We start from the raw sequence: 71,068 nt of genomic DNA, 5'->3' as shown, positions 1-71,068 counted from the left end.
GTACGAAGAGGGCAGGATATTTTTTGGCCTCCCTTGCTTCCCTGTCTTCTCTCACCTTTACTGGATACTGACTGGCCCTCATTCAGTGCCTTGGAGGAGCCATAAATGGCAGAAAGTGGCCGTTGTCTGGCTATAAAAGGACGTTAGCTTCTCTGTGAGAAGACGACGGTGATGTACGACTAAAACGACTAACAGAGAACTGGGAAGGGATTTTGTGGCTTCTTTGGTTGAAGTGAAAAGCGAGAATGAAAGGGTGAGATGGCTAGGAGAGGTGAGCGCACGCATTTATCAAAGGACTGTTACAGAAAGGTGTAATCAAAGGCAAATGTACATCCCTACTGTTTATAGTACACTCTGTGCACCACCTCTCTGTCTTAGAGAAATTTCAATTAATTTGCAATAATTTCAACAACTATTTACTTTTATTTCAAAAATGCAAACAAGCAAAAGAACACGTTGTGCATCCAGCGATGCGTCTGGCATCATCTCTCCACTATGACACTCCTTAAAAGTGATGCAGTGTAATCTTAACAATGAAATACTGCCTTGTTTGAAAGTGTGTTCACAACTAGCCAATCACATTCAGCTCAGGATGTTTTTAGTACTTTCAGCACAACTCCTAATGATTCAAACTTTTCCAGCACCCCAGAATTATGTAGGCGTTGTTTTACTTTTGTTTGAGCGTAATCACCTGGCATTGAAAACCATCATTGGCTCTGTAGTAATACTCTGTAGCAATTCCAATCTTTTTTGTCTTTTACCAAGGACAGAAAGTCCACGCATGCAACACTGAGCATGGAGCCTTTCACTGTTTTTGAATATGAAGGGAAACTATATATTTGCTGAAAATTTACAGACAATTTCAGACACTTAAACTTAAATATTCCGTAAGTTTACATGCATTTCATATATAATTTTTGATTATTTGTTTATTATTACTTATCGGATATATGTTGGGCTGTGATGCAATTATTCTTGGATATAGTTGTCTGCACAGTTCAAAAAATTATATATAAAAAAAAAATCTAAAGCCAAGATGTCATCATATGATGACTATGTCTCTGCCACAGCTGGAAAAACATAAAAGGGCACACAAAATAGGCCTTTTTGCAGAACATGTGGTACATCAATACACATATGGCTAAATGAATTTGAAAAATAGTACCTTGGAGTGCTTTTGCAGCAATTCAGTTTCATTTGATGGGGAAAAATTATAAATGTCTGGACCTCATTGTTGCAGCCTCAGTGAAGTGTATTTTTGTGTCTTTGGAAATGTCTTCTTTTTGTTCACTTCTTGCAGGTAACCGTATAGTGTCTATGTTGTCTTATCTGCGCATTATAAGAGTCACTGTGTAGTTTTCTGCCCTTATGCGTAGAAATAAAGCTGTCTCTGTGATGTTGTAGAAATTATGTGACAGATACAGACCCCCCATTACAACTAGCAGCTTGATGTATTGTGTATGGCCTGGGCAGCGAGTCAAACCACCTACAGAGATGGTTTTTGACCGCATTATTGGCAGCACAGTACAAATATAACATTTCTCCAACACAATGCGACATCCGGGTTTTAAAAAAAGTTTTTTAAAAGTTAGGATGCTGATGTGCAATAATTTGCAAATCCTTTAAACCCCATATTTAACTGAAAATAGAATATAGGCAAGTCAGATTTTGAAGGTGAGATATTCTACTGTGTGTTTAAAATTATATTTGATAATAACTACCAGCAACACATTTGAACATAAAGATTCTACATAAATGGATATAAGCTTTTCTGATGCTGTGCTCACATATGATGCACAAGAAATAATTTGGTTTTATTTATATAAAGCCATTACACCACAACAATTATCTCAAGGCATCTTTATATAGTAAAGTAAAGACGCTACAAGGTAACGTTAAGGTCTCGCCTTCTTCCATCCTACTAAACGCCCCTCAGAACGAGACAGTCTTCCTTATTCATACTATATTCTCCGGTCTTTTCAGAAGCCTGGCAAAAAACACTAAGTTGTTTTCCTACTTGTCCTAAGGTCCACCATACGTTTGCAATTCTGTCAGTACTTTAATGGACCTAAACATTCAGCTTCAAACAGAACCACATCCAGTGTTGGCAATGGAAATTAGATCAATGGGTAAAATGCAGGCCAGACGGTGAGCAAAGCAAAGCAGAGGGCCAATGACACAAGCGCCATGACTTCACTGTGGAAGTATTCAACCCCCCTTAAAAAACCCCATCCCTCATCGCATCGCACGCTTTCTCAACACTGGTGAGTGGAAACTGTTTAAGGTTTAATGATTGCTGAAGAAAAAAGAAGGAAAAAGTGTCCTATAGCATGAGAAGACTTGCATGATCAAGCTCATTTGAGACACTGCGTGTTTCTTGAGAAGATCAGGCATTGGATTATCTCAGTGTCTCTGCACAGCACTTTGTGCCATGTAGCTTTTAACCTTTATCTACTGCTAGTCTAATAGTGAAGGTGGATCCATGTATCCTGATAATTTACACTTAGCATGACTTACATTTACACTTTACTTGATCGATGAAGAGGCTGTGAAACCAGGATGCTATCCTTGTGGCTTTAGCTAAGTCCTCAACTTGTGTCTGTTTTGTGTTCAGCACAGTTCCCAAATCATTCTTCTATATAGGAAAGAGAAGCAGGACAAAAGCTGAATAAGGTCAGACAAGAGTCGAGTAGGAGCTCTGGTTAATAGATTGAAAGAGATAGACAGGTCTTCTTCGGAAGCAACATAATTCAGCAATGCTATCAGTGTTTACCAAAGCACCTGTTTTCACATCTCGCCTCTCCATTTAACAACTGCAGCTGGGTCTTTGCATTTTATCACCGATAATGAATTAGGTGGGGAAGATGAATGGTGTTTTGCATGGCTGCATGATAAAGAGATCCCAGTGTGTGACACTCTAAGATAAGGTCCTGACGGATTGCAGCTCTCTTCTGGCAAAGTCAAGAAACAAGCTTGGATTTCTGAACTTGCGGCTCATCTCGGGGACTTAAAACAATCTCAGATAAATCTACTGGGATGTATTGTGTATCACAGGGACTGCTGTTTTTTGATACTAGTGCTAATCACTTTTAGGTGACTACACGCTTACATCTACTACTATCACTCCACCTCTCCCTGGTTTTTCTGCTATGTTTTTTTTTTTTTTTACTCCTACGGCTTTGCCTAGGTCACTACACAAATAAATGAATGCACTTGTGCGATTGTGGCCTTGTGAGTGGATGCAAGAGCTCAAAACATAAATGATCAGAACTAGTAAGGGACAAAAGACATATAGTCTGAAGCTTTGTTCGATGGCGGCAGAGAAAAGGGGAAATCGGTAGGTGTAGGAGCAACTGAGGGGCGTGGGGAGGTAAGGGTGGATGCATGTCAGTGTGATTTATGGACACCTTTTGAAGTGAGCTCATTGCAGCCACAGAGCCTACCTGCTGCATTTCAGAGCCGAGACATTCTCCTAGCAGTCAGGCGAGGGGGATGTCTGACCTCTAGGTCACTAACCTCCACTAGTGCACCGCTCACATATACACATCCTGGTTTTGTAGCCAATCATCATGTGTTTTGTTGGGGGGGGTTTTCCAGAAAGCATACATGCACTGCCAAGACATCAGGTAGTCACATGACTTGGCCCAGAGTAACCTATTTAAAGGTTAAAGCAAACAGGGAGACTGACAAAGAGGAAAAAGAGGCGGCTGATCTCCGGATCATAAAAAGTGGGTCACAGGAGATATGTTCCTACACAGTCCTTTCTTCTTTTTTTTTGCATCAGTATGCAGAAATATAAATGGAAATTTATACAATCTCAAGTTGAGTCTGAATGGAAACTGATTTTTATCGTCCCTTGCACTTTAAATCTCACTCTACGGTAGTCTCACCAACAATGACATCATTGTTTGACTAAGTAAGGCTTCCATCTTCCGAACTGCTGGTGAGGGTTCGAGTGTAAGGGGGCGCCTGATCGTCAGCCTGGTGTGAATTCATCAACTACTCATCATGTTTAGATTGTTGTTACCAAGATCTTCCCACTGTGTTTGAAACTCATTTCCTTAATGTATTAGACTGCTTGACCCTATCAGCTTCATTTATGTGAGCAGAAAAGCTGGGGATCATAAATATGAGAGATAATTACACCCAACAGGAAGTCCCCACAAAGAAAGTTAAACAAACGGTGTGTGGGTGTATGCAGCTGCTCATTGCACTCTTTGTGCCACTTATTGCCCCCTGTTTTGGTTGCAGTGTTTATTTTTTGTTTGATCTCTCTACACTCTACCCTCAGCTTTGTGTGCGCTTGCATTAGGTGTGTGTAAAAACGTCCACAATTTGCTGCAGGTGTATCTGTGACTTTGCCCTTCCGCGGGACTGTTTCACTGTGTTTAGACATAATACATCTGTTTTTCATTGTGACTGTGTGTTTGCAAAATGTATGTGAACATCTTTCTGAGAAGTCCCAGAGATGTCTGTGTTTGGGGTAACAGGAAGAAGCAGTGTGTGTGTGCATACTGTCTTGGACTTCTCATTGTTATCCACCGCATGCGGGTGAAAGCGGTCATCGGCCAGTAGGAAATGAACCTGGGTATGTTTCTCAGACTGATTAGCAGAGTAATGTCATGAACCGAAGTTCAGTACACAAGCTGGACCCAGAAGCAGAGACAACACGCACAGGAGTACGAAAAATAAACTTTATTTCAACTAAAGGTGTCCCGGAAGGGTCAAAGGAAAACACGCGAGAAACTAGAAAAACCAAGGGACCGGGGGATGAGTTACGCAGGAACGCAGTAATCGGGACTGTGGGAGGCTGCAACAGAAAGAGGAAGAGAGTTACTGGGGAGTGGGGAAATAGCAGCATATGTGGGGGAGAGTATGAGTCTTACAGTCAAAGCGGGGCTGTGGGAGCCGGAGGGAGGGGTGAGGGTCCGTGGGGGAGCTCCAGGAAAGTAGAGGCGATTGGTACCGGAGGCGATCCAAACTCCAGACGGGCAGGTGGACAGACAGGTGGCTCAAAAACACGCCGAGCTGTTACCTGAGCGCAAAGGAAAAGATTAGCGTTTGTTCAGGTAAATGAGGGTTTTCACAACCGCCTTCCCGTGGGTGTACGTTACCGCTGTGAGACGACTAACGGACTGGCGTGGAGCAGCTGGCTGGGCTGGATCAAATAGTCCACCTGATAATCGCCTGAGATGGGATGCAGGTGTGGAGGTAACAACCACACCCGTGGGCGTGGGCATCCCATCAGCTCCTCGGACACTGGGCCGCGGACCATGACAAGTAAAGGAAGTGGACATCATGTCTTTTTTTTTTTTTCTTTTTTTATGACCGGGGAACACGACGCTTGCGTTACAGGCTTCACTCTTGAAATAGTGAGGAAGTCCAGAATCGCCTTTTCAGGATGGCATAACACATCAGTTTTCAAATTGCACCAGCATTCCTAATAAAACGTTGGGTTGTGCCCTCAGGCAGAAGTGAGCAGGATGAAATGAGAGCTAAACGTCACTGCCAAGAGGTTTATGGTGCTAGGGAATGAGGGCACTGTTTACTTGTTGCCATGGAAATGTGTCTGAGAAGGGAAAGAATGGCAACATGTACTGGAAATGACTTCTAAGCTAATCATCCCAGCCAGTTCACAATTGGCATGTTACCCTTATTTTCTTATCCAGTGAATTGCTTTTTTGTTGTTGTTGTTGTTTAAATAAACCTGTCTTTTCAGGGTAACAGTGTCAAAGGGGGAGAGAGGTGAGTGTTCTGGTCTGCTGCGGTTATGAAGGACAATTTGTGCAGCTGTTGTCAGGAACGTAGATTTCTCTCACCTCTTATAATGCATAAAACCCATAAAATCCCTGGCGCTCAGTGAATGAAAACATCCACCTGCTTATTACAAAATGCTGAATATTCATGTCTGGGGATATTTGGATGAATGTCTAAACAGAGAAATAATAAAAAGCTCCCTTGCCTTGATATTAACCTCAGGGTCAGGTGCCATCACTGCAGCCACGAGCCGCAAGTCTAAATGAGTTAAAAATAATTGCTTGCACTTGTGAGTGTATACTCAACAGTTGTGTGTGGCATGCTCAGATTGCTGAGTGTGCGGGCTGTGAAACTCTAGCCTGGTTCCTTGATGTCCTGGCTAGTTATGCTGACTAAGCAACATTAGGAGACCACCTGGGAATGACCAAGAGTCTGAAGGAGCCATTTTGTGTCTTTTGGTTCACAGTTAGCCTCAGCCATGAAGTAAGTATAGTCCTAGACTACAAACTTTTATCGATGGAGATGTTCATGGATTTATTTGCTTTTTGCTCTGTTTTGCGTTGTTTTTTTAGTCTGGGACTAGGCTTAATCCTCGTCTGGGAAACTGCCTATAAATTTCAGTGCCCCGGTGTGACTAATAGCCACAAAATCAGTGTCTAAGGAGCAGAGGTCTGAATATGTTTAAGTTTCCCACCTCTGTGGCCATGCTTATCAAGTATACTTTAAGTTTAGACATAAAATACAAGTGCATAGTTAATTAATTGTGTTAGCAGGTATGTGAAACATTGCTGACTCACATTATAGGCAGGATTAAGTGGATTTGTGCATGTGTGTGAGTTACCCCCAAACATTACAGTTTTTCTCGACTGCTAAAACACTAAACCCTTTTGTCTGAACCAAAGTGTCAGTTGCCTGAACCCACTTCTTGAATCAATCACTCTTTTGGCAAAACCATAAGCATTTTTTACCACATCTTGTCAACACATTGTCATTGTGATGCACCTGTGTTGCATAATGGTGAGCACAGTTGGCAAAAGTCAAACACAAGTAAAGCTCAAGTGTCACTGGTTGAACACAACAACTCAAAATTTATCACACTTGTGGCTAATGATGTGAGGGTACATATAAGCCAGAGCACTGGTTTGTGAGGCACTACAATGGATAGACATCCAAAAAAAGGAGTTTGTGTGAGAGGAGGTCGAGGTGGTCAGCGAGGACAAAGAACAGTAATTTCAGATGAAATCAGAGCTACTGTGATTGATCATGTCCTTGTCCATGGTATGACAATGAAGGAGGTCGGACTAAGGGTACAACCAAAAATCAGTAGATTCCACCATACTCCCCTTTCCTGAACCCCATTGAAGAATTCTTCTCCTCATGGCGGTGGAAGGTATATGAACGCCAACCTTACACCAGGATAAATCTCCTGCAAGCCATTGAACTGTCCTGTGGTGACATGGGTGTGGAGGCATGTCAAGCCTGGATACGGTATGCCAGGGGTTTTCCCCCCCATTGCCTGGCCAGAGTAAATGTGGCCTGTGATGTAGATGAAGTCCTGTGGCCTGACCCAGTACGGAGAAATGATGCTGTGGCGGAGTAATGCACTTCTTTTCTTTGTACTTCATTTTTATATTTGTGTGCTTTATTTCTACGTACAAGTGCTACATGTAAATGCACAGGATTTCTAGAAATGTCCAGGTATTTTGGTTTGCAACATGCATTTAGCCTAAATAAACATTTATTTCTACCACTTCATGTCCTGAGCATTGTGTTTTCCTTTTTTCTATGTAGTGTTTAGTGACTACTCAGTAGAGTATTTAATTTAGATTGACTTAAGGCATGATTTGATGGCATAGTTCAGTTTTGAGCACAGATTGAACTGTTTTGGGGTGAAAGTTTGGTTTTGCAAGAAGAGTCAGAGGTTTTGTGAATGTAGCTTGAAAATTGGGTTTTGTGTTCACAGTTTGGGGAAAAGGAGAGTAGCTTCCCAGGAATGAGTCTTAGCAATCGAGAAAAACTGTAAGACTTGATTTTAGGATTGATGTTAGAATGACATAACAGTTTGACTGGGCAGTGTCCTCTCAGAGACACAAGTACAAATGCATGTGTGTTTGTGTGTAATGACAGATTCAGTCACTATGCTACATTACAATGCATCAATCTGTGGGCCTCTCAGACAGGTCTCTAAAGGAACTCTAAAAATGACTGCTCCTCTTGTTTTCACTCAGAGTGAAAACAGCCATTCCTAACAAGGTCAAAAGTTGTATAACACAGATTTAAGTACAACAATAAAGAGATAGCCATAGCAAATAGAAAAGAAAAGGAGAAATGTCCATGACTCCATCACAAGTTTTTTTTATTATATCACAAAGCATGGATAACAAAGTCAAAGCATTTCCAAACCATTGTGTAATTAGATTTAATGTCCCAAAATGCCATAAACAGGTCAAAAGTGCCTGCCTCAAATACAAAGTAGGACCTGTGTAAAACAAGGGGGAAAAAGGACTTTGTGCAATTTATTAAGGTTAAAACTCACAAAAACCCATGCATGGAGTATGATACTCTTAACTTTATTAAGGGATTAATGGGGAAAAGTTCAGAAATGTTGTGCAATTGGTTTAGTTAACAGGTCATTACTGAATCTGACTGTTCATGAAACAAAGGCACAAAGAGACAGGCAAAAGTATATATCGTTTGTTTTGCCATTGAAGATATTGTATCAAAAGGGCTCCCCCCCCCCCTCTGGATCTTGGTCTTGTGAAAACATCCTCTCTTGGGGCTTGCAAACCAGTAAATGAATCACCCAGCTTGCAAGTGGAAGTACCCTGACCTCACTAAGCATACTTCTGTCCTTAGATCTGGATGTAGACTAGGGTGGCCACACTGAATACATGAGTAAAGAAGGGCTGTTAATAATGGGAATACATTTATTCAAATGTTATGCACAGCATTACAAAGCAGGTGACTGAAAAGGTTCTCCACTAAACTGTGAAGGATTCAGATTTCAAAGGGATTCCCTATCCTGTGGATCATAGGGTTGGGGATGACGGGGAGGATGTGAAGATAGCAGGACAGTGACTTTCCATGCTTGTGCACAAATCTGCCATGGGAAACTTTGGAGAAACAGGTTCTTGGTATTAAACTCTGTGTTTCTTTAAAGAGAAACACGGTCATGGTAAATCCTCTCTGAAAGCTATATAGAAGGCTTAGAACAACTCTGTTCATTTTAATTATTCAAAGCAGGAGTAAGACTTTGAGAAAACTGAACTTTTATCTTGAGATCTTTCAGCACCTTTATTGGCTTCCCTTTGTTGTTTGCCTTTGTTTGCTGCGGGAATCAACTTTTTGAATCGTTTGTTGTGAATTGGCTGTTTATCACACATTCTTTTCAGCGCCATTGTTTCTGAATTCCTTACTTTCCTCTCCTCACTCCACACTGTTTTCCACCTTTAAATATATTCAAAGATTAACTACAGAGCAGACTGTCAAGTTTTAGTTTTTTTTTTAACCTTTCTTGCCAGCTTTTACATTTTTTTGTCTTTGTCCTCACTCCCATTCTAGTTTTCCCCATGCCATCTAAATACCAGCACAGAGAAATAAAAAAAAAAGTAAAAACGCCACTTTTCCTGCATTCTCAAGGCATTGATTCTCCAAAACCTCCACTGGCACACAGGAGTTAACTGCATAGTTCCTCCAATGCAAACCAGATGTGAGGCACTAATGTATGGCAGCATTTTTTTTTCTTCAAAGGAAGACAAATGTAGGCCAAAAATGTAGCCTTTTGACCATCTGCACACAGTGGTACAAAAATACATTCAGATTCAGTTCACTTCCAAGCTTTCCCTCATGGTGGTTGGGACAGCACTGTATGATTTAAAGTAATTGTAATGTTATTGTTTGGTGTTGGTGGAGTATTGTGGAACACTCGGATTGAGATTGGCTTCTGGAAACGGAGCGGTGACGTGTGACAATTGCATTTTCAGCTGGGTTCTTCTTCACAGAGTTTTGTGATCCATGCACACATGGAGGCCCTCTAGCTAACACGTCCTCAACTCTCAGTTGGGCCAAGTGACTGTCAGACTGTGAAAAATTTATGTTTTAAGTATAGCTAAATTAAGTGCAGTATGTGCTGGGCTTTTGTTTATCTAATGTACACACATAAATCATTGTGTCAGATCCTTTTAATGAAGGACTCCAGAAGGTTTGAGATACAGTTCTTTCAAGCCAGCTGATATTCACTTGTAGCTTTTCCCTAATACCGCTGTGTGCACAACACAACAGACTGAAGGCTAATATTAAAAGACATTAAGTCATATCCCCACACTGGTCATTAAAAGCTGCCAAGAATGGACAAATTACAAAGGCCATGGTGACATTTGCTGTTGCAGGTACTCATTTTCTTCCTTTATGTTTATGATGTTGGCTTTAACTTGAGCCTTCTGTCGCCTCCCACTCCACACCAGGCGGTGTTTAAATGCTCAGAGGCAATAACAGGTTAGCCTTCCAGTGTCTGGTCCTGCAGCCTGTGCTCTGTTGTCAAGTCTGACCCATGCTTCCACAGAAGAGCAGTCTCAGGTGACCTCACACCAGACCTTGTCTACGTCTCTCTGCCCTGCCACATCTTTCTCAACCATGTTGTTGAAAGAAACTCAGCAGAAGAACGTGTCTCTGTGTACCTTTATATTCAGATGCTCATCTAATGTACTGAGAATGTGGGTGGCCCAAGATTTCCTCTAATGAAAGACGGAGAGTGCAAAAATGACAACAGATCTAGTGGAGCCACTGGTTATCTACCAATAGCATCTTAACAGTGGCTGGGTGCCGACCCCATCAAATAAACTCTGATGACTGCAGAGTTTATTGCAGAGATTGCAGTTTGGATTTCTTGCTAAGAGTCTGTATAACAGCTACACTAAACAGCGGCATATTTGACTAAACTGTCAGTTCATTGTGGTGGATTTTTTTTGCTACTTTTAAGTAAGCAAAGTTGTTGCTTAACACTAGAATTAAAGTGGTTTTTTTGTATTTCCAAAACCAGCACTTATATGCTTGTTTAAATAAGCACATCTGTCTTTGAATAGAGCTGCAGCATTATCTGTCATTCATGAGCAATTTCCTTCTCTTCCTGTGATAAGACTCAGTGTGTCCTTTTGATTGCTGGACTTTATTTATCTGATCTAGTGAAAGCCAACAGGAACAGCACACCAAACAACTGACTAATTTAGCAAATACATAGCAACGTCCAACCCTGTTTTTGTTTTATTACGACCTAAATATTTCTGACCACTTTCAATGATCCTCACAAAAACAGCCATACTGATGGGATTTAGTTTGTTGAGTGACTTGTGGATTTGGAACATTTTCCCAGAAGGTCTAGTTGCGAGTCACTTGAAAAGAAAACATGAACGCAGTTCTTGTGACATTGTGTCATAAACCTAAGCTCTGAACCATTAAAAGAAATCTTCATTGTGCAATTCATGCTTTGACTGCATTAGTCACCATAATGAAATTCTTCCTTGGTTATGAGGAACTGGAATGAATGAACTCATCTCCATCAGGCTCTTTTCATATAGCCACTGGATGGAGACACAATTGTTTTCACAAGTGTTTTTCTTTCTAATGTGCTTTATTTTTCATATGCTCAAGTAGGCTCTAAAACGATATACTGAAATTTCTCCTATCTCAAAGCCAGAAAAGGCTCACTGTGTTTGGAAGATGTCCAGGCAGCAGACAGGACACAATGTGATCATATGTGTTTATCCAAATGCAGCTGTTTCACTTTTTCTCTAATTTATTGTAAGACTTTTGTAAGACAACATGCATTTTGCTTTTTATCTCACATTCTTTGCTCATTATCTGTTTTTGGGCTTCATTTCATTTCTACTTCATCACTGTCTCTAGAACCTTTATAGACGGAACCTGTGGTGTACTACTTGAAGGTGACCTGCACAAAACACACTCCATCTAGTTTGTGAGTCTTTTTATAGCCAAAAGATTCAGTCAGTTAAAGTGATTGAGTGGCTTTTGTTGCTACTACTTTTTCAAAGTAAATCAGGCTTTACTCTCCACAGTAAAATCCACACGTTTCAAGTATCCAGTTGGATTTAAAAGCACACATGTCACAAAGGACGTATAAACACAGACCTACAATAACAAACAGCAGTTGCTCTTATGCTTAAATGGCTTCTTCTTAACTACTTTATTGCATGCATGCCTCATATTACAATGCAACCACAACTTTTGTGTAATTTCCACCTTAAAATTAAACAGAACAATTTTAAAATTTGCTCCTAAAGTGTCACTGCTGTGCCACGGCCGTGATGCTATTTCCTCCAGTTGTCATGCTGGCTTATCTTGGTCCAACCAGTCGCACTGCTTCCGCACTGGCACTATTATTAATCTTTGATATGTAACATTTCCCCATTAACTGTTTAATAAAATAGTCATAAAATGTGTTTTTCTCATTCTTGTTGCTGAAAATTGATTCAGTAGTTTCTCTGTTAATGTGGAGTATATGTATATATCTTTACATATATAAATAAGTGTTTATTACAGCTCATACACAGCCATCTGCTTTCTGTGGTCAAGATGATCTCTTTCCCCAGTTGGTGTAGCATGATGTCAGGAGATATTTTACAAACATGTTCTCCAGATAAGCTGCAGAGGACAAGGGACAGATTTTGCACATTTGTTCCCAGCAGGCTGTGTGACTGTTCATTTGGAATTAACCAGAGCGTATGCAAAGTTTGGGCTGGGGATTAACAGGCCTGCCTGTGGGACTGGACAGGGTGTTTGCTAGCTCTTCAGTGACCAACCATGACTATGTTGCTCAGCAACAGGATACAGTCTGCATGCTCTGGTTGGTCTGTTGCTTTGTGGTGTCTCACAACTGACCCTGAACTTGACCTCCTGATGCCAATCATGGATGGCTGTAATGACTATTAGAATGTGGCCTTGGCATTCTTCTGCTATCTTATAGCCTGACATACGAAAACAAGTCTGAAGGTCTGTTTGTAGCAAGTTTGAACACAACTATAATTCTATAGTTGCGTTTTGACATGTGGTTGGAGCACAAGCAATTATTGCAAATTCATCCTTGGCATAGTATGAATTTGCAATTCATTTTACAGAAATTTATTAGATTTTATTTTTTGGGGTGAAACTGAGAGTTTGGTTGATAATGGTACTAGAAACTAAGGGTAAAACATTAGAGACCCCTTTGTCTCAAATGTTTTTGAGACAGTTTTAAGATGACAGTTGACTGTCAGCTCTCAAACAATACCATTTTTAAACTTAACTCCTACAAGTTTATTCTAAATATGACTGTGACATTCCTGCAGAATCAACTTCACCGACCCCGCTGCTGAAACGAATGTTGCTTTGAAAATCTAGAGAATGGAATGCATCATTGTCTGCATAAAGTCTCTTTCTGAAGAAGCACTATATTTGAACTTTCGGCAATATTTTTGGGCCTATGTCGATTCAGTGATGATTTTCCTGAAAAGCCCACACTTTTCCCAGGGGAATGAATTCAGTCACACTTCTGGTATTTTTGAACATTATTAACCCAGAGTGGGGCTTTTAGTCACTTGGTACTGTACACAAAGGCAATGGAACTCTGCCAGAAAGCTAGTATATACAGTAGTAGATACACAGCCCTCTCCCTGTGAGAACTGACTTTCAGAGTAGAGTTCACTGCAGCTGTCTCACCATCTTCTCTTCTCTTCTCTTCTCTTCTCTTCTCTTCTCTTCTCTTCTCTTCTCTTCTCTTCTCTTCTCTTCTCTTCTCTTCTCTTCTCTTCTCTTCTCTTCTCTTCTCTTCTCTTCTCTTCTCTTCTCTTCTCTTCTCTTCTCTTTTGATTAGTGGCCAACAATTTCTGCATGCAGTCACGTCTTAAGCCATCACTGCAGGGTCAGTGCACTGACGTCATGCCCCTCTCTGTGAGAGTCTGTGCTGTTAGAACTTCATTTTAGGCTTTGGATTGGTATTTGAAGTAAATCACTTCACTGTAACACTACAAGTCCTGGGAGTAAAAAAACAGCCTTTGTTCTGATTCTTGAAGTATTACGTGCAATATATTTGTACTTGGTTCTGGGAAATTTTGCAATTACTTCTAATGTTCATCTGTGCTCCACTGAGTTCTTTGGATACTTAACCCTAACCTAGTTTTTAGACAGGGAAACTAGACAAACCTAAAAAAAACAGACTGTTTAGTACTCTTTAAGGAATCAAAGTGTAAACATCTCACTTCTCTACTTTAACAACTTCTATATACTTTATTATTATAATGGACAGATTATGTATGAATATGAAACAGGCAATAAATATGTGTGTGATTTGCTGTGGAAATTTAATCTGATATCAGACGTCATAGCACTGACTCTCCGGCTTTGTGAGTCATGCCTCATCCCGTACCTTTGCCTGGAAAGCAGTGCCAGGTATGTTAACGTGACGTGCAGATAATATTAAGGTCGCAGTGCTGCTTTTGAGCTTTATACTTTGCTGATCTAATCCTGACGTTGTAGTTATGTGGGCCAATGGCAGCAGTTTCTTAGATGGATGGTGTATCAAATGTACATAAATGTAGTGTTAAAACACAACAGAACCACAGCTGCTTATTCTGATCTTTTCGCATAAGCCCCAGAATTTAAGACATTCAGTCATTAAATTAGTGACATGGCAGTGTAGTGATGCGCGCCCGTTCATACACATGGCCAAAGCGGCAGAGACGGTTGAAACTTGAGAGGCTGAGACTATTTTTTTCTTTGATGGTGGATCCTGTGTGACTTGGCTTTGTTCTTTTTTCCCCCCTTTGGTACAAAAAATGTCAGTATGTGTATTTCCACGCCTCCTTTGGGATTTGTGTGTAATATGCTTGTGTGCATGCAGCCGTGGGTGTTTTTCTAAGGGTGTGGGTGTAAGACAGGCAGCAATGGACCAGTTTAAAGTTTGATTGATTGTCTTATCAACGATGATTGTTGTTACTGGGTGGTGGGAATGAATAGCCAGCACTAGAGCCTGCCAGAGGGCGGTACAACTTATCACTGGGCTTTTCTCCAGCCATGTTGTAATGTTTTGGCAACCTGATGCTGTTACCATAATGCTCACACAATGTTGTTCTGTCACTTTGTTGTTCACACAGTCATGATCAAGGGTGCTTTCGTACAACGGAAACCATGTTCATAGACAGTTTACCGCCTATTATCTATAAGGCACACACTGTAGCTGCATCTTGTCCTGCAAGGAAGCCACTTGCTGAGCAGTCGTGTTCAGACATACACACACACAAGCACACTTTCAAACGCTTCACCAGATTTCTGTATCGGTTGGTGGTCCATGCTATGTACAAAAATAAATCCTTGCATCATAAATATTTACACGCACGTGGATTTCATGTGATGTGCGCAGATATACTACGTCTTTCTGTCATAATCGCAGCTGAGGTTGTTCAGTTTGGCATTTTACTCGTTAGCTTGCGCTTCATAGAAACAGGAAGGTGTTTTACTCAAAGACAGCAAGTGATGGCTGCCTCTTTTGCCCCCTTCCCTTTGCACCTACCACACTTTCATCACACAGTAATAAAACGTTAATAGGCATTTTGAACTGCTCTAACTCCCTCCCTCACTCCTTTCCCTGCATCTCTTTCCACTTGCTCCCACTTGCGCTGTGTGTTTTGTTTGAGCTCAGCTCCATTGCTGGTACAAGCTGAAGTATTTACAGCATAAATATTGGCAGTGAAAGTCTACACTGATGTTCGGCTGCTGTGATGGAAAAGGTGATTGAATCATTCTTGAGCACGCTCCCTCCTTTTCGTCCACTGTTCATTGTTCTATTCTCTTGTGCTTTTATTGTTTGTTCGCACTTTTGCTTTTTAGCATTTTATTTTAGAATCATTGATGACCTGAATGCATCTTTTCTCTATTTTAGGAAATTACGATGACTGACCGATTTGACTGTGACAATTGCAAAGAATCGCTGTATGGCCGCAAGTACATCCAGTCTGATGACAGCCCCTACTGCATTCCCTGCTATGACACCTTGTTCTCGAACACATGTGACGAGTGCAAAGAACTGATTGGCCATGACGCAAGGGTAAGGCATCCATTTTAACGTGACCCAACATGTAATCAGCTATGTGCTCGACAACAAGAGTAACAAGTGGAATATTTTTTTAGATTTGCAGTTGAAAAGCATTCGATAGTTGTTATAAAAAGATAAAAACATCATTGTATATATAGGATTTCCTTATGTAATAAACTACTAATGACGATCTACCTCTTTCCACAGTGTGGACTTTGTATTAACTATTTAAACAAAGATAAATCACACAAAAGAACTACTCCAATGAGCTTTATGCCATTTTTACAGTGTTTGGACATGGCTTTGAATGGCTAAAAGAGAAGTTATGTCATGTTAATGATGCATAATTCATAGTAAATGAGGCGTGATCTATATATTTTGCGTAGCAAGACATTGTAGAGGCTAATTTAACAAGCAATTATGCATGTAATTTCCACAGAAGTCCATAAATGCCAACTAACTAATTTTGAGATAGTAAAAATGCAGCATTAGGCAATGTCTATTTCTTCCCCACAATCAAGGTAAAATGTAATCCTCCCTCAGTGGAAAACACTAATATGAAGTGGATCAGCTAAAGCCAATATGGTCCATAATGGAGTCAAATAAATATGACACCGTGCTTGATAGTTTACTTAGCTAAAATATTCCATTCAGTTATCAACATCCTTAAGAGGGGTAAATGAAAAATAAAGCCAGCATTTTCCTGGCTTAAAGCCCTGTATACAATGAATTCACTCCACATGCCTGACCAATAAAATCACAGTCATGCACATGTGCAACCTACTTGTCACTGCATATACAGACATTTGACCTAGCCCAGGACTAAACTCCTCAATGCTCATGCTATAAACACAAATTATTTTTTAGTATTTTTGTTATCCCCTTAGTTTATATGCCTGGAAATGTCACTTCATTTCTTGGACACATTTGTAAGTGTATGAAATGACTTTCAGTGTCCTTGCCTTTTCTTTGCTCTGCTGCCAGGAACTCTTTTATGAAGACCGGCATTACCATGAGCACTGCTTCCGTTGCTTCCGCTGCGATCGCTCTCTGGCAGATGAACCCTTCACTAGCCAGGATGATGCACTGCTCTGCAATGACTGCTACTGTAATGAATTCTCCTCCAAGTGTGTAGCCTGTGACAAGATTGTCATGCCAGGTATGTGTGGATGCTGCAATGTTTCTGTGCAGAGGGACTTTGAAGATGAAATGTGCATGATAGTCTTTTTTCTGGTCTAAATTTTGTTTGTAACAGTTTACAGTTTTTCTTTTTGTGTCTGTATGAAGTATGCTTCCAGTGGCATTTAGAAAAGTAAAGTTGTGGGGCATTTTGAAACATGAGCCGAGCCATAAGATGAAATTCAATAAAATAGAAAAACATTGTCATAAAATATGATACCTTACTAACCCCCTCCTCCTTGTCCCTCCTTTTATTTTTATGTATTTCCCTTGTTTCAAATTGAAAAGTTAAAATATAGGCACATCATTTTAAAAGAACTGTAAGATGGTAAACTCCAGAAAGCAGGGTCAAATGAAAAGTGTAAAGTCAAAATTATAGAAAAAGGCGAAACAGGATGGATTTAGAAAAAAGGATGAGCAATGAGAAAGAGGCAAAGACAAGGCTTGAATAGTCTGCTTGAATTGACATGTTTAAACTAGATCCCAATGGCTGACAGACTGGAAGTAAACTGATCATATCAGTAGAGAAATCTGCAAATTCCAGTGCCCGGTACTATCTTTATCAGCCCTCATAATCTACAAATAATTCAAGGAAGACTTTGGCTTCCCCCAATTACTCCTCTTTTTTATTCAGTATTATGTAAGACAAATTTACAGGGACACTTACTTCATCCTGTTTCATTTTTGTGCGTCCAGTTGCCATCATTTGTCATCAAATAACATAAACACCTGTAAAAAACAGAAGCATACTTATCATTGTGTAATAGCTGAATGATAGCCTTAGTGCTAGCGACTTGAGTAGAAAAGCACAGTTTACACTGAATCTGTATAAAGATTCCACAGAAACTGTTTTGGTTATCAAGATTGTTCTGATAAAAGTACTGAAATTATTCCATTGCCAAAGATCATCAACCAGATGTTGTTGTGCAGTCGCAGACAATGGTCCTCTTCTTCACTTCTGAAAATCATTTAGCGTTTCTGTTGTTGTGGCGCCTGAAGTCTTGCATAAGTTCTTTTCTATTTTTCAAACAGACAAAACATACAAGATATGTTCTGCTTCACCTAAAAAAAACACCAAAAAGTTTAAGTGATTTAACTCTTACCTAAGCTAACTGATATCATTTTGAGTTTTTTGGTCTCTGGCTATAAACTCAGACACCAAATAGTATTTCCAGTAGACAAGCTTGGAGTTTTCAAGCCTGAAGAGCAGTGCATCAGGTCAGGCACACTGGGAAATTTTCCCATAGGATCAGACTGTGAGTGCCCAGTTCTACTGTCTTAAAATGGGATTCATGGTACTGTATTTGTGCTCATTTGCGTGAGTATTCGGTTATCTCTACAGAGATGCGCTGATGTGCAGTCCTCAAAACGACAACAGTGCATGGCTCAGCAAAGATGATGCTGTGTGTAGATCGAATGCTGATTGGTTGAAAAGTGGAGCTGGGCAGGAAAGGGAGCATTCACTGCAAAGGGGAGACAGAAGCATGAAAAAAGAACAAAATAATACCAAAGATCAAAACAGTAGCGTGAAAAAGCCCAGACACTGGCTGCAGTTGTTTTGTTTTAAATGCTTGGTTTCACTTTAACTCTTTGCATGTTATAACATCAATCTTCTCCATGGCTGGCTGAAGGATCAACAGCATCACAAGAACAGCCCACAGACTGGTTCTTCCACACATTTTTGACTCTGCCACCTGGTGACAGTAATCAGTTACAGCATATAGGTGACAGTCTGCAAAATCGTGCAAAGGCTCTGCACAGCCATGCCAGTCCTTTAAGGCGTCTGAGCAAGGACGTTATGTGCAAATGAACTACAGCACACACAATCGTCCTACAAGGGCACAATCTTCACTCACCTCTCACCCTACTCATCACTTTTAGTTACTTGCAACTTGAAGGGTCGCTGTTTTGACAGGCTGGAGGAAATCCAGTGTGTATCACAAATCTACGCCTGCGACTAGTCAAAACAGAACTTCAAGCGAGTGATCAAAACGTAGCAGTGTATGGCTCAAGGACACGACCTTGAATGAAATGTTAACCAAATTGAAATCCTTTTATCCCTGTGCTGTAAGTGAAAGTTTTTGATTGCATCTCACATATATGGGAAATCCATTTATGGAAGTGTACTGTAAACGTGTACTGTAATAAGCAGAGTACACAGTAGTTTTGTGGTGTAAGATCAAGAGGGCCTGTAGAGTCAAGAGACCATTTAAAGAATAGTGACTTTAGACTACATGCAGAAAGCATTCTTTAGAAATTCGTCTTTCTGTGCAGAGATTTCGTGCTTTGTTATAAACTTACGGCCTGTTTATAACGTTTTTAAAGCTTATTGCTATTCTTTTGAAATGCTTTCTCTTCTAAAAAAAAAAAAATGAAAAACAGAATTCTATTTTAGCATGTTCATTTTTATTGTATTTGTCAAATAGGCATGTCTAACAGTTAATATTATCCTTCTTGAGCCACAGTTATTAATGTCAGTTTCTAATCTGGAAAGATTTTGCTGGGGATTTCAGTGTTTTTGATTAGAGATCACAACAGCACATATACCCTAAGGCGGGGAAACGTTAGCAGTAATGCAAGATGTCAGCCCAACACAAACCACTGCGTCACTGTAGAATAAACCAACCAGTATAATAAAAAACTCAACAGCTGTGGAATACAAGATGGATTGGTTGAGGACACAGAGGGGGAAATGGCATTATCCCTTTTCTTTTAAGGCCTGCCACCAGTTTCCAGTTGTAGGAGAGAAGTATGGGGGCTGTGGTATTATGATGAAAAATAAATCTTAGTGAAATAAAATGGATTTATATGTCTTCATGCAATTCAACTGTTTTATTTCCTATTTTAATAAAACCACAAAATATACCAAAATGATCGTAACTATCCTATAAAGACGTGTAAATGATGCAAACTTAGCACTTTTATATTCATTCGTTCCATCATTAATTTTCTGTCTCTTGTTTCCATTCTTCTGTTACTGTAGGCACAAGAAAACTCGAGTATGCAGGTTCGACTTGGCATGAGGGCTGTTTCATCTGTCACAGCTGTTCACAGCCGATTGGCTCAAAGTCCTTCATTCCTGACAAGGATGAGCACTACTGTGTGCCCTGCTACGAGGACAAGTTTGCTCCACGTTGCACACGCTGTAAAAAGGTCAGCAAAGCTGCCACATTGTTATAAAGACTTATTACAGTTTGAGAAACTGGTAAACTGCCACACTTCAAAAAAATGAGTTAAAAATTAGTTGTATTAAATCTCTGCAGTAGTGTGACAGATTTCCACATGACCCTTGATCTTTTTTTAAGACTCTGACCAAAGGTGGAGTGACCTATCGTGATGAGCCGTGGCATAAGGAGTGTTTTGTGTGCACCAGCTGTAAGACCCAGCTGGCAGGTCAGCACTTCACCTCCCGGGATGACAGCCCTTACTGCCTCAAGTGCTTTGGAAACCTGTACGCCAAGAAGTGTGAGGCCTGCAGCAAACCCATCACAGGCAAGAATGCATCACGGTGTATACATCACTATCTTGATTTGTGAATATACTTGTAGTGCTACCTTTATACACTACATACATTGAATTTCAGTATGGTATGGAAGACTGCTTGGACCACAGAGGGTAGATACAGAGAATTTATGGCAAAAAAAAGTGTTGAATGCATTGAAGACCTGAAACTAATCACTAGGCTCAAATATCACAACTTATGAAGACGTTTAACATTTATTCCCTCAGATATACAAAAAAATAAAATTTCAAATATTAAAATATATATATTTATATAAATTTATATAGTAAATAATAGCGAAAAACATGAACTTTTCTGTCATGTAAATTTTTTTTTATCTATTACCTAACTACCCTCCTGTAGTATAAATGACCATTGGTCTAGTGATGAAACTTTTGAAAACAGTAAAAAATTCAAAATGTATCCACTCGTTGTTAACATTTCTGAAAGCCTTCCTAACCCTGGGCCAGATTGGAGTCTTTGCCTGGCCGATGCTGTCCACCAGGCCTTATGTTTGACACCCCTGTTATAGACAAAAAAAATGTCAGGATAATTTAGTGTCAAAAAACTGATATTTTATTTTCAAGTATCAACTTTCAGCAGTCAATTTGTTTTTCCTTGCTCTTCAGGCTTTGGAGGAGGAAAGTACATCTCATTTGAAGATCGTCAGTGGCATCAGCCGTGTTTCACCTGCTCGCAGTGCTCTGTTTCGCTTGTTGGTGCTGGGTTTTTCCCTGATGGCGACAGAATCTTATGCCGTGACTGCCACACCAGCCTATAGAGCATTCATTTCCTAAAATCCCACCTTTCCCTCAACTTACTCTTTATTATGGCAAGAACCCTGAGTAATTACCAAGACAGGAAACACAGGCTAACAGATACTGCCTCAGGTCAATTTCTTTATATAAAACATCAGTTACTCAATGTCCCGTCTATGTCAGATTTTAATCTAAAAGCTGGTGTCCAAAATCCTGTTTTGATGCTGCATTGTTTGCATGAACCCTCACAAAGATTTCCAAAAAAAAGTTTAAAAAATTTTTTAAAATAGATTTTGTTCATGGAGTGCCTTATTATTATAAATGCGAATTGCTTGTAACTGTGTAAAACATTTTTTTCCATCAATAATGTAACTTCAGGTAGAAATCATACTCTGAAGAAAAGACACCAAACACTGATACAGTATAGTAGATGAAACTTGCAGTCTATATTTTAAAAGTGTAATGGAGTTACTGTTTTAATGCTCTTATAACTGCAGTTTTATGCATTTTGAATGTTTCCTTTCCTCACGTGTCAGTTGCCTTTCTCTATTGTATGTCTTTCTTTGTTCAACTTAACAATTTACTGTATATAATGATCCAGAAAGAGGTGGGACATTTTAAAGAATTAGACATTTTTTTTGTAAATGGAAAAATACGAATGAGAAGAACATGAAAAGCTGAACATATGTTTATTATTGTAGTCAGTTCTTATTATTCACTCCAAATTATTTGCACTTTGGGTAAGATATGTACGTGCACATAAAAACATTCACTTTGCCTCCCTGTAGCTGTTACTTGCTGTTATGAGGACAAGGCACAAGAAATACAGAGCATTTTTTGTCATGTATCTGCTTATATTGAGCTTTGCAATGACACTTTTTACATAACATTTTATCTTATTTCCTTTTTTAGTTGTTTTAATAATTCTTTATACATATACATATCTATATCTATATCTATATAGATATAGATATAGATATAGATATCTATATATAGATATATAATCATTCTACAAAGAGCCAGCATTAATAACCTAAAAGAAGCTGAAACATCAACATTACTGTTGTGTGTGGCAGGAATACGCACCGCCTGCCGTGATTGGCCACACTAATTATTTTGTTTCTGTTGAAGCTGTTATTGTTTGTTTTTTTCATTGTAAGTTTGTATGATACACTTGTGAAAATTCTATTAAAAAATACCTTAATAATTTCATTATTTCAGCTTTGATGCTGGTGAGTCAGAGTTGGCAAATATACATTTTAAGATGGAGAATAGGCCATCAGGATTAAAACTATGAACATACCTGTAACTCAGATGAAAATTGATATGGCTGAATGCTTAGTTTTATTTTGAAGACTTGTTAAATAAATTCACACTGACTTTGATGTTTCTTAGCAGTTTTTATATTTTCTATGTTTATATTCTGTGCATCATTGTGGTCATTATGTATGAAGATTTCTGTGAACTTGTGTTTCCTCTGTAAACCAGAAACCTCCCCACTTTGGCAAATGTCTTTCTAGGAAAAAAATATCTCTGTGTATGTGTGTGTGTAAAGTCAGAGGAATGAGTAGCCGAGCATGAAAGTGTGAGTGCGAGAAAATGGTAGAGACAAACCAGGCGTAGGTAATAAAAGAGTGAAAAGTGTATGCCTTTAATTTTCTGATATTTTTAAGATATTTGTGTGTATGTGTGTGTGTGTAGGTGTGTGAATGTGTGTGTGCTCGCATGTGCGTGTGAAAAATGGAGCACGGGCGCAAATTTGTGTGTATGTCCCTGAATGGATATACATGCACCAGTGTTTATGCTGAGTCGACTGTTTCATTGCCTTGATGAAGCACAAATACACAGACCTCCAGATACACTCTCCTGTCGGCGTTGGCGAAATGTCCTCCTCCCTGCCTCTGTTCCAGATTTTTTCACCAAAAAAGGAAATGGAAAACTCGTAGCTGCATGGGGGAGGGCGGGTGCACTGGTGGTGGAAGTGGGAGAGTGTGGGAGACAGAGAGGAGGAGAGAAAGAGAGGGAAGATGTTCACATCTGGAGTTGCTCTATGGCACTTTCACTAGGGGGGTCAGCTCCACTCACAGCCCCCTTTGAATTTATTAGAAGGAGGAGGTGATGGCTAACAGGAAGGGTCAGAGGCAGACAGTTAACTGTATCATATGGCACACAATCCCAACAAGCAGTTTAATCATTCACAGTTATTGCTTGCAACAGAAGAAAAATGTGCTTATTCATATGAAAACCTGACTATAACTGCCCTTTACTGGGGGTCATTCTCTTTCTGGTTTTCAGCAACAGAATGTTTTTTCCTTTCCTTTGACTCTGCCAGACGTGTTTGTGGCCACTGTCATTCAAAATGAAGTTTACCGCACAAACAAGTTCCTGAAAATCAGTACAGCTCAAAGAAGGCATGTCTTTGTTTGCCTAGAAGTCTGTAGACAGCAGCATTATTTGGGTTCCTACGTGATCAGTCACATAAAAATGATTATAATCACCATTTTGCTGTTAAACGTGTTTCAGTAAAACATCAACCCTTAAATAAACAGTTTGACTTGTAGGACCAGAATGCAGAAACTATACAAACAGGCAACAGTGATTACAGAGAGATGCCATGTTACAGGATTTGTGGATTTAAGGTCATATGTAATATAAACAGTTATCTATTTTAGCGCTTCATGCTTAAAGACGAAAATAACATTCAAGTTCCCAGTGCAGAAACTTAATTTTTTACAGTAGGAATTAGAAAACATGACTATAAATGTTTAATGCTATGCAAACACTTTATCCATTATCAAGACATTCAAACAGACAGTGTTTAAAAAGTCCAGCATAGCATTCACAAGTTCTGCTGAAGGTTGCATGTAAAGGCTTCTTGTATGACCTATAAAACACCAGTAAAAGGAGTGAGACTGGTAGAATCATATGGGCGAAGAACCCAAAAGTTTACAGAAAGTGAATGAAAAAGTCAAATAGGACTATCAAAATGTTTAAATTGCTGTTTTTAACCTCTTTTAAGGCCAAGGCACTTGTTTAAGATGCATTTTCTTAAATTCTCCTAGCTCTTTGGTGTTGGCTGAGCCTGATACAAAACAAAAAACAGAAAAAACTGAACATAATCTCTGAACAGAAAGCATGTCTTCATGGGAACAGTGAGTTTATTTTACAGCACAATAAAGTCCCTTTAATTTAACCAAAGTTTAAAAAACTTTAATGAGCAGAACAAAGAAGAAAAGCCCAAATGTAATGTCCCCATATGAGGACTCATGGTCTCCTGAGGATACACGGACATCCTGCCTTAAAAACCAAATACGATTTGTGCAACTCTCAAAGGCTTTAATGTTTAAATGTTTGGATTAAATTAAACTGAGTTTAGAGTATTACATTATGATCAGTTTATAATGACACAAAGTTTTCTGTGAAACCTAAACTAATCTGATTTCTTTGATCATCAAACTCCAGTGGGTGGACGAAGTGTAATTAGACTGGTGCCTTATGTGATAGTAAAAAAATAGTTTAATAAATTCATGTCACATTTTCCTGATTACATGATTTAATTCATTTGACTGAGTCAGTGTGTATGTGGTCAATTCCTACAGAGCAGACTGGGTTAGCCACTTTCAAAGCTGTGGTTACCATGAACAGCCTTTCTTAGTCTGGTAAATGTGTATAGGTATAATAGAAAATGACACTTTAAACAGCAAAGAATTTGATAGGGTTAACTGAGTAACAGTAAAAAATATTAAGATGTTATGGTTTGCTTTCCTGTCTTTGAAAGTTGTTTTCTTTTTTTTCTTCAGTTGCCTGAAAGTTTTATTTCTTCTGATTAGAATTGGCAGCTTCCTGTACACCATCTATACAGCTTTACAACCATATTAAATCTGAGCAGTTCTAAACCTGTGGACCTTGGTCCCTCACCCAAGACCAGTTTGCCTTGGATGACCCTACGAGAAGCAAATGCCCCCAACAACATAGCTCCTGGGATCACTGGGCCACACAAACTTTTACATCATGATAAGATAGCAATTCAAAGAGGGGACCAGACAAAGAGTAATTCATACCCCAAGACCAACAGCTGTAGGTCTTGGACACATGAATATAAAAAGGGGCGATGGTGGTGAGTTGGATCAGGTGATGAGGATGGATGTTAGACAGGGCTGGGGTACCCAAATGTATAGGGAGGGTTCACTTTGAATATCTAGCAGAGGCCCTGTTCTGCAGGATCTTAAATTCCCACCTTTGGAGGAACTTCAATACATATCCTGAGGGATGCTGGGGACACTGAGTCTGAATGGCCCATGTCCCATACCTCCATTGCCAGAGTAGCTGTACAGATCTTTCATTGCAAGGTAATTGGTACTTGTCATGGCAGTAATTCTCAAATAAAATGGTGGACACTGGAGGTGAGGAGAGTCACCAAGTTGGAAGAGTACTACCAGGTTTGGTTAGCTTTTGGGACTCCTAAGGTCTGTGCCAGCGTACTGGAGAAGAGAGTCCACCTGCTGGTCGAATCTCCACTTCATGAGGAGAAACTGTTTTTGTCTTCATCGTGGAACACTAAACCAGCTTTTTTACCTCTCAAGGATATTTGAGATTTCATGGGAGTTTGCCCAACCACTCAACACATGTTTGGTGAAATTGGAGAAGGCAATCAACCACATCCCATGGGGAAATCTGTGTATACGTGCTACTGGTGTATGGGGTACTTGACCAGTTGCTATGGGCCAGTCAGTCCCTGTTCAGCCACAGTGAGAGCTTGGTCCATATTGCTGGCAGTCAGAGCCAGGTCAGGTCCATTCCAGGACTACACCAAGCCTGCCTTTGTCACTGATTCTGTTCATAACTTTTATCATGAGAACTTTGGTGGCTGCAGGATCTCTTCTCTGCTTTTTGCAGATGATGTGGTTTTGTTTGCTTTATCAGTTGGAGACCTCCAGCTCACTCTGGGGATGTTTGCAGCCACATGTGAAGCAATGGAAATGAGATTAGCTGTAAAAGGGTGTAGTGCCTACTCAGTTTCAGGGATGGGTTGTTGCCCCAAGTGGGGGAGTTCAGATATCTCTATGTATTGTTCACAAGTGAGAGGAAAGGGGAGCGGGAGATTGACAGACATATTGGTGCTACTTCTGCAGTAATGTACCAGTCCATTGTGGTAAAGCGAGCTAAGCGTGAAAGCGAAGCTGTCCATTTACTGGTCAATTTATGTCCTCACTCTCAACTTCGGTCTTCAGCTCTAGGCAGTGACCAAAAGAATCCCACTGCAGATGCAAGCAGCAGAAATTTCTTCCAAAGGGTGGCTGGGATCTCACTTACAGATAGGGTGAGAAGTTCAGTCATTCACCAGCATCTCAGAGTAGAGCCACTACTATTCCACATTGAAAGGGGCCAGTTGAGGTGGTTTGGACTGGATAACTACGGGTTGTTTCTGACTTAAATGCCTCCTGGTTGCATCCATCCATCCATCCATGGGACAAACCGCAAGTGAGAGATATAATCTCTCTCCTGGGTTTGCCTATGGGCCTCTTCCCAGTGGGACACACAACGGGTAAAATAAGTATTGAACACGTCACCAGTTTTTCTAAGTAAATATATTTCTAAAGGTGCTATTGACATGGAATTTTCACCAGATGTTGATGACAACCCATCCAATTCATACTTTACAAGAAATCAAACCATAGATGTCCATAAATTAAGTTATGTGTAATAATGAGAAATAACACAGGGAAAAGTACTGAAAAAGCTTACTGAAATGTATTTAATACATCTTACAAAATGCCTTTGTTGGTGATGACAGCTTCAAGATTTTCCTCTATGAAGAAACTAGTCACAAGGGTTACTCAGTTGTGATTTTGGCCCATTCTTCCACACAAACAGTCTTCAAAACCCGAAGTTTCTGTGGGACCCTTCAATGAACTTCGAGCTTCAGTTCTTTCCACTGATTTTCAGTTGGATTTGGGTCGGGCGACTGGCTGGGCCATTCTAGCAGCTTTATTTTCTCTCTCTAAACTGGACTTTCGTTGGATGTGTGTTTGGGATTATTGTCTTGCTGACACGTCCACTCTCATTTCATCTTCATCATCCTGGTAGATGGCAGCAGATTTTTATCAAGAATGTCTCAGTACATTTTTCCATTCATTCTTCCTTCAGTTATGTGAAGTGTGCCAGTCACGTATGCTGAAAAACAGCCTCACACCATGATGTTCCCATCTACAAACCTCACTGTTGATATGGTGTTTTGGGGTGATATGCAGTTGTAAATGAACACAGCAGACCCGGTGACATTAACATGCTTTGCAGCATTCTTTATTATCACATACACAGTTGCTATTCACAATACACACAGAGCTGCAGCTTTTTCCGGTGCCAGCTCACCATTACCACAACAACAACCCCAACCACAGGACCCAGTACAATATTTAAGTCGGCGGGCGTGATTGTGGATGCCGTGCAGGTACGTCCGCCTTCCCTGCATGGCATCGCAGGCCATGCCCCACCACAGCAGTGCTTTTTGATGTCCAAACATGATGTATGGCATCCAAAGTGCTGACCAACCTACGCTCTCCCAGTATTTCACAGGCTTGTCTAAATATTGTTCAGCAAAATTTTAACACGCTTCAACATGCTTTCATGGCGTGCAGGCCATGGCAGCTGAGTGCATTACTCATTATTTTCTTTAGAATAATTGTACCAGCTGATTCCAGATCTTTCTACAGCCCTCAAGAAGTTGGTCCTTGGCTCTTGGACAAACTCTTCTTCTAATTCTTTTCACTTTCTGCCTGAAATCTTGTGGGGAGCACCTGGTTGTGGCTGATTTATGGTGAAATTATGTTCTTTCCACTTCCAGATTATGGCACCAACAGTGCAAATTGGAACCTTCAGTGGATTAGAAATTCTTCTGTAACCAATGCCACCGGTATGCTTTGCAGCAATAAGGTTGCAAAAGTCTGGAGAGAGCTTGTTAGTTTTACTCATCATGAGATGTTTCTTGCATGACATCGCTCATGACCTTTCATGGCTTTTTCCACTTCCCTTTCTATGTGTGTTCAATGGCTTTTCCCTTTGTCATGTCTCATTATCACACATAATTTAATTTATAAACACCTATGTCTTGATTTCTTTGGATTATTACCATGACTGGATGACATCTGGTGCGAATTTCATGACAATAGCAATTGGAAATATATTTACTTTGGTGATGTGCTCTTTACTTATTTTACCTGCTGTATGTCCCACTTGGAAGAGGCCCATAGGCAGACCCAGGATACACTAGAGAGATTAAATCTCTCTCTTGTGGTTTGTCCTCTCCAGATGGATGGATGGATTATAAATTAATCTCCATTAATTGGTACCTTTGGTTGTACCTTTGCTGATGTTAATTGCCACAAAAAAGCCAATAGTTAGCTACAATAATTAAAATTGATTGTCCTACAAAATAAACTTCTTTTTGGAAGAATTTGTCAGACCAGTAGGACTCTCAGAAAGTCATAAAGTATCATGCTTAGCTTTAATTATAAATACACTTTTCCAGTCTTGCATGGGAGACAAAGTGAAATGGAATAAAAAGTGAAACAAAATTATTCATTTGTCAGATAGTATTACAGAGTTAAAATGCAATTGTTCATACATGTCATGATCCAGAAGAAAGAAAAAAACAATAAAATTCATGATTTAATGCATGACATACTCAAAATGACCATCTTCCTGCTTTTCATTTGCCAAAAGATCAAGACAGACACAATGACAAAAAAAGAAAAGAAAAAAAACCTTGAGCAAACTTTAACAAGCCGGATGTTGCAGCAACTTCAGGTCATGTTTTTTTTTTAGTGTCTAGACATCCACACCATGAGTCAGTTGTACAGTACTATTTTTCCCACCGCAGAAGTATGCCAAAAAGAAAACACAGAGCTGTTCTATTTTTTAGAAATGGGCATAGACAAAAAAAATCGATAAGCTTTGCAGTTCTTACACAATGAAACTTTAAATCTTTGTTAATTTTCAAGTAATTCATTCACAGTATCGATTTTAGGTGTAGCCACAACTGACACACTTATGAGAAACAATTACTATATGAAGGTTGTCTCGCCTGTTAATGACATATTGGGAGGCCCACCTGTGGTGAGTAATAAAGGTCTTTCGTTTGCTAAAATGTGTGATTTGGTTTCGCTTGTAGAGGTTTGGTGGCATTGAAACAGACTGACTGTGAAGTTTGAGCAGTTTTCGAAATTTCCTTCATTGGACTCATTGAACTCCTTCAAAACCTGCTGTGATAATGTTGAACGTAAAAAATGTTACCAATACATACTTTATACGGATTAAATTTAAAAAGGCTCAAATAACATGGCTACTAATATCAGGTGGTTACACCACAGTGGGTCCTATTAGAATTCAAACCTTAAGTAAAGCTAATATTGAGTAAAATATTCCTGCAAAAACATGTGTAAGGGCAAGTCTGCAACTAAAGATGACTCCAGGAAGAAACTTGCATGACCTTTTAACTGCCTTAAATTAGGTTATTCTGTAAACCCATCTCCCAGAGTTTCATGTAACCCTTTTATCATGCTCCCACACAGTGTAAGAGGAAGTGTGTGAGTCTAAAGCCCACTTATCAGCTGTGACACAACAAAAGCTGAAAAAGAGCCTTTGGGGGAGGAAAGGTCTCTTCTTTCACACCACAGTCAACAGTGGGCTTCTGATGTTTGTGTATGTGAGTGAGGATCACTACGTGCACCACATATGTAATGCACACTCACTCACACTTTATTATGTACACGTGTTCAACTGCTCGTTAACGCAAATATCTAATTAGCCGATCGCATGCTCACGTCAGCAAAAACAGCAAACTGAGACTACAGTTCACATGGAAAAACATTACCTGGTCTCGATTTCTGCAACATTCAGACAATAGAGCCAGACTGTAGCATAAACAGCATGAAAGCATGGATCCATCCTTCCTTGTATCAATGGTTCAGGGTGCTGGTGGTATAATGGTTTCTTGGCACACTTTGAGCCCCTTTGGTACAAAGTGAGCATTGTTTAAACACCACAGTCTGCCCAAGTATTGTTGCTGAGCATGTCCATTGTTGTATGACCACAGTGTACCCATCTTTTGATGGCTGTATACGGTGCCGTGCCCAAAAGCTCAAATCATCTCAAATTGGTTTCTTGAACATGACAATGACTTCACTGTATTCAAATGGCCTCCACATTTACCAAATCTAAATCCATCAGAGCACCTTCAGAATTATGATGAAATGGAAAATTAACATCATGGATGTGCAGCCAGAAAATCTGCAGCAACTGTGTGATGCTATCATGTCAATATGGACCAAAATCTCTGAGGAATCTTTCTATTACCTTGTTGAATCTCTAGGAATTGCAGACTAAAGACATCAGTGTACGTTAAACAAATCAATAACATGCAATATGTCTTTTGATTACTGCATATAATCCGAAAGAGCAATGAGTTTTGACAGAAAACAGACTTTATGAATATTTTCCACAGTAGATCACAGAAGCAGCCACAGCTGTCAAAAACAGAACTTAAAACGTGAGCCATACATCTCTATGGTTTCATCCTGGCCTCCAATGGCCTGAGGATTTTTCAGTTCAGTGTTTGGTGTCCACTTGACGAAGTGCACTGGTCCACCGCAGCCACGTCTTCAGTATGTAACCTCAGCAGACGTGGGTTAACCCCAAATGTCTGAGAAATTATTCTGTCATTGGTAATAAAGGATACCTCAGTGACTACTTAACTGCATGTTTGCTGTTTTGATGATGCACTGTCAGGATGAAATGGAGTTACAAATCATGACAGTTTACAGTTTAACTTGTATACTGAAATATTCCCAATCCAGTAGCTAAAATGGTAAATGGACTGTCTCTTACAGAGCTCCTTTCTGCTTTGCTTTAAAACTCAAAGCACTTTATACTACAAGCTTCATTCACACAAACACTTGCTTCACTTGTATATAAGTACTTTCTTAACATTCGCACTCTTATGAACTATTCAGGGTTCAGTATCTTGCCCAAGGATACTTTGGCTTGCAAATTTGAGGAGTCGAGTCTGATTGGGACTGAATCATTAAGCTTGTGATTAGTAAATGACCTGCTCTACCTCCCAAGCCACAGCCACTTCAAAAACACTCATAAGGAACAGAGGAGAACTTCTCCCTCGATAGTGAGCTGTCTGGGAATTGATCCCAGGTCATGATATTGGGAATCACGCATGAGACAACTACTCTAGCAGCGCAGCATTCAAAGTAAGGCTGATTTCAAATAATTTTGTGAGCGCAGGTGTAGGTACCAGGAGACACCACCATACCAAGTTTGGCCGCTATCAGACCAACTTCAATTTTGACTCAGAAATTTCCATTACAGGCTAATATTTGTTGTGTTTTTATATTACCGTCAATTTATAGAAGTAAATGGTTATCTGTACAAATTAGGTTAACTCTTTTTGATCATGTGCTTTAGACTATGTTGAACACCAATGATCTTATAAAGAGATAAAATATAAATAACGAACAGATGGGAGTTCGGCTCATTGGTGCAGCCTTCCACAACAATCTTAGTTTCCCATGTGACTCCTTGGGAAACTTAACTGCCTACCTCTGGGAGGGTAATTAAGCTGATACCATATGTGATAGCAGAAAAAGGTTTTATGAACCCATCTAATTTTCTTAATTGTGTGATTGGATTAATTTAACTGAATTACTGCGTACATGCCCCGTCCCTGCGCTGCAGATAAGGGTAGCCACTTTCAAACTGAAAATTTCTGGCAGCAACTGGGATCACAATAACTTTTATTTATTTATTTATTTTCATTCCGTCGCTGAAACGTGGACTTTTTCCTTCTCAGCTGACTAATCGTTAATGAGTTCTAATTGTGTGTATGTGCATGTCTGTGTCTTAGACATCTTAGCAAACAACAGTGCCTAACGAGCTAATAGCATTAAAGCATTGACATAATTGAGAGGTTAACTGAGTCGCAGAGTGAGTAAATGTGGTCTCTTTTATAAAGACCACAAGGTTAAATGTAGGTCTTATGATCTTAACAGGCAACATTTTGAACAAAAAGAGAATTCTAGATAATTGATTTTACAAATAGAGTGTGGGACACTCACTATGTGTCTTGGTTTTTGTAATTTATTCATTTGTTTTGTACTCTTTCACTGTCTTCTCTGTTCCCCCGTCTTTCCTGTTTGTCAGTTATTCATTTGTAGGTAATTAATTTCTTTTGTGACACCCAGAGGTGGGTAGTAACGAGTTACACTTACTCCGTTACATTTACTTGAGTAAGTTTTTTGAAAAAAATGTACTTTTAAAGTACCTTTTTTGCACGATACTTTTTACTTTTACTTGAGTACATTTACGAAGAAGAAACTGACACCCCTCTCAGGAGTTGTAACACCTGTCTACCAGGAAGTCCTGGCTTAGTCTTGGTGATAATGCAGCTCACCTGGGGCGGTTTCAGCAGGGGCGGATCTACTGTGGTGGCATGGGGAGGCATGCGCCACCCTTAATGCATATGATAGTTGTTTTTTTTTTTAAATTAAAATAAGCTAGTATTAACCCTTTGATCCCACCTACAGTTAACATTGAATATAAATGTTAAAACTGAATGTATTGCATAATGCACCTGGCGCTTGTCCCTGCTTGCCACATATCTTGATCCAGTTTGTAATGCTGTTTTTTGTTGTTGTTTTTTATCCACAGCAACAACAGCTACCTGACTTTATTTCTTTGTCATTAGTTACTTTTGGTTTGTAGTTCGTGCTAGTTTAACCTGTTGTTGATCCAGCAACACCCCCCCCCCCCCCCCCCCCCCCCCCAGTTTCTGATAGCTGATGATCGGTAATATTGCTTCTGTATGTACCACAGTATTTGGTTCATGTTTAAAGCTAGGATTTGACCAAATGGGAAATTCCACATCATGTTTCCGGGACTTCTGTTTTGTCTCATCTATTTTACTTTTCCCAGTAAAACGCAAACTGAGTTAGATATTGTATTTTTGTAATGAGATCAGACAAACAGCACATTCTCTAATTAGAATGATAATCCTTGCTGTTTTCTCTGTATAAGCAAGGCCTTTTTAGTAGTGGTTTATGCTTAGCTGACCTAAATGTTTAATGCAAGTTAAAACAATAGGTGTGACTGTGAGCACCTGTGGCTACAGACCCATAAAAGAATGAAGGCTTCCAATACATACCCATTAAATCCAATGCCTGCAGGTTTGCATTTAATCCATTTGAGAAAGTCAGGTCCAGAAATTTAAAGTTATAGCAGCAAAAATGTAAATTTCTGAGATGTGTAATGAAATGCTTCTGGGGATCTGGGGACAAAAGCACATTCTGCTGTCTTATCTGTGAGTTAGCTATTAAATGATGACCTTGGTAACCCTTCCGGCCAGGATTGTTCAAATACAAAGGTTAAAATTTAATAAAAAGAGAGACTTAAGACTTATTCTTTGGAAGTTAACACAGTTATACATTGCTTGTATCAGTATTTTGCATCTGTATTTTTGTATCTGTGTACAAGGTTTTGTAGTAATGGAATGAGTGTGGAATTTTTAGTTTTAATTGAATTTTTTTTCTTAATGCTGACCTCATATTTTCAGTATTTTCATGGTTGTCATAAATCTTTTCAGCAAATCTTTTCTTTCTTTTCTTTTCTTGTCGATGGTGAACTGATCAAATATACTGCTTATATAAAGTGATGTGATGATGAGTGATGTGACGAAGATATAATAACTAGAAAAATACATTCCTACTATGCAAGAGTCCATTAGAGTCATTAGAGCCGTGTTTATTCTGTGGACTCTGTGAATAGCTCCCTGTCCTTTTACTGACAATAAGAATGTTTCCACTATGAGGACTTCTTGCAAATATTATACAGATTGTCTAACGAATAACCAAATTCTAACACGTTCATATGTTAAATGATAAACAAAGAAATGTATGAGCGAAATGTATTGATATTTTAATAGTGAGTGTGTTCTTGTGACAAAGAACAAGTAACCATGACATTTCCCATCGGAGATCTCCCACAACTGATATGAATAAAAGAGATGCTTTCTCATCCTCAAACATCTTCTGAAACCTACTCTCTTTAGCCAAAGTATCACAGGAGATTGTGAGGCTCCACACAGCTGTAGTTACTCAAAGTGTTGTGAAGGTCTGTTTGCTGTGCATGGAGGGAAAAAAAACCTGATATACATCTGTGTCCCAAACTGACACTCCTGGGCTGGTGCTTGTTGGTGAGGTTTGGAGTCTGCCTCTGCGGTTTGGCTCGACTTTCGTCCTCTCCATTCACTCCCATCTGAGGTCAAGGAGTTGTGCTTGTTTGTGGGAAGCTCCTTATACTGTCTCGTAATGAATGCTCTAAGCAAAAAAAGTTTTTCCAGACTTCAGAGTTGGATGTGTCCACCTCTCTGATTTGTCCTCCGTTGACAACCTTAATGTCCTGAGAATGACTAAACACAGCTCCAGTAATGGATGCATTACAGAAATGTTGTGCAGTCACTGTTGCATTTCACACCCACACTGTATTTCACACATTTGCCTCAAAATGTGTTAGTGCGAGTTGTTTGTTCTGCTGCCATTTACTCCCCCCTCATACATTTTACACTTTTAAGGGTTTAATGTGGTTTCAGACCTAAAACAGTGTATTAATGTGGGAAAGCAGGAATGTGATGAATTCCTACAAAGCCGTTCAGACTAGAACATCCCTGGGACAGAAGGACATTAAGGACACTAAGATCTATTGTCTGAATGTGGTTTTGAACTTTGTCCTCTTTTGTATTTGGTCTGGTGAAACCACAAACAATACAATGCATAAAATGTTCTGTATGTAGTAAAAGTATCTTCTTTTTTCCTGCAGAGACGAAAGATTTGTGTCAGCAGATTATTAGCTTTGCATACATCTCTTTCTTTGTTCTTGACTTAGACTGAGAGAAAAAGTATATCTTTTCACTTATAATGCTCACAAATTCTGAGGTATAACCAGTGGTACCGATGAAAGCTTGGAATCTCAAAGCTCGACCTTTTAAAGCAGCTAAAGTGGAAATTAAGAAAACAAAGAAATGGGCCATTAATAAATACAGTTTTAATACCTTTTTGGGCTTTATTTTTACTCTTCACTTGACTTTCAGTGTGAACGATTGGAGGACAAAACAAAACTCAAGAGGTAGCAGGAATCAAGACAGCAATGGAGAGAAGGTCACGGTTCAGTGATTCTCCAGCAATTGTTTGGAAATACAACAGCAGTTGAAAGCAGGTCAGATCACTGGGGAAAACAATGAAAGAAGGCTCAAATCACCCAAATGTGCTGAGAGCAAAAGAGGAACCTCTTGATTACTTTTCTGCTTCAGTGGGATTGAACAGTGTCTACAAAAACATTTCTACAGGAGGATGTGTTTGAACTTCATGGCTTATTGAGACATGAGAAAAGTAAGTGTAAAGGGTAAGGTGGAAAGTTGCTGATCACGCATGCTTTTCTTTACCCAGCGTCAGATCAGTGGTCACACAGTTGCGCTGCTTTCCATTTTGGAGCAGTGCAGCATAACTCCAGTCATTTAGTGCTGCCAGCTGGGCAGCTCAGATGGAACAGTTGTTTGGGATTAGATTTTTGGAATGCAAAAGGTTTGAGGAGTGGATTGACCGTGATTGACTGTAATTTAAAATGTCAGAAAGATTTAGCAATGGACAAAACCAGGAAACCTCTCCAATTCTTTTTTTTTTTTAATCAGTCCTCTAATTCATGTCTTTTGTTCAGGTTAAAATAGTTAATAATAAAGTAAATTGACGGAATAAAAGAGACCAACAAAGCCATGGACGAGGGTAATCTTGTAAAGTTCATGTGATTTAAGAGGATTTATTCAAACCTACTTTAAGTGTTGAGTAATATTTCAAGAGGCCAGTTTTCTTTTAGTATTGTAATGTGGGAAAAATAGTGCTAACTGAATAGGTTTTAAACACATTCTGAATTCATCTTTATAACCTGTAAATGCTTGGCAATGCCCCCACAAAATGTAAATAAAATTAAATGAAAAAAAAAAGTTCTACAGGAAAGTGCTATGAAAATTTGAGGACATGAAATTAAAGTCACATAACTGTGATAAAAGCAAGGTCACCAGAAAAGCGCATTTTTCTGGAGCTACTTGAAAATTGAATTAGAAATTAGATTTCCATCAAAATAAAATAAAGCAGAACATAATGTAGGGGTCGCATGATTTAAGTTATTCTTCTTAGATATGGTACATCTTTCCATTTGACCTGTAACAGCAAAGACTTGCATGTTCCTAATGATCTTTTCTTTTTACTCTTTTTTTCCATTTTTCTGATTCACTAACTTTCTGAAATCTAACAAAATGTATTTCAGAACGGACATTTTTCTTGCTTATTTGGAATGTCACAGTGATATTCCAAATACTTTGTTTATGATGAAAACCATTGTAAAAATCTCTTTCTGTTCGTTTTGTTTGTTGTTGCCTATTTTGTATGTGTTCATACCTCCCTCTTGTGTCCAATTCAGTTATTGCAATCTTGAACCAAAAGGTCTTAAATTGCAATATGATATAGAATAGGGCAGCAGGTTGGCGTGGTAGTTAGCCGAAGAAACATCTTGAATTTGGCATCGACCATCTGGCCGGTATCTTTATATGTGGAGTTTGCTGTTCTCTGGGTACTCCACCTTCCTCCCACAGCCCAAAAACATGCAGTTAGAGGAGTTAGGTTAACTTGTGAATCTAAATTACTCATAGGTGTGTGCAAAGTGTTGACTGTCTCTCTGTGTTAGCCCTGCATCACATTGGTGACCTACCAGGGCTGCAGGGATAGACTCTTTCAACTAGATAACTTGGAGAATGGATGAATGGATGCAGGACCGTGTAGAAGTCTTGACCTATCTCATATCTTGATAGGAACATTGAAAGTGGGTGCACTGTTTTACAAAAATATGTGCCTGGAAATTTAAACGTATGGGGTAGTGTATAAAGTGTATGGTGTATAGTGTATAGTGAGTTTGTAAGATTCTAATATGCCTGAAAGTGGTTTGGTATGACCACCTTTATTCTCCAACACAGCCTAAACTCTCTTAGGCAACTTTCAGTTATTATTCATCTATGTTAGATAGCTGTTAGGCCTGTCAGCAACTTCTTGTTGTGTCGTCCACCTGTCCAACTAACTGTTTGAAGTTAGGTGTAAAAAGGTGTCCACTTTAAAAGCTGTGAAATGTTCAGATATATGGACTCAAAATGAACAACAAAGGAGCCAGTGTCTAAAGGAAAACTTTAGAAATGACCAAAAAGAGAAAGCCTAGCTCTTTGGAAGGATAATAAAAACAAGGTAAAAGACTTTTACAGCATTACAGTCTTCAGCAAGGCATTTTCAAAGATCTTATAAGCTCATGAAATTTTTTGTAGTGATACAAAACATTTTTTAAAATAAAAATCATTTTTACAAATGATTGCTTGACACATTTGGCACCACTGTATATAAAATATAATAGAGTATTATAAATAATAATTAATGATTACTAATAAAAAAGGTATGTGATCACTGTAAGCCTATTTATTTTAAACGACACACCTTACAGACCTTTACCATTTAAACATATAAACAGAGACGCAAACGTCATATCAAAATTAAAAATTGTCCCTTCTTTTAACATGTAGTACCATTTTATAACCAAAAGAGGGCAGTGCACTTCAAGTATCATACCTTCCATCCTAAAAGCATCTCCGAACCTTTCCTCTTAAGTAGGAATTACTGACGACCTTTTTCAGCCAGTCCCTTCCAGTTAAATCAAGCTATATTTTAAACTTTCTTAAAAATAACTTGACAGCTGACACAAGTTAAATCATTTTCCCAGCCTCTTTCTTTAGTAAGTGTTGAGTGAAGACTACCAGAGTTGAGAAATCCACCGACACCCTAAAATACCCCTATGTTTGGGTCTGGCACTAAACATTGAACCTAAGTTTCCATATTAAAGAAAAGGTCCTTCCTCACTAAGTCTTTTAGTTCTGATTTCCATTACATGTGTGTGTCTGTGAAGGTTCTCAGTCATCCAGGTCATCGTAGTCAAAGGAGCTTGCAAAGAAAAGCGTCTGGACTTCTTTAAGTTACTTGAAGACGTTTCACCTCTCATCTGAGAAGCTTCTTCAGTTACATGTGTGTGTTTAACTGTTGTCAGATGCACATTTGTGATTTGTCTTTTCTCACAAAGCATCCTGGCTTGCCCTAAAACACAAAATACTTCTGTTATTTTGATTTAGAAGCCCTGCTTTTATTGATATCTGCTGCTGGTCAAACATGCCAAACTGTCAGTACTGATGTACAATTCTCTGGAATATTTTTGAATCAAATAGGACATTTTCTTTTTGTAGATTTCCAGAAACGGCCTCTCAGATCTTGAGCCACAGAGAGGGTATGTTCGGCTTTAGAAATGATCAAATCGGATTGCTGATGGGACATCTGCAGAGGCTGATCTCTGAGATGCCTTTAAAATGTTATCATTTTTAAGTTAAATTATAAGCATTTAATTATATATTTACAACACCATTCAAATCAGTACATGTTACACTGTAACCTTACAGTATTTTAGAGCAAAAACTCAATTCCCTTGAAAGTTTGTTTTTTTTTCAAAGTCACCAAGAAATAAACCCAAACAATATGCGATCACGTCATCATGATGATGGCCAGTGTTGTAGACAAAGATATAACATCTGAAACGAATGATACTGTAGGTTAGATTTAAAGCAGTTGGTCATATTATTCTGCCAGCTGGTGTTTAGATAGATAGATAGATAGATAGATAGATAGATAGATAGATAGATAGATAGATAGATAGATAGATAGATAGATAGATAGATAGATAGATAGATAGATAGATAGATGGTGTGTTTTGAAATGACAGTATAAACTTTAACTTGTATAGACAACTTAGAAATACCACAAACAAGGAAGTTCATGCCTGGAAACAGTTTGACAAAATCATCAAACAGATGAGTCAGTTTATAAAAACAATTTATGATGATCACAAGAAAAAAAAGTAATGAGAAATTTCAAAATCCTGTAACTGAATCTTCTGATCTGAGATTATTTTAACTACAAATGCCATCAGAAAACAATAACAGATTTGATTTAGTTGCTCTCTAACAGTAATCTTTGTCATTGTTAGATTTTTTTTTAAGGGTTGTTATAGTGATAGTACTATTTTGTTTACATTTGGTCAAAGCATTGTGCATTCAAGTCCAGCAGACATAGAGAGGGTGTTCCCTGTTGATGTGATGCACTTTCTGGGGTCTGGGTTAAAAGCCAAGCTAAAGTAATGAAATCATTTAGTGTTAAGAATCTTGGCAAATCAAGGGCACCCATATACTCCAAAGATTTACCATTCATTTCTCTTGGAAAACATGGGAGCGGGGAACAAGAGAACGAAAAAAGAGAGTGGGAGCTGAGGGAGAGCTCCGTCCAGTGGAGCCAGGGTAAGAATTTATGGTCAGGAAGAGCGATGAATGTGTAATTTACGGTGCATACTCTACCATTCCCCCTGCCCTCCCCTTTGGTAATGAGAAACGGCTGTTTTGTTGTGGGGCCAGTGCATGGTATACCCCCTCCCTTCTGGCTATGACACACCATTAGTTTTTATTTCTGTCTCTGCTTTTACGACCCCTGCCCAGGCGCCAGCATTTGGCCAGTGATCGGGACCATCACACCATCTAAGCCCTTCCACCTCTCGAAATGGCTTCCTGTAGCCTGAGAAAAAACACGCCGTAGCTACAGAAATCTTTCAAATTGAAGATAGATAGCAACATACTAACAGCTCCAATCTACCAGGTTTATATTCAGCACAGCGAGGAGGAAATGGCTACTTAAGGTACAAAACTGTCCAAAATAGATCACATTGAAGAGGACTGACCTTCCTTGTCACATATTTTGTTTCTCTCTGAAATGAATAAATAATTACTATTTTCATTTTTGTTATGATAATAATAACAGTCCAAATTTTGGTTTGGCTATCATATCGATTGCTTATGTAAATGTATTCACCAAAAGGAGTCCCTGAGATCTCAAATCAAGGCAACACAGCTGCATTGAAAGGCTAGAAAAAGAGCCGCAAGAGCAGCCATCAAAAAGAACAGGATCTTAACATTGAAGTGAAGCAAATTATAGCAAATATGCGCAGCTGACTCTTGGGTTTTTGTTGATACTGATTTTAATTTATTCTGTATCTTAACTTGTTTTCATGGAATTCAAGTTTCTTAATTATTTTACTCTAATTTGTGTGCAGTGCTTTGTGACAACTTGCTTGTAAAACACACTTTATATATAAATGTTACCAACTTAACTGAATTATCTGCTGCTGGAATAAAAAAAAAAAGCCCACCCATGATGCAGATTACAAGTAGGAACATTTGTTTATGTGGCCATAATTACATTAAAAAGATCAAAGTTAAACCACAAAATCAGTAACGTGGTGAGGCAAGTTGATATTTTGTTTATCCTGTTCCTTCTGAATAAGCTTGACTAAGCTTGAGATTTGTACAAAAGTAGTACTTTAACTAAGTTAAGCTGACTGTGTTTCTTTCTGGAAGTGAAAAAAAGACTAAAAGTAAGGAAATAAGACCACCTTGTAAAAAGGAATGAATTCATTCAAGGATACGCATAGTACTTGTTTTTACTGTAAACCCCACAGCAGCAATTATTTCTCATTTATTGACAAAATAATAAAACAGCCAATCTAAAATCAAACAGACCAGGTGCAACATGAGCGTAGGAGTGATGCTCGTTAGCTTCATCTGAACTTTATTTAGGCTTTCACAGAATAAGCTATACATGATAGTACTAATACTTTTAAATTTGTTGATAAACACAGCTTGACATATTCAGTATCACAACTCATAGTATGAATGAATAATAGAGCGTGTAACTTTCCCCAAAACGAATACCTTGTTTAACAAACAGACCCATGGAAAACACTCTATCCGCAATGTCATAAAGCCAGTTTTTACAGTATACGTTTATAAAATGCTATTATCGTTCTGAAATATGAGCAGTAGGGAACATTATATTTGTGCAAAATCTTCAGACCCTGTTGCAAACATACTGATTAGTGATGATTTGATGGCTTATATAGTAATAATTGGCTTGGATTTACTGCGTATTCAATATATCACTGTGCATTTACATTTTTTTCCTGTTTTCCACATCCTTTTCCTTCAATCTGTTAGATCAGTATTACCATATACTATATGTGCAAACATCAACAAACCTACAAACAACTAAGTTCTGTCATCGAACCACTTGAATTCGTGCAGGAATGCATATAAACAAACACCCAGACTTCAGTTACAAACAAACAGATGCACACACATACACACACTTGCACACACATGTAATCGTTTGCCATGCAAATACTCATTTCTGTGCAGAGATATTTTCAGATACAAACTTTTTTTTTTCAAAACAAACATTAAGCTATCAAATGACAAAAGTTTGTGACTAAAGACCAGAGGATATAAGATGTGCGCCCACTCTGCATTTTCTTCAGCTTGTTTTGGAACAACGACTCAATTTTTGTACACAACACAGTGGGTTTTAAATCAAACAATAAAGATGTGACTGGGGTACAGACTTTCAATGTTAATTCAAGACATTTGACAAAAAAAAATGTATTAACTGTTTAGGAGTTTAAGATGTTTTATACACAGTCCCCAATTTTCAGAGTATTGATTGACAAGCAGTTTTATGGCCAGGTGAGGCCTGTTCTCTCAATATTACACAGCAAATTAAACAGATGAATGATCTGAATTTGAATCTAAGGGTTGTGTGTTTATCTTCAAAACTTTTAATATGAAGTCCAAATGAAAGTAAAGGAGGCCATCATCAGGCTGAAAACCCCAAAAAACCTACTAGAGAGATAGACTTAAAAAAGAATGAATGGACCAGCCAGCAAGTAGTTTTATCATTGTCAAGGTCTACAATCAAGAGATGCCTCAAGACTAAATACACTCAAGAGTAAATACAGAGGGTTTACAACAAGGTGCAAATCACTGGTTACGCCCAAGAACCAGAAGGTCAGATTAGATCGGCCTTTGCTAGAAAACATCGAAAAGAGCCTGCCTCCTTAGCTAATTCTAAAGAGTACAGGGCTATAGTCTGCGCTCAGATCCAGCCGAAAGCTGCAAAACCGATCTGGTGCTTCACAGTCCAGATGGATTAGGATCCACAGCACTACTACAGAAGAAACCCAGTAGTTTTTCAAGGTAAAGAAATGGGATATTCTTCAGTAGCCAGGTTAATCATGTGACCTTGAAGTCAATAAAGAATGAATTTCAGTTAATGGAGACAAAACTGAAGGCAGAGAGACTCACAAGCAAGGACATATTGAAAGTGACTACAATCACTAAAGGACTAATGGAGAATCTAAAGGAAGCACAACATTTGGTAATTCATTGGCTGCAAAGGTTAAAAAAAAGCATGAAAAAGAATCTTTCATCTAAATTATGGCTGAATTTGAGCCTCTTAAAATGGGGGGACTATGTATAAAAAATGGCCGTAATTCCAAAAAGTAAATGCAATACTTTTATGAAACCTCCTGAATCAGAGCTCAAAGATCATGTATTTTTTACTTGATTTAAAATCTGCTGTTGTGGTCTACAGATGACGTGCTACAAAAAATGTGTTTGTCCAACAAATTATGAGCCTAACTCTATAGAAGACTTCTGTCCTCAGCAACCACAAGTGATTTCCAGTGCCTTTCTTTCTGTTTCCTTTCACAATAGGAAATAAAGGTACCAATACGTAATACTTTCTTTGTCTTTACATCACAGTGACAGTTGAGAAAATCCATCTGCCACCTCTTACAAACATGAAAACAAATGGAGAACAGACGGTAATTAAGACTGGAACAAAATACATAATGGACCAGAGGAGATTCAGGCATCCCTTCATTCATAATCAGGCTTGAATGCTGCATTTAAAACACATGGTCTGGTCTTAGTTTAAGAGTGGTCAGTTCATCACACAAATCAAGTCCAACCATAGTCTTCATTTTGGCTTTGCTGTCCAACATTAAGACAGCATGTCTCTTCCAGATATGGTGAGCTATTCAAAAAGCTTCAGGGAATCTTTTGTGTTTCAGCAAACCTCCAGTTCTCTCTGCATCTTCTACAATGCAGCATAGCAGCATTAATCCCTTCCTTCAACATCAATCTGTGTCTGTGGCTGACACTGCTGGGCGAGGCATTGTCTCTGGTTTTCTCTCAGCCTCATCCAGCAGGCGTCAGCACTTAGGTGACAGAGCTGGTTGTGATGCTGGGAGCAGTGGTCGTCCTGCTCTGGCCTTTTCTCCGCTTTCCTCCTCCTCCTCCTCCTCGACTATCTTGTCCTCGCCCACGTGCGTTCTCCCTTTCTCTCCTGTTTGTATCGTCTTGTCGGTCTCCTTTACTCTTCCTCTCTGAAAAAAAAAAGAATGTATAAGGAAAAAAATTGGGGTTATACTACATATTACTGTATTTCTTATATAAAAGGCATCTGCCCCAACAAAATGTTGCACATAGAAATACTCCTGCTTGGCTAAAAACCTCCTGTTGGGTTTTGCATAACACAACCCTCCTGGGTTGTGTTATGCATCAGAACTTTTAATACAGGCTACCAGACATAAACCATAGTCAAGAAATCCCAAACAACAAAAGCTAAAATAATGTTGTGTTTAGCCATGGTGACAGTATATGTATAGCAGCAATTACCGCACAACATGCAGCCAGCAAAAAATAACACATCTAAACATTTGGAGCCAGTTTGTCCACGACTGGACTGAAATAACCCAACAGCTGTTGAATCAGTCTCATGTCTTCAGTGCAGACGTTCACGGCCAGAGGAGGTAGAATGCAAATCCCTTTAGAGTCTCCCTGACTTCTGTGGCATCACCTTTCACCTTTGTTGTTTTCAGTAAAATATCTTCATAACTATCGCACCTGTTGCCTGGGAACTTGATACAGACACCTGTATTCCCATGCGGACGGGTTGTAATCGCAGTGATACTCCCTTTACTTTTTTATCTCCAATGCAGTCGGGTCCCAATAAAAAACTGTGTAACACCAGCAGAAGATGGTAATCGTAATTAATATTGGATCTACTAACACCTGCATATTGATATTTTCATAGCATAGCTCCAAGCGCTGCAGTACCTAAGTACATTCTCACAAAGGTGTCATCCACACGCTAAGCTCTCAGTCTGTTTAATTTCTCTTTCAGCAACCCGCTCCCTCGTCCCACTTGACATACACTCAAACCTCCCCCGGTCTCCTCTCCGCTAGTACTCTTGCATTAAAATTCACAGCAGTCACACATTTTAAGAGCATAATTGCTCTCTAAATGCAAACATCCATCATTGTGTGGTTAATTTCCACACTAAACCTGTTCATAAAAGTGAAGGGCTTAGATTGGCTGGTGATTTTAAATTACAGCACACGTACTGACTGTAAGAGCGGAAGGGACAGACAAGTGACAATTTGCTGTCACATAAATCACATCTGGCTTAATGAGTTAAACATCGTCAAGGACCCAGTAATGGCCCACGATGATATGAAGAGCTGTCGGAAAGTGCAAATGGACACGAGGCTTGTGTCTAGTGTCAGGTTTCAGTTTAACTTTGTCAACTTTAACTTTGTCAACTATTGTTTAGGCAGCACTGAAAATTATTTGATTTTGTATATACGAGGGAGCATAGTTACGCTGGAGTGTGTTTGTTATAAAGTTGTGTGTTGAGACTCTCTGCACATCCGGAAAGCTGGGAGGACACGTGCCAAGGGCTGGACAGTGTTCACTGCGCGGCTGACAAACTCAGAGCTTATGGCGCCACCATGTTTGTCTGCTGCTATGCAGTAGTAACTTTATGTCTGTGTTTATCTCCCTACCAGCACTTTTAAATTTGTCACCCATTCAATTAAGTTCAAATTGAAAGAAAAGAAAAAAAAACTCAAGCCATGATATTTCACAAACTTGAAAAAGAGCAGAATTCTACAGTGAAATTCAGTACATGGGCGTGACGTAATTTTGATGTGAATGTGAACAAACCTAACACAATAACATTTATCCACCACTGACCCATGCATGTCACAGTTACTTTAGTCTGAACTGTAAACGAGAAGGCTCAGTCCCACACAGTAGTGCACAAACAGGAATAACATGTCTTTTTTTGGAGCTATTAGTGCCAAAAGTGGTGGAAACTTCACTAACAACTCATTTGTTTAGCTGACTTAAATTACATAAGATGAGTTTGTCCAGCTTGTTCATCATTTGTCTTGAATGAATAAACATATTTCTAGACTTTTATAGAAACTATTAAAATAAACACTTAATATTGAGAAGTAACAGAGTCGCTTTAAATCACTGAGACACAATGAAAGAGAATGGCATTAAGTAAGGGTCTTCAATCACACACTGCAGCCTCTGAGATGATGTGCTTACTGTGTAAGGACTTAATTACTTCTATAACAAATCACTAATGGAGCCAATAAAGGCGGACTCCATCAGTTTATGACAGCTCTGATTGCAGCTCCTCTTCATCCAAGCTAAACAATTTTGCCTGACAAATGAAATAACATATCCAGAAAATTTTGTTTTCGCGTGAGACCTTTTTGTGGAGCTTCAGGAAAAGGGTGGAAAAAAAAATCGCAGCCAAATCAACACAAAGCGTGAGATCTGCAGACCACTAAATCACTAATGTTATACAAGGTCTGCCCCCTGTGTTTTATATAGCCAGTTGCCAGCCAACTCCCACCCCACAGATGAATCCACAGCTGCGCTCTTTTTGCAGAGTTTACCCACATAAACTAGTTCATTGGAGTCGTGGTACCATCACACATGAATGACCTCACAGAGGGAAACTCATCCCTGTACGTTTTAGCACCAATAAGCGTCTTCAGTTTATACACGTTTACCTATTTAACAGTTGCTTACTCAATGTGAACAATCACATCCACAAAGCTTCCACAACTCATCTCCTCAGATGAAACCTAACACACCCTTTGCTTAAAATTCGACAATCTACGTAGCAGTTGTTTTTATAATATTTCACTATTCAGTATTATTCTGAACCAAAGGCTGAATTTTTGTTCCAGGGTGCTGGCCCCACACAGAGCAAATCTGCCACTCATTTGTCAAACTGCGCTGTAACAGCCTGTCCAGTGAAGCGGCCCCTCCTCACTGAGCAGTTACAAGCCATGCCAACCTCTCTCATTTCCCATTACCACAGATCTATGGGAAAGTGTCAGATCATGTTCTGTTTTTTAGACTCAGACCCCTGGAGAAGAAGAGAATGATACCAGAGTATGCAAGCCTCCACCACATTTACTCACATATATCGAGCCATGTCATCTGTTACGTGTTGCAACATCTGTACTGTGGCCAATTAATATTGTTATGCAATACTGCTGCTGTGCCCGAAATCCCCAAAGCGTGCCACCGAAAAATAAAGACCTTAAATACTGCTCATTAACAGTTCTCTAAGTCTTGTAAATAAGTTTACAGTTGAAAATTGGCATATTATGCAAAGCAGATTAATATGGGGGTATTTACAGACAAAGAAACTTTCTAATGACATTTCATTAGCAATAACTCCTTTGCACCTAAAGAGACCAAAGCCGATGATATGAATCAGGAACAGGGTTAAACCCATCCACTTATTTTCCTGTCGTTTGCAAGGTTTATCACCCCCAGAATCGCTGCTGATACTTATTTATTTGTTTGACTAAGAAGCAAAATTTTTAAATGTAAATAAGCCTTATTTCTGTTTTTGTTGCATTTTTGTATTTAGTATGCTCAGGATGCTTGACTCAACTGAACAGACCGGTCGTTTAATAGCCGTAGCAGAAAATAAGCCCAAGAGCACTTAATAAGATGTTATGAAAACTGATAATGACCACTAACTGGTGACAATGATTGTTCACCCGCTGGAGAGCAAGCTGCTATGTGGATGAAAAGACCTCAAGCAAACATGTCATGGGCATGTAAACCTCGCGCTTCAGCAGTCCTCAGAACAAATAGCTCTTTCTACCTCTGATCCTTATCCAGCTTTGCAGTGCGTAATGTCCGCCCTTCATCTGCTTGGCTCGCAGATGAAGTTTATTGTTTACATGCAGAAAAGTCAAGAAATTCTGTGTTCTGCTGTGGACTCTGCCAAACCAAACCCAATCAACACGCTGCGAGTCACAGACACACTGGCGAGAACGCAGGCCTTTGAATGTCGAGTACTGGTTCCATCAATCATCATTCTGACTAAGAAGGAATTGCATAAAATACATGCAGAATATTACCTCTTAACATGTTATCTAAGCCCATAAACATTTTAATATTTGACATTTATTAAGGGTTTCATCTTCAATGCGTTTGTTCGGTGCGTGTGTATTTGTTTTTTACCCCTCACACACGGCGTTTTGGTCACGACACACTTCCTCCTCTCTGTCTCGGCAGCACAGGTCTGCGAGGGTACAAAAGCAGGGGAGGTATCCGGACTGTGAACCTGCGGAAGGGGCACACGAACCCGGGACTGCGTGCCTTTCCTAAATCCGCATGTTTTGTTTTTCTTCATACAGGAACCCCATTGGCTCCACTCACCCAGTTCACACTCTGAGGCACGTTGACCTGGAATGAAATAAATAAATAAATAAGTACATAAAAATGTGGAAACCACTAAGGTACTGAGTAAATGGTTCACAGCTCACATTTGCTTCACAGCCTCTCAGCAGTTTTAACTGAGGATAATGAGTTTAAGTAAATCTGAAAACAATTTTTGCTTGTTTGATCTCTGATGAGAGAAGGACAGATAGATGAAGCTGAAGGAACCTGAAAATGTAGCAAACTGTACAGCATAAAGTGCATGTAACAAAGTCTCGTTTTAGGGGCCCATTCAGTATATTCACTGTGGATGAGCAAGGCTAATTTAAAAGAACAAAAAGGCAGCTTAAGATTCCAGGTCTCTGGAAAACTGTGCCAAGATGTCTGGAGAGCTTTGAGTTTCCTTTGTGTTTTCTAACTTATGACAGAATCATTTTCACAAGAAATAAAACAACAAAAAGGGACAGCCCAAGAGTTTTCTTTTTTTGTAAGAGTTCGCTTCGCTTTTCCAGACCCGAACATAGATGACTGATGAAATTAAGTGATAAGTAAAGTTTATAGATTCCAGCAAATCGCTGTGAGTTGGTAAGCAGTAAATATAAAGAAAAAGACCACTCACCGACACACTCCATGGTCTCATTGACGGTGCGTTGGCCTGGAGGGCAGCTGACATAACATCTCCCACTGTGTGAATACAAGCCCTCCTTACATTTTGTGCAAAAATTGCGATTGAAACACGCTTCACAATTGTCTATTTTACATTCTGCAAAACACAGGGAGACAAAAAAAAAAAAGGAGTAAGTATTCTGTCAGTTTAAAGTCACGTTGAGACTGGAGACTGTGTTATTATTTTGCCTTCAAATTTTTGGTATTGGTCTGAAACCTTTCTGAGGTTAATGTAGAAATAATAATATGGAATATTCATTGTTCTCATTCATGGTTGTGGAGACTGAGGACAAGGGGAACTTAAATTTTATTTCCTCTGAGAGATTTATTAGTGATGGGGTCTTTTAAGGGGGAGTAATCCCTCTAAAAACACATGCACCACAGTCCTTGTTTTTTTGGAAATGGGTGTGAATGAGTACAGCCAGAAGTCTATCCCTTCACTAACTTTTGGAAAAGTGGGTTTCTCCACACCTTAGTCTCATTAAATCTCTGACTCAAACAACCAACTTCTTGAAATTTGGATAATGAGAACCATAAAAGGATAAAAACCAGACATCGTAAAGGACTCCCAAAAGCTCAAGCTCCATCATGAAAGGCATTTCCTTATTCATTATATCTGAGAAAAACAGTGGAGGCAGGTGAAAATATCTCAGTATAGGAAATACATTTATAGCTATAGTTGATGTAATAGCATGTTAAGAATGTCTACTCTGCAGCTCTGGTCTGATACCAAAATCCAAAACGATAAAACGTCGAATCCCTCAGTGGGATTCTTCCATCTCCCGATTACTATTTTCAAACTGTTGACAGCTAAATTTGACCAAACTGACGTTTGTAGCCTTATAATGTAAGACGTGTTTGTAACAAGACATTGTGGAATGATATGTGTAAAGTTAGATGATTGGATAATGACCCAGGTTAGTCACTGAGGGCCTCAGAAAAGAATTCAGCAGCCTTCTGCAGCAAACTGGGACGGTGAATGAATGCCGCATTGAGAAAAACAGTTATAAATGATATTCCATTTGTTGCAATCTGCTAAAAACACACAACTGTGTCATTAGCACTGATAAAACAAACTTTACATGCAAAACAAATACAGTGCAACCTATCTTATTGTTCTGATCTGGAATAGAATAATGCATACCCCTTTGACATATGTTCTCGATATAGCTATAAAAATTACAGCTTTTTTAAATCTCGGCATCTGAAATAACCAGTTGTGAAAAAGTTACATCTTTATAACCAGAATTATGAGCTTTATCTGCTTTTGGTTTATGAAATCATTATTTAGCACTTGTTGACAGATACTAGGTGTTGTAAAAACGGGCAGTCAAGAACACTAAACTCAAAGCAATCACTGTCACTAAAGCAATGAATATCATTAAATGTGGTAATGACCAAACGACAAAGCAGCCCTCATTATATTTACCTTAAACAATCTTTCAAATGTTGCTGAGCAAAGAATAATCACAAGTGATTTAGTGTACACTCATATTCAAAGAAACCCTTTAACGCAGTTACTTAGTAAACAGGCGTGTATGCAGACCGTACTGTGCGTGATACATTAAGGTTCCATCAGAATAACAAGTGTGTAAAAGGGAAACCGAGACTATCACGACTGTGGCCTGGTATGAACTCTGCACATGAAGGCTAAATAAAAAACACAGACATCCTCTTAAAAAACAGACAAACAACAATGCATTACGAATGTTTTGGTTGGGATTTTTTTCCAGTCTTGTTTTCTGCCCACACGTAAGAGGAAACAGACAACAGGCAGAGTTGCTGAAACTGCCTCTTAAAAGTATGTAATGTCAGTTTGTTAAGTACTGTGAATGTGACCGTGCTTTTGTCCATATTCCAAATGAGCCAAACCTGTCTGTAACCATAATAACGACTATTTCAATTAAAACTACTGACATTCATTTTGATTAGGAAATAATTTGCTTTAGTTCATATTTTTCTTGCCCTTTTCCCATGAAAACAAGAAGCAACAGATGATTTCATCACCAAGTGGCTACTTCTATTATTACTCTCGCCTTTTTTGTAGCGTGCATTATGTAATGAGGCGCTATATGGTATTTGCTCACAAACAGGATCACATAAGACAACATCAAAATCACATAAACTGCAAAAATATGCAGAAATAGAGGGTGTCTATTATAGCAATAATAGTTTGACTTTGTTAGATTCACAAAGGGATTTAGAAAAAAGGTAAAACAATCAAATAAGATACACAAGACAAAACTTAAACAGGTGAAGATGAACCGAGGATAAACACTTCCACAGGCTTGTTCTGAAACCAGATGTGTGGAGTACCACAGAGTAAAGAGTTAGCTGGATCTTTTTACATATTTGCAAGATTCCATATGTGTATCTACAAAGTTAAAGCGCCTGCTGGCATCCTGTTGATATATCACTAACACTTGCATCATTCTGTGGTCAAGAGGGTACAACACAATTAGAACTCACGGGTGCATCGATTGTTGCCTTCGGGGTTCCTCATGCCAAAGTATCCCATGGGGCAGGAGGCAAGGCACACGCCTATCTGACGGATGTCATTGCGCTCCAGGAAGATGAAGAGCTTGGGCTTGCATTTAATGCAGCCGTTATACTCAGAACATCGGTCACAGCCTTTGGGGCAAGACGGGGGCCCCTCAGTGCTGACTGTGGAAACATAAGGTAAACAATGAGAAAGAAAAGGCCACACTGAGGTAGGTAACAGCATGGTCCACCGACGGAAAAAAATAACATAAATTGTTTCCAGCCACATATGAATTTTAATGAGGAAATAAAAAAGGCCCAATAGTCAACAACCTGCCTAGTAGTAAAACATCAGGAATTGCAATATTTTTTGGCATCCTCACCAGTCATAAACATGCAAACATTTAATATTCCAACAAACAAGGGTTTAAGCTTAATTTAAGGGGGGTTTGGCCAGACATGAGTGGTTACTCAGTGTTTACTTCCAACTGCTTGTCGGAGATGCTTAACAGATTTTAACTTGGAGAAAGCCAGGTAACTGCGGCTGACAGTCAAGACCAAGAGCCTCTCAGATTCAGCCAACTGTCACTGGGTTTGGGCAGAAATGCTACGGTGACCGACATGTCCAAAATATAGTTGCTGAATGTGTTGAACGAGTGAGGAATTTTAGCATTGCAATGCATTTACATTTCCTTTAATCTAATCCCAGACTTGGACATGAGTCCAGTTGCCTCACTCTCCAAAAAGGCACAACCTGCAATCTAAATCAATTTTGGGTAAATTGTGTAAAAGTGCACATCATTTTTGAAGAACCATTCTAAGACAAAAACAACAGTCGCCTGAGTTGATTTACTGTCATTTACTTTCAGCTAAAAATACACACAATCTTACACAGCCTGACCTCCCGCCTCTCTGACATAACTCATCCGATAAAAGTATTAAAAGTGTTTTTCTATGAACAGATTAGTCTATCATTATCCAGTTACCGCCAAGTCTTATTGTTACCACTAGTAACTATAAAAGTAGCTTGGGTGTCATCTTTAGCGACAGTAAATGATATAAGTTCAAGAACTGTTTTTTGGTAAACAGTGTAGAGAGTTTGTGCTCTCGGTATGTTAAAATTGATCAGTCTGCTTTGATTAGTCAAGTCTGCACGATACTAAATCCTTTCAAAGAAGAAAAACAAACAGCCCTAAGGCAGCAGAACAAGTCGCTCTCTCCTTTGTTTATTATAATTTTCTTGTTGTGGGGGATGGATGAAAAAAAACGAACATCATTAAATCAAATAACTAAAGAAGAAGTGCAAATAGCAAACGTTTATTTAGTATCTAGAGGGAATAAGACTGTCGCAGTCTGCATGGCACTCGTGTATATGGTGAGTGACCTCAATCCTTCTGTCTAAATTAGATGAACTGCAACGACGTCACTGTCTACATATACATCAGCGGACTTAACACAAACTGACACAAACAATAGCTATTCCTTCCCAGTATGTGTGATTTTAATAATGCCACATCTGTTATTGTGGATAATCTTGGTATTATATGAATTCTGGTTCAGTGAGGTTGGGGTTAGCTTGGCATTGGCTGAAAGCTCCTTGTGTGTAAGGGAAGAATTATTTCAAAGCTGACAGTAATACCAGATCTGAGGCTCTAAAGCCAGAGATATACTGCGAGCCGACCTGAACACTGTCTTTGCGGTTGCGTGAGGTTAGAAAAATGCTTACAACAATATCGGCAGCATGGTCCAATTGAGAGCTAGAACTGTCAGGTACTCATTCCATTATGTGCCCACGGAGCCAGACACGAAGAGAGCGATGGCTTTGAGAGGGAATCCATCAAAAACCCCTTTATAAACAACCCTAATACCCAGAAAAGCTTTACATAAACTGAGAGAGGCATAATCTTAAAAAGAGGAAGAAACACGAGCCATTCTGGGGAAGCACTGAACCGAACATAACCCGCCTAGGAAAAACAAATAGGAATGATGAGAAAATAAACAAAACGTTATCTTTACTTTGCTTGTTAAATGTTTATAAGGCGTCCACCACAGTGACTCAGACCACAGAAACGAGAAGCAGCAGTGCTGCTACGAAAGAAAAAGGAAATCAAAACAAACTGACAAAGTGAGAACTCACCACGTCTATGCCGTCTCGCCTTGGAGAGCTTCAGAACATCACTGTGACCCATGGAGCTGAGAAAGACCATTGCCAGCGCCACCAGTCCCAGCTGCATAGTCTCTGTTGCCTTCCAGGCTATGCAGGGTCCCCCCCCTGCGACGAGATGGATCAGGTGGGGGGGCCACCTTCCTATGCGGGACAGGTGGATGCTTATCTTACTGGGATAGATGATCCCTCCTTTCTCTTGTAGTACTGCACTCCTTCTCTGTGTGTCTGTCCCTCCTCCCCAGTCTCTCTGTATCGTTCACTCTAGTGGCTGACACATCTAGAAGTCTGTGTAGTGGTGTGTGATGCCGCAGTTGCTTGTCCAAATGTCCCCGCGGCACAGCAAGCCATCACACTGGTGTTGGTTGCACTGGCAAGGCAGTAAAAAGGGCACAGCTGTTGATGAGGGAGGCGGGGTCACGGGGTTGTGCAGAGACTGAAGAAGAGCAGAGTGATGGAGTTCAACAGGGTCATCACAGGAAGCTTGGGCTGAGCTTTCGATCGGTAACAGCGGATCTGCTGTTTAAGGCGGGTTTACTGTCAGTTACTGAACGACTATATGGTTGCAGAGTGACAAAAGAAGACTGGCTGATTATGACTACAGCTGAATAAAGATTTGCTGGTATTAGAGCGTGCTGAAAAAAAAGAAGACAGAAACATGTTGAGGAACTGGACTGTTTCTAGATACAGATAGATACTAGTTGTTGAAGAAATGGTAAATCAATATTTTAACACTTTAACTCAAAACCCTTTTCATGTCTCTAATATGAATATAAAGCTAAAGCCAGTGGCCTGGTGGTTTAATTGGCTCGATCAAAAGGTGAAAAGGTCACTCGTACAATGTCATGTCACTTAATCACTATAAATCTGCGGTATAAAAATGAGAAACTGCAGTCTTTTGCATCCAACCAGCTATCCTACCTCCCGCTTAACTTAACCTCTTAGGTTTTGCAAGTTGCCTATCTTAAGGGTTATAAAAGAACACTAGGAGTTTAAAAGTGCCTAGCCAGGAAATTGCCCCTACCCCACTTAACCGCTCATAAAACTGCAAATAACACTAAGTTAATATTCAATTTTTGCCTTTTTATCCACCCTTTATGCCAAGCTAAGACAGCCAGTTGTTGACTCTAACTACATCTTCATTGTTCACATAGCAGAATAGCTTCAATCTAACTCACAGCAGGAAAGTCAATATTTAAGTTTCATATTTTTCAAAATCTCACTTGCTTTATTATGTTTCCCAGCAATCAGAGAAAAGCTTGCTATCACTGAATTTATATGCACAAACCAGCAACATTAAACAACAAAGATGTTTTAGTTGGCCCAAACAGCATTCACTGCAGTCTGATGCATACTTTTTCTCTTTAACATTAGCGGTTTCTGTAATTTGAGGAACTAAAGCCATAACTGGATAAATCAAATGATCAGTCGTACAAAAAGGAAACCAAATCCCACAAAACAAACATAGCCCTGGATAACAAATTGAACATGTTTATCCTTTGGAAATACAGTGAAGTAAGTTTCTTCTGAGAAACGCACCACACAGTCAGACTGAAGGCCTTTGTCATATTTGGTGCTGAGATCTTTTTTCGATAGTGTCATGTGCTGCCTGTATTTACAGCTCTTGTGTGAAGAGGACACACAGAACATGTTAGCATCGGAACAATGGGAGGTCCTCCCTCGCAGCTCAATAAAGAAAAATAGGACCATATTTGGGTGTTGAGTCGGTTGTGGCTCTGAATCACACAAAGGACAACGCCATTTGGTGTGTTTAAACATTCCAGGAGGCAACATTGCACTCGTTGCTAAAATACAAATCAAAAGGGATGAAATAATTTCGTCCCTTTCGATAATTTCACAAGATTTATTTTAGGTGGCCGGAGACGAAAACATTTTGATCATGCACATCGAACTTACAGCTATAGTTTTACAGTTTCTAAATGATATATTATTTTTTGTAGTTTGTTTCATTTCAAACTAATGAACACAAGCAACTGAAAATGTAGTACTGAAGTTATTTACACAACTATACGAAAGAAAGGAGAGTCACTAAGAACAAACTGAAACTACTACTACTAATTTACTGCTTAGTTTAATAGAGTTGCTGTTAGTTATCTCGCAAAATTTGTCATTTCTAATAATTAGTATTGAAAAGAGGAAACTACTTTAGTAGACATTAAAATTTGATAGTATTATTTCAGGATAGGGCTGGGCCAATGGGGCTTCTGGGCACATGCCCAGGGCACCATGTACAGTTGGAGGCCCATCCAAGAGAGAAATGAGAAAAAAATTACCAGGAATGTTTTCTCTTAACACTTACTCTCATAAAGACAACTTTTAATGGCCTCCCCTGTACCTTTAATGATGAGTTTTGACCCCTCAGTATGTATCAATAAAGGTGTGGCTCTGTGACTATTATGATAGTTTCCGGGGGTTTTCTCAAGTACAGCTGCACAGGCAAAAATAACTGAACAATGAACGTTCCGTCATTTGTCATTCCGTCAAGGGCATAAGAAGGCCTGAAATATGACAAAACCCCTTCAGTTTAGAAAAGAGCTTCAAGGGTTTATCATTTAAGCAAATGATAATTGGTAGATGTCCGTAGATTTTATCTGCATCTTTCTCCCCTATCCTTTAAGGCCCCTATCCTTTAGTAGACTCTCCCAAACTCAGCTAGCTAGTGGATACAGCATTTCCAAACTAAATGAAATGGACATCAAAGCAAAAAAAAAAATGGATGCCTTAATTTTTGTAAAAAATCAATTTTTGTTCAGACAATTCAACATGAAAACACTGCAGTTAACTTTAAAGTTGTTGAGACATTCAGTAAGATGTCCTGCAAGCTGGAAATTAGTTGTAGCAGTGTAGCTCATAATAAAACTTTGGTTGAAGGGGGCAGGCTGCCATCACCCGTGGAGGCCTTGCTGAACCTAACAACCAAATATCCAAATAACCAGGAAACAGTTCTATTTTGGGGTTTTAACATGGAAACCAAAAAGTTTATTCCCTTTCTAAATGAACACATCCCGAAAGTGCTTTTCCTGAGAAAAGCTTAGACTAAATCATTATTTTTTTCAATACTCATCCAGGAGCAGGGCTGTGGCGAGTGTCACTGAAAGGAGGGGGAGATAACAGACAGGAAAACAGACAGACAGACAGGGAGCGAGAGAATGAGAGATAAAGAAGATAGTAGCAGGTTTGTTCGCGAAAACGTACATTAAATACAATATTATTGTTTTAAAAAACACAAAAAAAGCTCTGACTGCTTAATTTTCCATTTAACTCAAGGTACTTCAAAGAAATGTAGTTTGATGGTTACTTAAAGTACAGTAAGTACAGTGCTCTCAATTGTAAACTATTAAGTGTACATGTATGTCCACACTCCTGCATGATAAACCTCATTACTGAAGAAAGAAAGAAACACAAAACTGGTCATCAAAACAAGCTGGTTAGGGTCCACCAAACATTTGTGCCATGGAATCTGCAACTTGTTGATCTGGGCACGAGACATGGGTTTCCTAAATGGGGAAAATGTTGAAAGTCTCCCTAAGTTTATTTAATTCTTCATTCTTAATGACTCACTATCTCATTGACACATCTCAGCTAAAGCATTATTTCCAGGAAAGAGCCAAAATTGTGGCTTGCAGCCAGTCTTCCACAACACCTGTTTGTTGGGTTAGAGAGTGGTGACTGGAGGACATGCTAAGACTGGATCAACTCAAGACATGTGCCAGAGACTCTTTCACCCAGCACTCCCACAACTGTCAAAAGCCTAACTCATCCCACTCCATATGTGCTCTCACATGCTGCAGAGATAAGAGGAAGCACTGGGCTACAGAGTACATCAATCAGGAAAAGGTCTTTGCTGCCACTTTTAACATGCCACATCACAATCAGTCATTTCTCTAGGAAAGTCTGGCACTTCAGCTTTAATAGTTCTCTGAAGCTGCTTCCTCGTCCATTTAACAGTCTGTCTTTACCCAACAATAGCCACAATCAAATGAGCACAATGGAACTAAGCCCAGCTCATCAAATAGTCAGGAGATTAAATTGCCTCCTAAGTTTGATCTATCAATTATTCAAATACTGAAAGGAAGCTCTCACACTGGGAATTTATTGAACTCGAGAAGGTGCCACAACTCTGAGCTCAGAGTTGCAAGTGCCTGTAACTCAACCTCAGAGCTGAACAATGATCATCTGTAGGTAAAATGTGTGCCAGAATTCCTCAATTACACAGAGACTTGCTGAAAGGGTTATAGAACAACGGCGATAGCGGGATTGTAAGTCTAAAACATAGAAGGCTATAAACTAAAGAGGCAGCGATTACAGATTTTATTTAATCAGCTTTCATGAAAATAGGAAAAAATGTTAGAGGCACATTTTATCATTTACTACTAATTTACAGTAATCTGAAAACCTTCAATTTCAAAATTACATAATTTTAACACAGCATCTGCCACACAGACAATAAAAAAAGCAATTAGTGGTGAATTCTGGACTATTTATTTACTTACGCCCCCAAATGTGGTCGCTCATGAATGCAGGAAACAGTGCAACGGCAATTTGTGGGCGAGTTCAAGCAGTCATACTTCGTATTCGTTCTAAATTTATTTTGATATTTGCAAAATCCCTGACATGTATAGCCAAGACCTGAGCTTTGAGCTAACCAATTCACATTATCAAATTTGCAACACAAGGAGGAAAATAAGTGTTTACTGAAGCTGAGGCTCTAAAAAGAAACAGAACCAGACTCACAATCACATATACACTGATTAGGTTTTAGTTTGAATTTATGAATAATAAGTAACCTGTACTCATTCTATAGTATGGCATAACACCTGGCTGCACCAGCAGCACCCACAGAAGCCTCAGCTATTTTGGTAATCACTTCCTCTGTGGCTTAAGGAGTAAAGGGAGTGAGAAGTCAAATATGCAGCAGTTGTAACACACTCAACTCTTAGAGCAGAGCACTCAAAAGTATCTCTGGCATCTTCCCACAATGTAAGCACAAGCAAACTGTCTCTCTTTTTTTTTTTTTTTTTTGAAGTTTTCATGTAGGACTCAAGACTGCACAGTTCCAGCAGTCTGAAGGTTTGATTCTGCACAGCTCATTTGGGCACGGTTCAGCTTTTCTGTTATATATTACTGTGATTAATGCTAGCTTTTACTTATTTTGCTGTCCAGCACTTTGTGGCTGCATGTCTGTAAAAGCAGATTTATAAATAAGCTTTACACACTTACTTTCTCTCTGGAGCACCATACATTCTAGTTAAAAGCTATTTGCTGTTCTTCAGCTAGAGTGATGCTCAGCTGTCAAATCCATAAGTAGATATACAGATTAATACATTTGTGGAATGTAAAAATAGCATGAGAAAAAAAAATAATAACCTTCATTAAACTCCGGGGTAAATTTTAGTCTTTATATAAAAGTCTCATCATCTCAGTGCATACTGATGTGCCAAGATAGGCGGCATTCCCTCTATTCCATGTGCCACTGAGATAAGATGTATTATATTTAAACTATAATACATCTACACTGGCATTCACAATAGTTTGAAATAAAAAAAAAACCTCTTAAGTTCTACAACTTCGAAACGTTTGTAAAATTAAATGCTGGCATATAAATGAACCTATACAACACTAATGTGTGATGTATACATGTATACCCACACGTGTGTCTGTGTGTGTGTGTATGTGTGTGTAATCCTACGACATCTGCAAGTACAAAACGTTGAAAAACAAACAGACTCACCTGCACATCGGAGCCCACGAAAATACTGTTTATGAACGCTCGGGTCTCCGTTTCCTTTTTTATAAGCGAAAATCTGTTAGTGGTTTGGTCACAAAAAACTCCTCCTCCATGAAACCCCCATGCAACTTTTCTGTCATCATTTAAAAAGACATGATTTTTATGATCCGTTAAATGCGATGCAACTGCCTTTAAGGCGGATTTACGCACACGGCAGAAAATGTGCAGAGGATTAAAATTCCATCCCTCCGACAAAAAGGATTTACATAAAAAAAAGTATACAGTAACACTGTATATATACATATATACTATATTCTGATTAAGTTAGCCACTCTGACTTTTCTAGTGCGCGTGTGTGCACTGGAGCTCCTGCGAGATGCGCGTTTTAAGTCCACTTTGAAGCTCGAACTGCATCCAAGTCAGGCAAGTACTTGCAAAGCCGCGATATGTGCATCCAAACCCCAGCACTGCCAGCGGGCATTACAGGCCACACCCCTTACAATTTTACAGAGAAACAAAACCTGCGATAGTGTTGTGTAGGTTAAATGTAGCTGTTTAATGCAAGTTTCCATTTACTTCTGTATTCGATGTTACTGATAAAGCCTTTTATTTATGAACTGTTATCTGAAATGTAAAATAAGTTCTGTGTCTTTGATATTTATGGTTAAACATAAAATATAAGACAAAGAATATAAAGCATTTTGCTCAAGTTGCTGAATAAGGATGCTTTCAGATGATCTTCAGTACTTCCCACTTAGTTCCATGAAATGTCCCTTTTAGATGAGACTCAGATAACTGATTTCTGTCAGCTGAGTGGAGGAATAAAGTTGTTTTAGATAAGAAAATTATATATGTGTGTCTCTATATAGAGAGAGACACACGCATATATGTTACTATCAACACAAAATCACTAAGCCTATCTACAAATAACAAGTATTAGATATGAGCAGTCCTCGTTTTCTTGCTATCCAACAGGGGGCCATAAACAACAGTTCTTGGAGATCAGAGACCAGAATTCCTTGTTTTGAGACTGGAGCGTTTATCAACACTTACTATGTGAACAACTACTGGATAAACATCAGCCACATTCAGTTACCCTCATCTTGCTGAAGGATTTATCATGAGAATGAAGTTACAGTCCAGAGAGTTTGTTTTTTTCAAAGTCACCAAGAAATAAACCCAAACAATATGCGATCACGTCATCATGATGATGGCCAGTTTTGTAGACAAAGATATAACATCTGAAACGGATGATACTGTAGGTTAGATTTAAAGCAGTTGGTCATATTATTCTGCCAGCTGGTGTTTAGATAGATAGATAGATAGATAGATAGATATATAGATAGATAGATAGATAATGTAAGCAAATCCAAAGAATAAAATGCATCTTATCATATAAACTGTCTAATGCTAGGTACTATTTTACAACAAGAAGATTAGTGACAAGCAGCACTTCTGAATTGGACAGTCAGACTTTATTCTTAAAGTTCTGTAGTGACTTTGACAGGCTGTAAAGTCATGAGGACATCCACTGACTGCCAAGTGATATCCCACAGGAGCACTAAAACAGAGCCAGACAGTCATTATTGTATCAGTTCTAAGATGCTTATGCATGCAAATATTACAAAGTCAACTTTATTAAGGTCATAATTTCTGTCATAGCTGAAAAGCCAAGGGTAGTTTTGGACAATGCAATACCTCCAGGGTAGACTCCAGAGCAAGCAGTTTAAAGAGAGGGAATTATTAATGACTAATGATAGGTTTATGACTCCAACACTGTGACTGTGCAGAACACTGAGAATGCTGAAAAAGATATACAAGAAAAGTGTTACTATTGTCCCTAAAAATGTAAATCAAAGTGAGATGATGTTAAAACCATTCTGCAAAATGCAGTGATTTATAGGTAGATTATTCATGATTATACAAAAAACAAACAAAACACAGCCTGTTCGAAGTTTCCGGTGGTGTATTTATGTGAAAATACCCTTTATCTATTTATTGTCAGTGTTGTTTTCTTTGTTCAGGCAGTTTCAGGTCTTCAACCTCTATAAAAATAGTACCCTGATTACATTGCTGTCGCTCAGTCTTTCTCCTCTGCTTTGTGCCTCTGAGTCTAAAGTCTCATGGAGTTTTGGGGCCTCAATTTCACATGTAATCAGTATTTTGTTTAATGATTAGTAACAACCTAATCCAACCCCGATTGGATATTAATAATGAACTTGTGGAGCTGTGTTAGTTTTGGCAAACCCATCTGACAGTAATGTCTGGAAATAGGAGCAGTTTTAAGAAGACCAAGAAGTTGGGTGGTTGATAAAACCCTTGTCTTTCAGATTGACTGACATATTGTAGTATGTCATTCAAAAACCAAATGCAAAGTCACAGTTGACCAGTCATAAACAGAGTACTATAGGCTCTCAAAGACACACACATAGTGGGGGTGGCTTTCCAAACAAAGGCTAAGGTGATAGACAGATACCTAACTTTCCAAGTCCTACAGGACCCAAGCTCTGACACACTTTTTCATGCAAAAAAAAAGATCGTAGACTTTGACTGCTGAATGTGTCAAAAGTAAATAGACACATGTGCGTGCGTGCATGTGTGTGTGTGTGTGCACGCACCGTTCACAACTTTAAACTTTCTGAGACTCTTCAGGCCTGCACCAATGTCTGCCAGTCATCAGTGCAAAAACCGCCAGGACCCATGCCAATTCCGAAGTACATACAAACTTACCATATGTGCATTATTCAGCGCTCACATGAACTATTATCACATACTTTAGGATATGTTTCTGCAGTTTAAACTTATGGCCCAAAATGACAGTTACATATCACAGAAAGAGCTGAGCAATACTTCAGCTATCAAGAAAGAATAACAAGAAAAAGACGGATCAGCGGGAACTCTGAAATATGATGGAAATGCTGTATGAACTTCCAAAGCCAGACTTTTCATCACCAGTCCTTGTACTTGGAAGCTTAAAATCTAAATTAAATATGGTGTATTATTCCACAGAACATTCAGTACCCACTGTCACCAACTGCCTGAATTCATCAGCATGATGAGTCTTACACTTCTTACAGAGTTTTCTGTTGTTTTAAAAGTGACAGGCAAAATTTTGGCTAAAATATTTATGGTTGTGTTAGTTGGCAAATGATCTGATTACTGTAAACAGATTGGCCTTTTCCCAACCTTTAACCATAAAGCTTGCTGCTCAACAAAATGTTCATAGAACAAAATCCAAATTTGCTTTTGCAAACACTCACACCATAGCCTAGAGTAAAGTCCCGAATATCTAATTTGGTCCTATCCAGTGGAGAACCACTGCACAAATGCTAAATTTGATCTCAGCATTTTTTTTACACATGAGACTAAATTGTGAAACGATGTGGCGCTGACTGAGATAAATGTGACTGAATTATTCATGGGCCAGTGATTGAGCAGATGTTGGTCACAGCTGTGCAAAAGACTGATTCAATGACCGTTTCGTTTCTCTTCTTTAAGCGAAAAATATAGGAGTTAAAATAGTATAAGTGACTAATTTCATTGACCCAGCAGTTTATTTTCATCGCCAAAGGGCCATTAAAAAGCCTGGGAGAACAATAATGAAATTTAGAATGAAAACACAATTTATGGAAAGCAAAAAAGTGTTTTTGGCGTCAGTCTCTTTGTCTATGTCTCAAGGCTAATTTGACTCCTCTTTTGGACTGTTATCATTTTTGTGTTTAACAAACAACAGAAGACTGAAAAACTATGATTACGGAATTACAAAGTAAAAGGTTTAATTACGGCTGTGAAACCCTATCATAACTTAAGTAAACAAAGAAAGATATCCTGAACCATTGCCTGCTGTTTACTGTAACACCAGGCTTCTTGTCTACTTTGTCATGGTAAAGTGCAGACACAATAATCCCTCCTGGGAAAACACACACCATTTCTGCAGTGGTGCTGATAGATGAATGGTTAAATATTGTAACCAGAGATCGATGAACACTGCTGTGTTCACGTCATGTTTTTGTGAGGAAGACTGTTGTGTATGGAACAACTTCACGTCACTGCACAAAGAAAAAAAAAAAACAGAAAAAAAGACAGCACTGTTTATCATATTCTGATTACAGCTTTCCACTAAAGAAATATATGGACATCCATGTGCCTCTTCTCAGTTCCCTTTTACACAAACAGGGAGAAAGAATTCATTTTTGCTGCTTTTTAAAGAGAGTAGACTCTTTCTTCATAAAATCCTGGATCTTCCTGATTAAAAAAAAAAAAAACTTTTGTGATTTTACACTTTAGAGTTTTTTGTTGTCAATTTGGTTTTATTGTATTCTGGGAGCTGTTTCAGCTACACCTGAGACAAACACAAAATCAGATAGATAGATATCGATAGATAGATAGATAGATAGATAGAGAGATAGATATACATATTCAAACTAACAAATATATACAAACTAACAAATGAGTAAGTAGGTATGTAAAATTAAAAACTAATAATATGAAAATTAATAGGGTGAGGGCTGTCCAGAGGCACAATATTTTCTTGGTCTTAGTTGTATTTTAAAGCCATCTAAATAACCGCATGTGATTTTTTTTGTTTTAACTGCGTAGGACTCGCATGTTGAACCTCAGCCTTTACTGCGACTACATTTCCGCTGAAACCCCTAGCAAAGCTATGTTTACTAAAGAGGGGAACTGTTTCATTTTTGAACATACAATTCATTCATAACAATCTGAGAAGTCATAAACATCATGTGCACAATTTATCACATTAATTTATTCTACATCAACATTATGAGTATGTAAACTTAAATAAAACCCTTCTTGTCAAGTGAATAGAAGCTCATATGTTAACGGGAAGTGTTTTCTTTGACTCTAGTCCCAATACTTGAAAATAAAGATTAATGACATCTGAAACAATGTGCCCAGAAGGTTAGCATGTGTTTGCCAGATTGGTCAAGGCATTTTGAGAGGATGTGCAATACCAGTAAACATATGTCAGTCAATCTGAAAGACAAGACATACACACCATATTCCATCATTATAAACTTACCTAAGTAATGCCAGATTGATAGTATGCACTCTTAGATAAGAATGGCATAGGTCACAGGACTTTTGAATTGTTTGCATGTCATTATTTAATCGCCAAACACAATTCCTGCACGCTAAGAAATTAAATGTTGTATTTACTTAATCCAGTTATCCAGCCAGTCTCACAAAAGTTTAAAAAAAAAAACAATTTTAATGGGAAACGTAATATACAGTTAAATGTAGTAATATGTTTTACAACAATTATATTGTTAATGAAATGCTAAAGCAAACAGTTACATTACATTAGCTTAACATCATTGCATTGGTTAAACTTAAAAAGGTTAAACTTGCTTAAATGCAATTTCTCTAATACAATGGAGCATTATTTGTGTTATGATGTTATGTTAATTGTACACTTTTGTTCATCTGTTGATTAAGTTGCTTTAACTCACATGACTTGATGCGAGTTCGGATTTATAAAATTGCCCAACAAGTTGTTCATGCTATATTACATTAAGTGGAATTTTTTTTTTTATTATTTTTAAACAAAACTATATGGCATATTACTTTTACCATGTGTACAAATACAAGTATTAAACAGGTATAAAATTACAAGTAGTTAAACTATTAGCATAATCCAAATGAAGAAAAGCAAAAACATTAGAATATATGAAAAATACTTAACACATTCTTTGTTAGTAAATTTCGTCTGACTTCACAGAAAGCTAATGGAGATCACTGGGCACTGGATTAGTCTGTGGAGTATTATCTAAATATTTTTGTAGTGAAGAAATACAAATAGCTTCATATATACTTGGTCAACAAAACAATTTTTATAATTCTAGCTTTGTATGCTACAGTAGATTTGAAATTAAACAATACAGATGTAAGAAAAGGGGGGGGGGAAACTGTTCTTAACCAGTCATAAATCAAGAACAATACCACAAAAAATAATGCAAAATATAAATAAGTAACATTAATCTTGAAATTAAATTCTAATCCTGTTTGGTTTAAGGAAAAACTTTGAAAGATTTGATGGGTATTATCAGTATTGACATTTAAGCGTGACAACACTACTCATTACTCAAAAACTTACGCAATTTTCAGGATAACCAATCCACAGACAGGTTTGTTTTGGGGCTGTGCTTTATAAACAGTGTTGCAGCTTACCAAGTATTCGTTAAGAATGCAGTCAAAATCTTCATTTAAGTAGACACATACTACTTTTAGTATAGATTCCCATCTTACTTTGACACATGGACTGTTTAGGAGGCAGCAATCAAGCAAGTGAATAACAGCTATGAGCTAAATGCATAGAACACACAGAATACTGTGTTTTGTTTTGTTTTTTAAAGTGTATTAATGAAAAAGTAATACTTTGATTCATCAATTTATCAATAATCAAACTTTTTCTTTCTTTTAACAACTCCAGTGAAATTTATGTACTCTTTCTTTGGGTGCACATTTGACAGAAATACACCCTTCACCTAAATTATTAACATAACTAAAGATTTAAACTATAAAGAAAGGAGTCAGTTTCAAATGTATGTTGCTGCTGTGACTATCCCCAGATTTTTTCTTCTTCGGTTTTCTATGCGTTGATATTTTGGATTTTGAAGTTATTGTAATCAACATAACAATGTATGAAATGTAAAGTCAAAGGAGCTTGCAAAGAAAAGCGTCTGGACTTCTTTAAGTTTACTTGAAGACGTTTCACCTCTCATCCGAGAAGCTTCTTCAGTTCTAAGGTCAAATGGTGGAGAGTCCCAGATATAAACCTAGTGGGAGTATCCCCCCACAGAGGGACAAAAGGACCCCCTGATGATCTTCTAATCGCCTGAGCCAAGGTGTGAAACTGGGTGTGGGTCCCAATCAGCCAGAGTTTCGGGTGTGTTCATTGTGAAACCTGGCCCCACCTTCACAATGAACACACCCGAAACTCTGGCTGATTGGGACCCACACCCAGTTTCACACCTTGGCTCAGGCGATTAGAAGATCATCAGGGGGTCCTTTTGTCCCTCTGTGGGGGGATACTCCCACTAGGTTTATATCTGGGACTCTCCACCATTTGACCTTAGAACTGAAGAAGCTTCTCGGATGAGAGGTGAAACGTCTTCAAGTAAACTTAAAGAAGTCCAGACACTTTTCTTTGCAAGCTCCTTTGACTACGATGACCTGGATGACTGAGAACCTTCACAGACATATGAAATGTAAACAACATCAACATATTTCAGTTCTTAAAGTGTGTACGCAAAATCTGTGAATTCAATAGAGATTAATTATGCAGGGCAGGGAAAATAAGACAGGAAGTATATTTCAAAAGTCATTTATTTTAAATTCCCCCCTTTTGCAGGCCTGAATGACAGAAACATTTAGCGTTCTACTCAGAGAATTTAAACCAGGTGAACTGCATGCTCTAAGATTTCAACTGTGAGAAAAGTCTCAATCTAATTTACTAACTACAAAGCATTTGAAATATCCACCTGTAACCTGACCTTGGTCCATACGATTCAAATTAAAGTAAAGCTGACTTTTATTTTCAGGGAATTAGCTAATGTGAAAGTCGAGGTCAAAGATGTGCTCCCATAACATGAAGATTTCAGGCATAATGTAACTGAGAAAGAGAGTCAGAGAGGCCTCAAAATGCATGAGGCAAATAGCAACAGATGTTTGAAGGATCCAGATGTGAAAGCGTAAGTACCAAAATGGCATTTTCTATACACTGTTGTTTGTACTTGGTGGGAAACAACTCTGTCCCTCTTTCTCTATCTGTCTTTCGCTATACATATATGTGTGTGTGTTTGTGTGCTAACACAGAGAGGCAGACAACTACACATTCTCATAGCCACATTTACAGCCAATTTAGAATAACGAAACAGGCATGTTTTTGGACTGCCTGAGAAATCAGAGTACCTGGAATAGTGAGTGGCCAGCCAAGCGTTATGGAAAGACAGTTATTATTCCCCATGCTTGGTGGACACCCAAACAAAGCTAAAGGGAGAAACATGACTCCAAAGTATTGCTAATGTGTCTTTTGAATTAGCAAACAGGAAAAATTGTTGCTAGCAGCTAATAGAATGGCAAAGCAGATTTATCGTGGTCACAGTGTCTATTATTGCAGCTAAATACATTTTCCCACAAGACAAAACAAATTACTTTTAATGTAAGGATAGGTTGCTCTGAAACAGAAGTACAGAATGTGTACATGCAAACATTTTGTCAAAACTTTAATGTAAATTTCTGTTTGCTTTTATAACAGAGAAATACTAAAAAGAGTAGTATGAGAAACCCATACAAGGTGCACTTGTGTTTGGCTGACACATCCAAAGCCAAGGCAAAGGTATTTTAAGGTGAGCATGGTCGTAGCAGTTAGTGCCATAAACCTGCTGTTGTGCACTGGCAGGTGCGCAAGAAGATGATCTATATTAGCCAGTGGAACATAAAACAATAGCTCTCTGGGATTTTATGCAAAATTGATGAAGGTACAGCTAATCAACAGTGAACATTACTCCATTGATCATAAAAAGAAACACACGAATAGACAACTTGGCTGCTGGCTGAGATTCCACACAGTCTCATATCAGTAAATCTTGTTTCATTTTCATACCGTCCAGAAGCTAGTCTGAGGGAGTCCCCCGACGAACCCTTTAATGAATATATTTATTTTCTATTTTCCAAGTGCACTATAAGGTAAGTGTCTGATATATTGTTTCTAAAGTGAAGAGATTGGGAATCATATAAACTCTTTATAGTCAACCTTTGGTCTCTAGTGATCCATTCTCAGCCACTCATCTAAAATCAATTACAAATTCAGTGCACTGTTCCTGAAGTAGCTACGACAGTTCTGTCTGATGTTTGCTTTAATATCGTCAAAATAATTGAATGTGTCCTGTAAGTAACTAAAAACTTGATATATACCATATAATCACTTTTATGTAACAACAAAACAAATATAATAGAAGAAATATGGCTCTGTAAAAGTCATACTGAATGGGGTTTAAACAGTGTCAAAAATGCTAGTGCAGTGTTCATCCAAGTTTTTACAAAGGATCAAACTGGGAATTTGACATTGGTTTGTTAGACTGAAAACGGATTTTCTTTTTGATTGCAGACATAGCCACAAATTGGTTTCAGTTTCAGCTGTTTAAAAACATAAGACAGTTTGATATATCAGATTCAAGGATAATGATGCATTTGGTTGTTTTTGGATTTCAAGAATGTTATGCTTAAGTGGTCTTGCAAACTTGTTCCCATTGTTCCCTTTGTCATTGCAATCCCATGTGCCAGGGAAGTTAAATGGTTGCCCATGTCCCAGTTTGTGACAGTCTCATGTTATAACAAAATCTATTTTCAAACAGTGCTTTGTTTTATATCATGCTTTTTGACATACACAGCACTGTTAATGTCTGCATGCAGGTAAGTAAATCCAAAAAGGTTGATTCTGTTCATCTGGACGTAGCGTTTTCAGTGGCAGAAACGTTTCGTCAGTCGTCCAAGTGACTTCTTCAGTCTCAGCTGAAGAAGTCAACCTTAGAAACTGTACATTTGCACAATGACCTCACAGCCCATTGTTCATTGAATGGGCTTTTTCTGACAAGAGTATAACCCATACACTTTTATTTGTGTATTTTACAAATCTATACTGTCATTTTATCCTGTATTAAGATTAAGACCAATGCCAAATCATATACACAGATATACTGAGCTGTGAACCGATAAATAAGCCAGTAATTAAATAAATAACTGTGATATCCAGACAAAATTCCAAATCCCACTGTGTCTTGGCTGATTTCTCTCACACATGGATAAAATCAAGAGTGAATGATGGCCTCCGTGACTACAAGCCTTGCATTTAAGAATTTTTAATAAAAAATTTGTCTATTTATTTTTCTTTTAGAATAAGTATGCAGATGCCATCCAGGACAACCATCACTCTTTCATTTAATCAAAATGTCTAACTTGCATTTTGATGTGATGTATTAAAAATGTTATTCCTATGGAGATACTAGAGAAAAAATAACAAGTTAATAGTTTTAGATCCCAGTTTTGCTCTCCTTTTATTGAATTTTTACTTCTCTTTTTTCTACTACTTCTTTCTATCTGCTGTCTTCCTTCGTCACTTTCACCGCGTGGTGCATGGATTACACATCTCCAGTCATGCTTTTTCTCTCTGACCGATATTGTTTATGTTTCACTCAACCGCGATTCGCCTCCCACAGATGTTCTGGAACTGTCCAGGGTGTTAATCACAAGTAACGTCCTCCGTGGTGTAAAGGAGCCTGGCGTGATTTCAACCCAAAACTCTTCTATAAGGCTGGTGTGTTTTTCTCATCCAAAGGCTAATGAGTTCATTACCACGTCAAACTGAAAGAGGCCTCTGAAAGGCACTAAACTTACTAGATAAAAGACTATGTATTGTATTATTATTATTACTTACTATAAAACATTTTTATGCAAAACATTAATGGTGATGGGGGCAATTTTCCCCTGGTTGAGCCTCACTAGACAGACTGGTCCTAAATGAGGAGTGATACTAAGCAATATTTAGAAAACCTGTGTAAAGAAACAAGAATTGAGGAATGCAGTTACTCAGCCAGACATAGGTCTTATTCCTAGTTTCTAAAACTGGGCATCAGGACTTGGGATGTTACCTCTTTGGAGGGGAAGGAGCACACAAGGTTGAAAGGTACTGAGTAGATATAATTGGACAAGTGGCTCTGGCAGGAGCTAACACAAGAACAATGGTGTGTGAGGATTTTAATGAGGTCAAGGGTTTCTGTGAGAATTAAAAGCAATTCTGGCAAACTGTCAGAGGACTCAGGAGGGAAATGATGCTTCTTGTATACAGTGAGTGCTACTGATTTCAGCTGAGGGTATTATGGGCTACTGGAAGTCATACTTCAAGGATCTCTTCAATCCTGCTGACACGCCTTCCATAGTGGAAGCACAGTCTGGGGACAAAGGTGATGACTTGTCCATCACTTTGGGCAGCATGTGGATGTGAGTTTTTTAAGGCTCTGGATGCTGTGGGGCTGTCTTGGTTGACATGCCTCCGCAGCTTCACATTGAAGTTGGGTACAGTGCCTCTGGTCATTGAGGAGGGACTGAGTGTAGAGCCAGTGTTTTTCCACATCAAAAGTAGCCAAACAAGGTGATTCAGGCCTTTTACAATGCCCTCTGGGTGCCTCCTTAGCAGGATATTTGGGGCAGGATATTTAGGACATGTCCTACTGGGAGTGGGCCTGGAGGGACCCAGAACACTCTGGATAGATTATATCTCTTTTTTGCCTTGGAAATGCCTTAGTGCCCACCCAGAAAAGCTGGATGATGTAGCCAAGGAGAATGAGATCTGGGCATTTCTGCTTAGACTGCCGCCATGGATGGATGGATGGATGGATGGATGATTCCCACATAACAGAATATAAAGAAATTGTGTAATTACAAGTAAAATAATGCAAATATTTCTTAGGTCTATGTCAAGCTGTTATATAGTACTGCTAAGCCACTCCCCAAATGAACACATTTGGGCTGTAGTTGTAACATTCACCAAAAACAAAATCCAAATAAATAATCTTAATTTCAGTGTTTAGAGCTGGATAATTGGTTTATAGAGTTAGTAAACTGAAAAACATGAGCAACTGTGAGATTTTAGTAAAAGTGCAGTTTCACAATGCAACACACACAAACACACCAAAGACTGGACCGGGTTTCCTGAAAATCTCTATAGCATGGCTGGATGATGTCAGTGTTAAGAAACTGGGTTGCCTTGCGTGACTTTACAAAATTGCCTTCAGATATGTAACCTCCACCCTCTGCCAGTTTGAAAAGCAACTAAAAGCCACAGGTCTGATGGTCACCAGGGTTCTGTTAGACATGCCTGTGAACTGCTCTCATTAGGGTTGATCAGAAATTCAGGGAACACTGAGGACTTGTCATGGCTGTGGTAAGTGTGGACAGACCACCACAAAATGTACAAGCAGCAGCAGGCTAAATGGATCTGTAGAGGCATGCAGTTTGAATGAAACTGCAATGCATATTAAAGATTTCTGCTCTGTATTTATATATTAACAAATCCGAATCAGGGCATACTT

The 71,068-nt window shown here is 38.8% G+C and overlaps 2 protein-coding genes across 3 annotated transcripts in view; one reads left to right on the top strand and one right to left on the bottom strand.

Moving 5' to 3' along the window:
* The window catches only part of fhl3a (four and a half LIM domains 3a), a 30,744-nt gene extending 6,224 nt beyond the window's left edge, over positions 1 to 24,520 (top strand). Inside the window, exons 2-6 of one of the 2 annotated variants that reach the window (XM_084943758.1) lie at positions 15,686 to 15,850; positions 16,823 to 16,997; positions 20,001 to 20,170; positions 20,323 to 20,509; positions 21,149 to 24,519. In XM_084943758.1, the coding sequence (XP_084799884.1) occupies positions 15,695 to 15,850; positions 16,823 to 16,997; positions 20,001 to 20,170; positions 20,323 to 20,509; positions 21,149 to 21,300 (840 nt within the window). In that variant the 5' untranslated portion in view covers positions 15,686 to 15,694 and the 3' untranslated portion in view covers positions 21,301 to 24,519. Of the gene's footprint in view, positions 1 to 15,685; positions 15,851 to 16,822; positions 16,998 to 20,000; positions 20,171 to 20,322; positions 20,510 to 21,148 lie in introns of those variants that run through there. The other variant, XM_084943759.1, reaches the window with a different exon arrangement.
* Positions 24,521 to 41,050: 16,530 nt separating this feature from the next.
* Positions 41,051 to 59,388, bottom strand: rspo1 (R-spondin 1). The gene is made up of 6 exons (XM_084944018.1): positions 58,962 to 59,388; positions 53,183 to 53,844; positions 51,034 to 51,228; positions 48,518 to 48,661; positions 47,701 to 47,925; positions 41,051 to 43,735 (listed from the first exon to the last, which is right to left on the bottom strand). Exons 2-6 carry the CDS (start codon positions 53,277 to 53,279, stop codon positions 43,569 to 43,571), a joined length of 828 nt encoding a protein of 275 aa, XP_084800144.1. The 5' UTR covers positions 53,280 to 53,844; positions 58,962 to 59,388; the 3' UTR covers positions 41,051 to 43,568.
* Between the last annotated feature and the right edge of the window lie 11,680 nt (positions 59,389 to 71,068).

Source organism: Perissodus microlepis, chromosome 11 (assembly GCF_051167445.1).
Source record: "Perissodus microlepis isolate ML-2025 ecotype Zambia chromosome 11, ASM5116744v1, whole genome shotgun sequence".
In the NCBI taxonomy this organism is placed as follows: domain Eukaryota; kingdom Metazoa; phylum Chordata; class Actinopteri; order Cichliformes; family Cichlidae; genus Perissodus; species Perissodus microlepis.
This window is presented reverse-complemented; position numbering and strand designations above follow the sequence as displayed.

Excerpts from the sequence above, each read along its gene's own strand:
- rspo1 (XM_084944018.1), bottom strand. The coding sequence starts at position 53,279 with ATGCAGCTGGGACTGGTGGCGCTGGCAATGGTCTTTCTCAGCTCCATG. Across the intron at positions 51,229-53,182 it reads GGCGAGACGGCATAGACGTG|TCAGCACTGAGGGGCCCCCG; the intron begins GTGAGTTCTCAC and ends ATGTTTCCACAG. Across the intron at positions 47,926-48,517 it reads TGAGACCATGGAGTGTGTCG|GTCAACGTGCCTCAGAGTGT; the intron begins GTGAGTGGTCTT and ends ATTTCATTCCAG.